This window comes from Chiloscyllium punctatum, chromosome 29, assembly GCF_047496795.1.
Source record: "Chiloscyllium punctatum isolate Juve2018m chromosome 29, sChiPun1.3, whole genome shotgun sequence".
Taxonomy (NCBI): domain Eukaryota; kingdom Metazoa; phylum Chordata; class Chondrichthyes; order Orectolobiformes; family Hemiscylliidae; genus Chiloscyllium; species Chiloscyllium punctatum.
The window spans coordinates 17431238-17503326 of NC_092767.1; the positions used below are offsets into that span (position 1 = coordinate 17431238).

Sequence of the window (72089 nt, forward strand, 5' to 3'; positions counted from 1 at the left end):
ATTGTCCTACCTTGCACCCTCATGCCCCTCAGTAAAGGAAATCTACCATCTTCAGCTGGTCGGGTTTACAGGTAACTCCACAGCAATATGGTTAACTCTCAGTTGCAGTTTGAAATAGCCAAGCCAGCCACTCACTTATATCAGTCACTTCAAATCCTCAAAGAAATGAATCCGCATGGATCTCAGAACTGACTACATACAGCCCACAGACTGCACTGGGTCAGGAAGGCAACTCACCAACACCTTCTCAAGGACAATGAGGAAAGGGAATTAAATACTGGCCCAGCATCCCATTACTGAATAAAAGACGATGATCACACTCAGGGAAGAGAGAACAACAGACATAAATAACTTTAAGGAGGGACTTTGACATTTCCCTTACACGCTCATGATTATCAATAATATGGGAACAAGAAAAACATAAGTAATGTTTAATTTCAGTTTCTATTTCCATCACAGCTGACCATCAACAATCCCTTTGTTTGTTTCTTTCTCTCTCTCTCTCTCTTTCCATCTATTCAACTCAATCCTTCTCCCCTGCATAACAGATGTCGGTGTCACCAACATCAATCACACTATTTCCCAACTGTGTTCAGTTTTGATGTATGAATCGAATTGCCAATTCTATTTTTCTCTCGACCCGAGGGGGCTGCCAACTCTGCTCAGTTTGTCTGGCACTTTCTCGTTCTTTATTTTTTCTGATCTGTTGCATCATTTTTGCTTTATTTAACCCTCAATTTTGATGTTATTTGGAATGTCTGCATCGCTGACAGGGGCAGCATTTGTTGACCTAACCAAATGTCATTCTTTCAGGCAGTACAGAACCAAGCACATTGCTGTGGGTCTCACATCAATCTTAAGCCGGACCAGATAATAACGCAAGATCTTTTTACCAGAGGACATCAGTGAAATAGATAAACGTATAGACAATATGCTGGAAATGTTATGGTTGTTATTTCCAATTCCTGTCTTTTGTCTTTACTTTCTGACATCGTCTGTGGTAGGATGTGGAACAGTCTCTTTCTGTGTAATAACCTGTGCGTCTGAATTACATTTCTTCCGACATTACTGCTCTGAGAGAATGTTCCTGTCATTAAGTTATTTTAGAGACAAGAACAAAGTTGTGATCGAAATATTTGCAACTGAAAGAGTGCTTAGAGGAGGGGTGGAGCCATAACGTCTGAATTTTACCAAAGCATAGATAATGGTCTATTAGGCATCTGCATTGAAGCCACGATGGTGACTGGGCACATAAGCGAGCTGGTAGTGGATAGGTTTTGTGATGGACAGAATACCGAGACATAAATCGATGTTATTTATTTAAATTCGATTTTGTGAACAGTCTTGTTCTCAGATGTTTGTGAGGGCGGGGGTGTGGGCGGTTCTGAAATATGTGGGTAATCAATGAAATTTGAATATGAAACTGAAGACAATAGTTTTCGTCTTTGGCAAATATAGATAATAGAAATAGCAAAGAAGTTCGCCATGGTCGAAGAGATTAATAAATGGATAGAGATGAAGAAACTTACCAGGAACACCAACAATAGCGAGGATAGGATAGTAACCCGCCTGGATAATCATCAGTGCACCCCATATCCGATCTGGTAATGTTGACCAAGACCAGGAGGAATAGAAAAGACCTAAGGATAAACTCCTGTCCATTGTTGCAGCATTCCCGTCTAATGTTCTCAGATTCTGATCCATTAATGGATCATTCCAGACTATTTTCAGATGTTTAAGTCTCCTTTTTCTGTCTCTGCAGCTGCTGATCCCTTTGAGCGCTGGAGTCGATGCATCTGTAGCTACAATGGCATAAACCATTGCAAGAGGCCCCTTACTAATAGGAGACGGAAAACATCCAGTGACACAACTAGGATCCATGGAGACTGGCATCAATCACAGTCACTGAACAAACAGCTCCATTTAACCCTTTTCAGTATGGTTCCTTCAGTTCACAAAAACTACTGGATTGGATTGAATGTTGGCACCGCCGGATATTGACCACATCTCCCATCAGCCATTGCTCTCGTGAAATGAGTAGTGAAGGAGAATGATGCATGTTTTCTTATGGCAGGCTAGATGATTCTGCTGCGTTGTCCGTTTGTAATACTGTTACCGGCTGAACCTCTCACCACCCTCAAAACCCACAATCTATATGCTGTTACCGTGCAGATCTCTCCTCGTCTAGAACAGGCACGAGCCAATACATTTGCAGTCGATATATTTGCACTTCAATACATAGGAAATATGAATTTGCCTGGGTATTCCTTTAACTGATCTAATAAGGCAATTTTGTATCTTCAACACTCAATGTGCTCAGCACTTTTTTTAAAATATAAATTCACAAAAACCTTAACACACTTTATTAAGCTTACGTTTCTTCACTTTCTCCTCATGGTAACATCATGCCAGGGTTTAGTCTAGTGAAACCCCATTGGACTGAATCGCTGACAAGGTCATTATTTATAAAGCTGATTCAACCTGTGCACAATACACCAAACAGTCTTTCAACAAAACTCTATCAATGTGAAAGATACATTTACTCTTGTACTTTAATCATTTCGCCTGATGAGCCACATATCTTTTACTTCCTGGTGTGTAAAACTTCTGTTTGTGACTTATGACCAAGCACATCCAGGTCTGTTTCAACAACAACACTTCCCAATCTCTTACTATTTAATGAACATAAATGTGAATGATGATATTTGTTGTTCATATCTGAAACATTTTATATCTTGTGAAGAGCTATTGCCCAAACTCTGATTCTTCTGATACCCCAAAGCCTTCACTCCAGATAATTATATTACTCTCTTCATTCTCTCGATTATCCAACTTTTAATACATTCGGTGTATTCCACCCCTACCTACCAATGGACTCTAACATTCCCCACTCACCTGTATTCAACCATGTCAAACGTCTACTGAAAATACAATTACTTCATTCCCACTGGTTCTCAATTGTTGATATCACAACGGACAACCTCCACCAAATCCAGCAGGTTTATCAAAGATCAAGTTCCTTTCCCCTTCCTGAATCTAGATTGACTCTATCGAATCATGTCATTATTTTCCAAGGGTCTAGTTGTCACATTCCTCACAAAAGGTTACAATGTTTTTCTCACAGCTTACATCAAGCTAACCCCTGCTTAGTTTACTGTTTGCTCTCTCCGTCCTGTTTTAAATATTTAGGTTTACACAAGCTGCTTTCCAGTCTGGAGGATCCTTTCCAGAAACTAACCAGCTTTGAAGAATAATCAGTAATTCTTTCACTAGCTCTACTGTCACCTCGTCAATACTCGGCTATGTAGCTCATCAGATGCAGCAATACACCAACCATAAATTCAATGAGATTTTGAAAGACGTACCTTTTATTAATTCTAATTTCCTGCTGTTCCCCATTTTCACCAGTCACTCTGTTTCCTTGTATTTCTGGAAGTTACTTTCAGTATCTTCTTCAGGGAGATGGGCACAATATATTGCTCTCAGCGGACAGATGGGTTCTGCCAGCCAGTGAATATATCGGAGGACTGCACTCCGGTGATGATTGATATGTTACTCACTCCTGCCTGGAAAGTTCCAGCGTTAATCCAGTTTAATTCATGGTGATCATCAGCACAGTCCCGTCACTGGTGTGAGGCTACACAGTACACTGAAGGAGGGGGCACAGCTCAGTAACAACCTCAATTTTGAAACAAACTGGTTTCATACCTGACACCTGGTCCAGCTTAGACAAATGTTCCTGGAAATCCCAGGATAATGCACTGTCCTACACCTCCTTATTTATAGAGCTTCCCTTCTGTGGAGCCTCATCTCCATTTGCTTACTATGGACCCAGACACTCTGTAAATGCAGTGTATAGAGTGGTGTCACTAGACCCCGCAGCTGATAATACAAACCCGAGATAAGCATCCACAGAAACTCCACTGATTTTCCAATGACAGGACCAAGTCCATTCCTCACATGGAACGTGAATGCGATCGTGTTGAAAACTATTTCCGCTCCTGAGTTTCTCTTCCTCGCTGAGAAAGCCGTTGCATCTCTGCACACTCCCACAGTAACTGTTTCTCTCTCCAAGGAAGCAGTTGACAATGTAACATTACCTTTCTCTATATCTCAGCAACTATAAGGCAGCACCAGCATTGCTCATGGATTTCATCATCACACTCACAGAAGAGGGATAAAGGGAACCTAACTCACTTTGATCAGGGACAAATCTACCTGGACGCGATATTCAGGAATATGGGAAAATGGGGAAATGTGAGAATAACTTGACATTTCGTTTTCTTTTCAGTTCATCATCAGCAGCCCCTTTGCTCACTTTTCATTTCTTTTCCTCTCTTTTTCGGCAATATCTCCATCCATTCAATTTAAACCTGGCCCCCACCTCCCTCTCCACCCCAACCATCCATGATACCAGGAGAAATAATATTATTTCCCAGATTGCTTTCAGTTGTAAAGCAAGGTCACTGGACTCAAACCGTTATTTGCATTTCTCCCAACAGAGGCTGCCATACCTGCAAGATTCTCCAACACTTATAGATGCTGGAGAATTTTATTTTTGATCTCTAGCACCCACCCTTCCTTAGTTTATTTCACCTTTAATACACGGGATGCCAGTATCACTGGCAAGGGCAGCATTTGTTGTCCATCACTAATTGTCCTTGACAACGTGGCCATTTGTCAAGACAAAATGGAGCCAACAATGTTGTTGTGGGTCTGAAGTCACACTGAGCTCAGACTGGGTAATAATGTTAAGTTTCTTTAGCAAGGACTATCAGTGAAATAAAAATAAATCTTAACGGTTTCTGGTTTCCATGAGTGAAATTAAGTTTCATTCCAATTTTTGTCATTCGAACTTAAGCCCTGTCATCGGCTGTGGTAGGGTTTTAAACACTGCCTTGGAGTCACTACCCGTGCCTCCGAATTACCGTCCAGTTCCATGATCACTCTGATACAGAGTCCTCATTGCCTAGTCCGTATTCCCTAGTTGCTGACAGAGAGAGATGACGGAGAAATCAGTTTAACTACCAACAATCAAAAGGATTTTGGGGAAAAAAGCGAAAGGGAGATTGAGAGACAATTTCATGTAAGATCACCGGTTTCAGAATGCTGAAATGAAGGCATTTCGACAGCATCCTACAACATGAGCCAGTATTCCCAGGATAATAGGTGAAGGGGATATTGGCGTCAATAAAGATGAGGGAGAGTTTTAGATGAACATTTGTTCTGCAACTTTGTAACTGGGTGTGGGGTCAGCAGAGTATTCGACTCATTGGGCTGAATCTAACAACAGTTTGTCTCAGTGACATATTTATTGAGTGTGACAAAGGGATTATCTGTACGATACTGAACTCGTTTCATGGTGCTATCTTATCGAACTCACCACATTAACTACCCACTCAATCTCATAGTGTTACTCGCATTCAAAGCCACCCCAATTCTCCAACCCGACATAGCTCGAGGGACTCACCATCGCACTGATGCCCCTGGCTATTCTATGATCACTGACACTCGTGCCATCTTTCAAAGGCCAATGGGCATACTGTTGCACTTCCTCAGTTTGTAGCCATTCTGCACAATTGACCCCGAGCATGGCAGGTAAAGGGAACTAACACCACGGTTTTCATCAGAGGAACAGAGGTCCTAGTGGATGGGCTAGTACAGGGGGGTCCATTCTCTTCCCAGAGGAGGCCTCACCACCAGCCCCACCGAGCATGGTCTGAGCTCACCAACCATATCAGTGCAGTATCTGCAGTCTCTGTCTCTCTCTCTCTCTCTCACACACACACACACACACACACACACACACACACACACACAGACACAGAAAGACAGACAGACACACACACACACACACACACACACACACACACACACACACACACACACACACACACACACACACTTTGAATATGGAAAATTCCAGAGAGTGTTCCAAAGAATTCCCATTTTCAGGTATAGGAACTTTCAGTCATTCAACGCCATGGGTTCCTGCAAAAATATGAACTTATTTTATATCCAATCACAGTTAGTCATTCTGGCTATTTCACTTTGTCTCACTTTACTGTATTCAGCCAAACACTGCTTGTCAACACTTGTCAAGTTATGAAATACAATTTTGAGCAGAGAACATTTTATGCTGAGCTGTTATCTTGACCGTTATCTGGATTGTACCATTTTCTTTGTTATGAAAGTTTCTCTTGCCCTTTGCCTGTGACTGTTTCTGTCTGTAACAGTTAAACTGTCTCGCACTCAGTTGGCTGGACGGCTGGTTTGTGATGCAGAGGGAGGCCAGCAGCACAGGTTAAGATCTCTCACACTGACAGAGGTTACCATGAAGGGGACGCTCTCTCAACAATGGGCAATCGAGCATGGCAAATCCACTCTAAGCTGCACATCTTTGTACTCTGGAGCATTGGGAGGGAACCCACACAGATACGTGGGGAATGTTCAAACTCACCTGACGTTGGAATTGAACTCAGCTCCTTGGTGATGTGTGGCCGCATTGCTAAGCACATATCCATCATACCCCTCAGTTGGTTCTGTTAATTACTTGTAGGTGACTGAAGAAATCCAACTGGCTTGCTCTGATAACAGACCCTGACCCAGTATTAGACCTTTATCATCGGCCATATCGCCAACCTGGTTACATTTAAAATTTGTTTTGACCAGTGGAGGAGTGGGACTTGAAATGGAAACAGTGACAACCTCCAACCTCATTCAGAACCGGGCTGATGAGAAATTCACAAAGTGGGAATTCATTCAAGTGGGAATTCTCTCGCCCTGAAGATTGGGAGGGCTGAATCTTCATATTATATCGAGGCTGACTTTGTCTGATTTTCCATAGACAGGTGAATCAGGAATCATTGTGAAATCAGAGAAAAGTGCAGCTGGGAACACAATGAAAAGAACCATGACCTTATTGACTGGTGAAATAGTGTCAAAGTTCCGAATGGCCCTGTCGTGTCCGTTCCATTCAGCCCTTCGGTCCTGCTGTGCAGGAGCAGATTGAGACCACTCTGATGGTTTGGTGTTGTTTGGCAAATGTAGAGGAAAATCCAGGCTGGGCCAGGCATTGACAGCCCTCTCCCAATCCCTCTTTTCAGGCTTGCCCTCTCTGTAACTTCTGCTCCTGATGTCGGTCATGTTACAGGCCCAGATTCGCATTGAATACAGCCTCCATGCCGCACACAAGGTCAACTCAGAAAAACCCTCTGCTGTTTCTGAATGCAACATTTTACATCATGAGTTCCAGGAAAATAATCAAGTATTTTCCAAAAACCTAAATAAGAATGGAAGAAATAGGAACCTGCACTGTCATTCAATAAGAACATGGCTGATCTAATCCACGGCTCAACTCCACTTTCCTGCTAACCCCTTGCATCCCTCAACTTTCTGAAAAGTCACAAACCAATCCACCCCTCTGTAAATACAATCAGTGACCCAACCTCCACAACTCACGGGGTTAGGAAATTCCAGCCATTCACTACCTTCTGAAAGAAGACATTTATTTACATCTCAGTTTGAAATCGATATTCCTTATTCTGTACTTCCATCCCTGACTTCGAGACTCTGCTCTGGTGTGGAACCGTATTCTCAACACCGACCTTGTCAAGCCCCCTCTGTATCTTATCCGTTTCAGTAATGACACTCTCATTCATTTAAACCACAATGAATAATCACCTCAGCATTTTTGATGTATTCAATAATTCAATCCTTTCATCCCAGGAAACAGTCTAATGAACCAACATTTCTGCGTCAACATTCTGACGTTATGTTTCATACAGAAACACGCCACTCCGTTGTACTGTTCCTTTTTTGGATGAACTCTCCATTTAATAACAGCCTGCCTTTTGGTTGTCAGTGTCATCCTCAAATTCGAATGTATATTGCACTCAGCTCCAGCCGTCAGGTGCTGAGTGCAGGTCTTGTAAGCAGCTCTTGAAATCGGACTGATATTTGTGGTACTCCAGGATATACATTTTTTTCATAAAGATCGATGAATCCTGACTCTCCGATTTGTCAGTGTTTACCAAGTGCCATCCCATGCTAATTCATTACCCGTCAGACTATGAGCTTCTGTCTTGTGTAAGAACCTTTACTTTGTGATACCTTGTGGAAAATCTCTGGAAAGCCTCATGTCTACCAGTCCCCCATTATCAAGGCCACTTGTTACATTCATATGGATTTCCAGAAAAACTTTGCATGATTTTACAGAGAAAATGTATTTCGCCGTTAACAAGACCATGCTGACTCTGTGTGAAGCTTTTATAAATGCTCTGCATTTCCTTCCTTAATAACAGACTCTCACAGATTCCCAGCAATAATGGTGAGCCTAAGTGTTTCATGCTTTCAGTCTCGTTCGTTTCTTGAAGACAGGCCCAACATTAGAGGGTCTCCAGTTTCACTGGATCACTCCTTTAATCCAGAGAGTTATGGAATATTTCACACAGAGCCACCAGCCACTCTGTGACCACTTCTTTTAAAACCAGCTATGAATTGTTGTTGACCTGTTTACCCTTGGTCTAATCTGTTTGAGAAATGCCTTATTCCTTTTTTTAGAGACAGCTCAAGATTTTCCCTGCTGTTACCATTTTGCTTATACCATTGAAATATTTACAGCACCTTCACCTGTGAGGAACGATGTAAAATACAGGTGTAAATTATCTGTCTGTTCCCTGTATCCAGTTCCCCAGTCACACCCTCCAAATATCCTCAATATACTTTCCTGACTTCCTTTTTATCAACGATCACACACACACACCTCTTTAACTCTTCTTACATACATGGAAAAGCTTAGCTTCTTGTTTTTATATTTCTTGCCAATTTACTTATATCACATCTTTTCTTCCCTTTTCTTCGCTTTCTATATTCATACAGTCATAGTGTATACAAGCACAATCTTTGGTCCAACTTGTCCATGCCGGCCAGGTTTTCCAAACAAAACTGCTCCCATCTTCTTGCATTTGGCCCATATGCCTCTAAACGGTCCCCATTCACATGTCGTCCAAATGTCTTTTAAATGTTGGAGCTGTACTTGCATCTGCCAGTCTTCCTCTGGCAGCTCATTCCATAAACACGTCACCCTCTGTGCAAAAAAAAATTCCTTCTTCCTCCATTTTAAATCTTCACTCTTCCACCATAAACCTATGGCTCATGATTTAATTTTCCTAACCTGTGGAAAAGACCTTGGCTTTTCACCATGCCCAAGCCTCCCCTGATTTTGTAAATTCCTATAATGTCACCCCAACCTCCTACAAAACATCTGATACTAACTTCAAGAACAAGCATTTAAAGATAAGGACTGCTAATTTGAAACAATGTTAAAAGTGACAGGTAAACAACGCTCAGCCCAAACTTCATCCTGTTATTTGTTTTCTTCTTTATGTTACAGTACTAAGTCAGCATGAAAATCTTAATAGTGCCAATAAGCCGGCAAGCACCTGAATTCCTTTGCCTGACGGCAGTGATCTCTACAGTGAAAATGTATCTCTGGCCAGATCTATATCATACCACATGTTCAACATTCTCCTTCCTGGCCTCCGTATGACCTCATGTGGTTGTGTCTTCTTAATGTAGCACTCATTAGAGAGAACCCCTTTCCTCCATTCACATCGTAATTTAAACTCATTTTATACCATCTTCTCTTTTCACCACTGCTAAAAGCCTGTTTATCTGTTGTCACACCCTCTTTTCCCTGTCACCTATCCCCCACAGCCCCCCCCCCCTCCCACCCCGACCTCTGTGGCAAGGAACTAAAATGCCCAGTTTCCAATCCTTTTCAGTTCTGAAGGGTCAAACTGGACTTGAAACGCTAACTCTCTTTCTCTGTCTCTGCAGATGCTGCCAGACCTGCTAAGTTTCTCCAGAAGTTTCGTTGGACACGAAAGATGAACTCAGCTTTCACTTCACAAGATGCAGCCAGACCTCCTTAGTTTCTTCAGCAATTTCGGTTTTTGAACATTTTCCAAAGACGTGTGTTGAATCTGCTCAAACGCGCTATCCAGCAGAGAGCGCTGTACATTGGGAAGTGAACAAAAACGCAAAGTTCACAAGTTCATTGGCTCTGAAATGACATAAGGCTGGCATCCCTGACACGACCGAGGTCTTAATCATGGTCAGGGAGAAAAACAGAGGAACAAACATTCACTTCAAACATAGAAGATGTTATGATGAGAAAGGAAATGATTCTATTAATATGTTAAAGGATCTGAGTAATGTAACATATTGGAAGCATGACATCAGGGAGAGACCCTCAGCAGAATGAGATTATGAAACTGGATGTGTTTGCACATCAGAAACCAGGTTAGGTTACTGAGTACAGGGCTGATGGATGAATGGGTATGGGTGTGAACTGGGGACAAGTCAGTAGAATTGATTTGCAGATATTGCAGCTCACCCAGGGTTTTCATGTGATCTCAGGAGCAGCCGCAGCAGAATTGCATTCAAACACAATCCATAACTTTCCCCCCAGGATAATCCACCACTCGACCATTATCATCAAGCTGAGTGATGGTTCAGTGCCGAGTTTGGGTGAACATGCCAGAGTCAGAACCATGTGTATCTAAACCTGATGACAACCCATTAAAGCTACCACACTTGACTGGTTACATTCCAAACAGCAGATCTACCATCTGATGGAGAGGGGGAAATGATCCCAAGACTAACAGATAAAATCCGAAACTCTGCAGTCAAGGCACATCCAGTCATCAATGTCGATGGACTAATAAACAACTTACAGGAGGAGAGGGCTCCACAAATATCCCCAGCCCTGTACATCAGTGTGAAAGATAATGATGTAGTATCTGCACCATCCTCAGCCAGAAGTGTTGAGTCGAAAATCCACCTCACCCTCGTCATCACAGATGCCAATCTTCAACCAATTCGATTCGCTGCACGTGACATGAAAAAAAAACAGCTGAACACAGTAGATATGACAAAGGCAATGGACCCTGACACCATTCCTGCAATAGGACTGAAGATTGTGCTGCACAACAAGCCGTGTCCCTGGGGAAGCTGTTTCATTCCAGCTCCAACTCTGACATCTGCCTGGCCACGTGGAACGTTCCTCAACTATATCCAGTTGCATAACAAGGGAATGACTACAGTGTGACCATTTACCACACCTCAGTCCCGTCGGGATAGTCGCATTGGTGGGAATTCTTTTTGACAGAGCTAACAAGCAGCACAGGAATAATGTACTCAGTGTGGTTTCTGATAGGTCCACATGTGGAGATGGCGTTGTTGTGAAAATATCACTGGATTACTGATCCAGACCAAGATAATGCTCTGGCAGCTGGTGGACGTTGAAAACAATAAATAACATATCGAGATATAAAATCTGGTCCAGTAATATTGACCTTGAATCTAATGTCCATTGTAAACATCTGTCCCTTCCCCAATGTACTTTCAGGAAGTGAATATCCCGTGCTTCCCGGTCTGGCCTACAAGTGTCTCCTGACAAACAGACATGTGATAAACTCTTCAATGGTATCTGGAACGGCCAAGCAAGACACTCAATTGTATCAAATTGCTCTGACTTCTTAAAGGATAAAACCAGACAGAACACCGGCAACGAGCTTTGGAAAAGGGTACAGGAAAAACTGTCCTTTCAACCAGAAAGATGCTGCCTTCCAAATGTTTAAGAGCTTGTGAAAACAATGACAGAGCTTTCCCACAGACTGCACCGAAACATCAGGAAGGGAGCAGGGCATTAGACACGTCTAGCTTCCCTGTTCTATCACATGGAGACAAGTTTACTTTTATAACCCTGGTTAATACATTATTCAGAAACTCATCAATTCCTGTCTTATGCTGCTCAATGATTGACCATCCAACCCATACAATCACACAAGCACTGACTCTGTACTGTCAGAAATACAGCAGGATCTACATTACTCCCACTTTCCTATACGAGGCCCATAGCCATGTATGTTACGGCCCTTCAAGGGCACGACCATGTATTTATTAACGGTTGTGAGGTTACCTGTGCCAACTGCCCTCTCAGGAAGTTCATTCCTGACCCCAACAGCCTCTGATTGAAAACCAAACCTCAAATCCTCACTAAACATCAACCCTTCACTCTAAAATGGTCCTCCCTTCTTCTTCGCTCTTTGACTGGAAGGAACAGCTGCTGTCTATCCATCCTGTCCAAGCCCCTGGTAAGCTTATCCTTCTGAAACACGTCCCTCTCAGCCTTCTCTGCTTCAAAGTAAACAACCCGACATGATCTACTCCATACAAGGGAACATCCTGGTGAATCTCCATGAATAGGATCTATGTTTATGGTCGCTATGATTTGTCAACTTGTGAATTAACCTGTTTAATCGCATTCAGGGATATTAGATTAGATTACTTACAGTGTGGAAACAGGCCCTTCTGCCCAACAAGTCCACACCGACCCGCCAAAGCGCAACCCACCCATTCCCCTACATTCACCCCTTTACCTAACACAACGGGCAATTTAGCATGGCCAATTCAACTGACCTGCACATCAGGACTGTGGGAGGAAACCGGAGCACGGGGAGAATGTGCAAACTCCACACAGTCAGTTGCCTGAGTCGGGAATTGAACCCGGGTCTCAGATGCTGTGAGGTAGCAGTGCTAACCGCTGTGCCACCGTGCCGCCCAATATGTGCAGGAGCATCCTCTGAGCTTCCTCGTGTGCTGCTATTCTTTGAGTCCTCCCCTGTCTGGTTGCTTCTTCCAAAGTACATCACATCATATTTATCAAGGTTACATTCCATTGGCCATTGATCCGCCCATTTCATTATTCCATCTGTATCTTCCTGTAATATAAGGCCTTCCTCCTCACTGCCAACCTTTGTGTCAAACGCAAACTGATTTATCACACTCACCCCAATCCCTTCCATATTCATAGCTGCGTCATTTATCAATACTACAAATAATAAGGTTAAAAATTATAAAATACCACTTTATAATCCAACAATTTTATTTGGACGCACTAACTTTCGCAGCCCTGCTTCTTCATCACGTAATCATGCTCTTCGAAAGATCGTGCCTTCAAATAAACTGTTGGAATATCATCTAGTGTTTGTAACTTTTTTAACTTTGCCCAAGCCAGTCCAGCACTGGCATCTCCGAATCACAAATAATTTGGGACACAGGACTGATCCCGATGTTACATGATTGGATACAGGTCGCCAGTCAAACGAACAGACTTCGACCAGCAGACCTTCTGTCTCCTGCCACTAAGTTGATTTGGATGCAACTTGGCAAGTCACGAATGAGTCCTACCTGTTCCTTGGTTATTCTGTTCCACATGACGTACCTGTAGAATATCTGGGGATTCTCCCTAATCTTGCTCTGCCAGCAGGTTTCCATGTCGCTGTGTTTGTCAGTCCTCTTCAAATGAAGAATTGCCTTCTTGTTGCAGTCTGAAATGGTCTATCATTTACCTGCCATTATTTGTCTTAAATGTAGAGTAGACAGCCAGAGAAAAATCCTGTTTATTTCCATCTTCTCATATGTTTAGTAACTTCTCTAAGTTTCACTCTGATCACCTCTCATTCTTTGAAACTCTAGCGAACACAGGCTGAGTTTCTATATCAGACAATCTCACCATCGGAGGGATTAATCTGGAGACTGTCCATCGCACATCCTCCATGGTCAGTATATCCTTTCTCAGATTGAGTCACCAACACTGGACTCAATACTCTATGTACAGTTTCATTAGTAAGCTGTGAAACTGCTTCAACTTTACCTTCCGACTATGTTCTGATTCACTTAAATGAAGGCGAATATGACTTTAACTTTCCACTTCTATATATTTCTCCAATTACCATTTACATTACTTTATTTATGAATTCACTGCATGAGTTCTGATTAAAAAAAGCCTTCTGAAAATCGAGCTATGCCATTTCTATGTTGCAATAAACAAGTTCTAATCGTTCTGAAGTTTGTCAAATATGAATATTCTGTCAGACACTGTCAGTGCATTCTGATTCTCTCCAATGTTGCTGTTAATTTAGGAATATCCAATATCTGACCCCATATAATAAATTCCATCAGTTTCCCTCCAGATGTCAAGTTAATTGGTCTGCAATTCTCCACACTATCTCTTCTTCCCTTTGCAGTTGCTTGAATCCCTCCCATACATCTACAATGCTTGGAACACATCTACTAACTTCCAGCCTCTGCAGAATATACAGGGGAAAAAAAACAGTCATCGACAGCACCATTAATGCGTCTATTGCTGATTTATTTCTAATATTTTGATCCTAAGTACAACTGCCTCATCAGACGTAGCAATGCTTCATCCAGCTACAATACTACTATGCTAGCCTTCAACTACTACCTTGTTACTGATATGAATTGACTTTATGTCTTTAGTTCCAAAAGTTCCATGGGATCAATTAGTATTTCTCAGCGATTTTCCTCCGTGATGACAGATGCAAAGTAACTGGCTGCTTTCTTCGCCATTTCCCTGTTCTTCACAATAACCTCTCCTCTCCTGATTACAAAATTCCCCATTTGACCTTGCTTTTATTTTGTTTCTTTGCAATACATATTGTAGATTTATGTAGTCTTTGTTTTCTTCTTTCACAGAATCGTTAAAAGCCCACAGCATGGAAAAGGCCCTTGGGCCCAATAAGTCCATCCTTCCCCTCCGAAGAGTAACCACCCAGACCCATTCCCATCCGATTCTACATTTTGCGACTGATGCAGCAAATCTACACATCGGTGAACACTTTGGGCAAATAAGCATGGCCAATTCACCTAACGTGTAAATCTTTGGACTGTGGGAGGAAACCGGAGCACCCGGAGGAAACCCACGCAGACACGGGGAGAATATGCAAACTCCACACAAACAAATTTCTGAGAATTTTCCGGTTTCCACCATGTCTAAAATTCTTCTGAAATCATTTCCTACGATTAATATAATCTTTAATTTATCATGTTAGCATTCATGAAGTCACTTGCCCTTTCCTTGGTGATTCCATATTAAAGAAATAGACATTTTATTTCACACATTGCAGTATTTCTGCAGAGCTTCTGGTCTTGACCAGGTGTATCCAAGAACAGAGCAAAAGACGAGAGAAGATATTGCAGGCGTCCGGGCTGATCTTTTTGCATCATCGCTGGCCACGGTGGAGGTCCTGGAAGACTAGAGGGTAGAGAACGCTGTGCCCTTGTTCAAGGAGGGCGGCGAAGAAGAACCTGTGAACTGTAGACCAGTTAGCTTACCAACTGTAACAACTTGAGAAGGTTCTGACAGATAACATACACATGCATTTGAAAAGAGACGGATTCATAAGGAGCAGTCAGCACTGCTTTGTGCATAGGATATCATGGCTTACAATTCTTTAGCGTTCTTTTGAGGAAGTGACCTGGAATGTTGATGAGGTTAGGGTGGTAGACATAGTCTATCTAGATTTCAGAAAGGCCTTTCATAAGGTTCCACATGATAGGCTGCTCTGAATGGTCCGATAGCATGGAATCCAGGGGATTCTGGCAAATTGGATACTCAGTTGGCTTGATGGTAGAAAGCAGAGGCTAATACTGGAAGGATGCTTGTTGGACTTGAGGCCTGTGACTAGTGGATTGTATCAGGGGTTGGTGATGGGCCTATTACTGTTTGTTATCTATATCAATGATTTGGATGAGAATGTGCAAAGCATGATTAGTAGTTAGGCTGATGACAATAAAATAGGCAGGACTGTGAACAGTGAGGTTATCAGAAATTGCAGCAGGATCTTTATCAGCTGAGGAAGTGGGCCGAGAAATGGCAAAAGGAGATTAACATATGGGATGTTGCTTTTTGAAAAGTCAAATCCAGGTTGGAATTTCGTGGAGAATGTTAGACCCTCAAGAATTGTAGTGGAACAGGGGGACCTTGGTGCTCAGATCCGTGGTTCTCTGAAAGTAGTTGCAGGTAGACAGGACAGGGAAAAAGGCTTTTCGCACACTGACCTTCATCAGTCAGGGCATTGAGTATAGACGTTCGAGAGTTATATTGCAGTTGGACAGGACGCTGGTGAGACATGCACTTGGAGTATTGTGTTCGGTTTTGTTCACTTGCCATAGGATGGATGTGATTAAGTTGGAAAGAGGACAGACGAAATTTACAAGGACGTTGCCAGTACTCAATGGTCTGAGTTGTAGGGAGAGTTTGGAGAGGAATTTTCCTTTAAGTGGAAGAAACTGAGGGGAAATCGTGTAGAAATGTATAAGATCATGAGATGCGTCAATAAGGTGAATGCACACATTCTTTTCCCCAGTTTTGAGAATCAAAGACTAGAGGACATCAGGTTAGAGTTGAAAGAATAAAAATGATCCTGAGCGCCAAGTTTTTTACGCAGAGGTTAGTAGACATTTGGAATTAGCAGACAGCAGTTTGATTGAGGCACGTACATTAACAACATTCAAAAGGCTTTTAGACAAATACGCAGATAAGAAATATTTAGAAAAATAAGGGACAAGGGCAGGGAAATGGAATTAGCATAGATGGACATTTTGGTCGGCAAGCACCACTTTGGTCCAAAGGGCCTGTATCCAAGCTGCAGGACTCCATGATTCTAATATTCTAACAACCATTTCGTGTCTACCAGTCCGTGTTCAAACATTCGAGATTGTATGCAGGCGCCGTGTAAAATGCATTATATTGACCGCTCTAGTCCTCAGAGCAAGGTTATTGAGTCCTTCTGACCACACAACACCAAATCCAAAATAACCTGCTCTCTTGTTTGAGTCACAACATACTCTTCAAACAACCTGTTATACGCTTATGGAATTTACTTTTCACAACATTGGCTGTCACTGAGTTAACGCAGTTTAGATGCAATTTGAGATCATTGAATAATACAATATTTGCATCTCTAATTTACAGAGCATATACTGCACAGAATTTGCCCGAGAGCAAATAATACACTAATGCTTGCTTCTCCTTCATATCTGTAAGATCTACCCAAACTGATTCTGTGGAAGCTGAGGGACAGGGTCTGTGGAGTTATTAGTGATAGACGTGAACAAGCCATTCTGGGAGGGTCACCTCGACGCTGACATGATCTGAAGAAATGACCAGCATCACATGACAAGCATCAATATCCTACCCACTCTGCCAGGTTAACTTTCACCGTACTCTCTCTGCGCCCTCACACTCACTACCTGTTATAGCACCTACCCCCTAACAAGGCTCATATTTTATCTCTAAATAAGGCTCAGGCACTAACACTCTCACTATTGAATTCAGCACCTACCATCCCCCTCCCCAGCCCCCCCCCCACCCCGCGCACTCTCTCCCTCCACTATACTCCCAACACTAATAACACTTTTCAAAGTCTGTGAGAAGATTTGTAGCTCGGGTGCTCGTTGTTGTGGTTCTGTTCGCCGAGCTGGGAATTTGTCTTGCAAACGTTTCGTCCCCTGTCTCGGTGACATCCTCAGTGCTTGGGAGCCTCCTGTGAAGCGCTTCTGTGCTGTTTTCTCCGGCATTTATAGTGGCCTGTCTCTGCCGCTTCCGGTTGTCAGTTCCAGTTGTCCACTGTAGTGGCTGGTATATTGGGTCCAGGTCGATGTGTTTGTTGATAGAGTCTGTGGATGAGTGCCATTCCTCTCGGAATTCCCTGGCTGTTCCCTGGCTGTGAACACCAACTAGCCACGAAACGACACGACCAGCTAACCTTAGTAGCTACACACACAGACGACAAGCAACATGAATTCGACTGGGACAACACTACTATTATAGGACAAGCCAAACAGAGAACAGCCAGGGAATTCCTAGTGGCATGGCACTCATCCACAGACTCTATCAACAAACACATCGACCTGGACCCAATATACCGGCCACTACAGCGGACAGCTGGAACTGACAACTGGAAGCGGCAGAGACAGGCCACTGTAAATGCTGGAGAAAACAGCACAGAAGCGCTTCACAGGAGGCTCCCAAGCACTGAGGATGTCACCTAGACAGGGGACGAAACGTTTGCAAGACAAATTCCCAGCTCGGCGAACAGAACCACAACAACTAATAACACTGCATGGATACAACACTGTGGGGTGACTCCCTCCGTACACCTCACTATTCCTTTTCCCCCTCCACCTACACCAGCATTACAAGCAGTGAGACACACTCCCACCACCACTCCCTCCCCCCCTTTCTCCCATTCCCGCAGAAACGGACTGTAATAGGAGAGAAAGGGCCAAGCCAGATGGTGGAGCACCCGATATCTGATCCGCCTCCACCCCCCCCCCCCTCCAACCATGTTGGGAGGACCCTGGTATGAGCCAGAGAGGACCAGGACGTGTCGTATGGCGATACCTCGATATCCATGTCCCTCCAACTGAGTTAAAAAACAATGTTCAGTGAAGGGCAATTCGCACTTTAGCCATTCTGTCTGTTCTCACAATTTTCTCCCTCCCAAAACAACAAACAACTCATTGCAGAGCGATACAGACACAAAAATATTCAGAGACATATGTAAACACTCTAATATACTTTCACTCACCGTGCATACACGGAGATAGAACCGCACACGTGTAGTGGCATACGGTGACATAGACAGTTGCACACAAATAGACACAAGCACAAGTAAAACGCACAGGCTCATACACAGATGAACCGATGTCTGCACATAAATACACAAACACACAGATACAAAAACAAACACACACAAGTGCACATACAGACTCACAGAGACACAGACATTAGTGCTTATAGGACAGAGTTGGATAGGTTTTTGATGAATAAGCATGTCAAGAGTTACGGAGAGTAGTCAGGAGAATGATGTTGAGAAATCTCTAATCTCTCTGGCATTCAGAGTCGATGTGCCGAATGTCCTAATTCTGCATTTTTAATGCTCGTGTCGTGTCATGCTATCAGTTATTCTCTTCCTGGGAGAGGAGCAGGGAATGAATTTAATACATATTTGATTGAAAAGGGTCAGTGGTCCTATTGGACAGGTTTAGTGGGCTGAATGGTTATATCTATGCCTAATTATTATTTCCTTGTATTTCAAAAAAGGTGGCGATTTCATGTTAGGTTAACACAGTTTAAAATAACAGGTCCCACATTGAAATAAGGTCGCCCCTTTCATTTTAGTGGTGTACTATCGGTAGGGTTCTCATCCTCAGGGAGCAGTGAAGACTCGGTTTTTGAAGATATTCAAGGCTGAGCTCGACTGATCTTTGCTGGACAGGAGAGTCAATATTTATTGGGAACAGACAGGAGATGGATGGTCAATCACAATCGGATCAGTCAGGAGCATTCTGACTGGTGGCGCCGAATGGACAACTGCGGCCCCTACCCCATGTGTTGTTCCTCAATCCACCCTCGAGGCTGTTACAGAGATATACTCCTGCCCCTACCCCATATGTTATTCCCTCCATCCACCCCTCGAAGCTGTGACATAGATAGGGGGCCATCTCATTTAGCCAGTCATTATCGTTACCATGAGACTGGAGGAGTATATTCTGCCTATTTAATAAGTTACAGAGGAAAATAGAACGAATCATTTTTGCTCATTGAGTACATTTTACTGCACAGGACGCCATGTAAACATCTGAGCTGTTACACAGGAAGCTATTGCTAACAGGAAATAGAGAGTAGCGATAAATGCTTATTTTCACATTACAAAGCTGGAACTGGTGGAGCGCCTCAGAGATCACTATGGGATCATCAACAATCAGTACCTGGACCAAAGATCTGGAGGAAGGGTCTGAACATATCAAAGCCCAATTAGCTTAAACACCAAGCTGGTCATCCAGTATGTCATCAAATGGAGGTCGTGTGTGATCAATGTGATATAGGCAAAGGGAGATTAGTGAGCAAACCTTCACCAGATATAGCATAATGTGAGTTGTCTATTTTGGATGGAAAGATAAAACAATGGTAAACAATTTAAGTGGAGAGAGATTGCAGAACTCTGAGATATAGACGATATTAATGATCCTGCTACACGAATCAGATGTAGTTAGTCTGCACTGGCTGTAAGGGATTTGGAAGCTAAGTGGAATGATTGTGCTTCTGGCAAAGGGTACCAGGTTTAATCAGGACTGTTTTACTGCATCTGTACCGGTAAAAGTGAGGAGTGCAGATGCTGGAGAACAGAGTCGAACAGTGTGTGGCTGGAAAAGCACAGCCAATCAGGCAGCGTCCGAGGAGCAGGAAAATTGGCGTCACGGGTATAAGTCTTTCATCAGGAATATGCCCGAAACATCGAGTCTCCTGTTCGTTGGGAGTGCCTGACCTGTTGTGGTTTTCCAGCATCACATTTTTCGCGTCTACATCTGTACAGGGCGTTGTTAAGACCACATCTGGCACATTATGTGCAGTTCTGATCCCTTAACCTAAAAAAAGTTCTTGAAGCTTATGAACAATGTTTTGTTCACACTTTTCTGGAATGAAGGCCCTTTGTTTTGAAACACTATCAATTTTGGTCTTAGATGTGACATCCTTTGGAAGCATGCACAATTTTGAGAAAAATCAGTGGGATGCACATTTTCTCTTCTCAGGGAGACAAAAACTATGGAATAAATTTTAAGAATAAAATGCATTGATGTTAGCACAGATATTATGAAAACATCAGCCGATTTTTAAAAATTAAGCATATGCATACCAACAAATCATCAAATTATAAAGCAGGACTTTTCTCTTTTGCGAATGAAAGGCACTGCTAACATTGCTAACAACAGCAATGATGCATTTGCATATCGTCCATTATGATCCATTCCCGAAATCGTTCACGACGAGCGCACACGGCCCAGTTTGGTGTTCAGTTGATATGATTGCATGTTTCAACACAGAGAGGGAGAACAATGTTCCCTGCCTGAGAAGCAGCAGCCAAGGGATCTCTCTATCTTTTTTTGTTCCAACTGGCAACAGTAAATCTCTGACTCACCTCTACCTGATGAGTCGTGGAATATTCCTGATGAGAGGTTCATTGGAATCTCTCTCCCATCTGAAGCAAAGGGAATTAGCTTAACCCAACTATTCTGGGGAGAAGTCACATCACAAGTAGCTTGCCTGAGCAGAATGGGCGGCATGGCGGCTCAGTGGTGAGCACCGCTACCTCCCAGCACCAGGGTCCTAGGTTTGATTGCAGCCTCGGGCGACTGACTGTGTGGAGTTTGCGTATTCTCCTCGTGTATGTGTGGATTTCCTTCAGGTGCTCCGGTTTATTCCCACTGGTCCAAAAATGTGCAGGTCAGGTGAATTAGCCATGCTAAATTGCCCATAGTGTCGGTGCATTAGCCAGAGGGAAATGGGACTGGATCAGTTAATCTTGGGAGGGTCGGTGTGGACTTGTTGAGCTAAAGGGCCTATTTCCACACTGTAAGGAATCTAAACTAATGACTTCAGAGGACCGAATAACATTTGGGACAGTCTGTCATCTATCCATTTTTTATGAGTTCAACTATTATGAAACTCTGGAAAGCTTTCATTTTTCTGTTTGTCTTAAGATCTGTGTGTGTGTGTTTCACATTATTCTAGAAGATGAGCCAGGCTGACATTTTTATCATGAGCCATATCACTAAACATTGAAATTTGTTGTAAACATTGGAGCAGTGTGATAGCAAAATGAAACACTGACCCTACAATATTGATTGGACCACGAATGACAAATTCTAAAAGGGCTGTTCAAGTGGGAGTTCCCTTCCCCAGAAGTTTGTGGTGCCTGGATGTATACATTTATTCAAAGTTGTGTCTGTTAAATATTTGATAGACAAGTGAATGTAGGAAAATGGTGCACGTGCAGAAGAAGTCCTGCTGAGACCACAATCAGATCAGCTACGATCTTAGTGCGTGGCAGACCAAAGACAAAGTGCCTAATGGCCCACTCCTGCTCCTCAGTCCAATGTTCCTATATTCCATTCAGTCCCTCACAGGAGTAGACAGAGGCCAATTGCTCGAAATACCTGGTCCACAGTAATACAGGATCTCCTTCTCTCCCTCACAATTCTCACACAAAGTTTGGCGTGGGTTGAAAAATGTTAATTCAAAACCCAGGCTGGGCTCAAAAGCCGCCTCTGATCTATTAATAGAGTGTCTCCTCTCTGCAACTTGTGCTTCATTTGTTGGTCATGGTGCAGATCCAGATTTACTGTGAATACAGTCCCCACACCTCACCCTGAGATGACTCATAAAATGCTTTGCTCTCTGTAACTGTAACATCCAATAACGGAATGTTCAGGAAAATTACAACCATTAACTTGCCAATTACAGAATATGAGAGCATAAGGAACAGGATCGGATGGTAATTCGGTTGGTCAGGCTTGCCGTGCCATTGTATAAGATTATGGATGATCCACTGGTGTTATCAACTCTGCTTTATTTCCCAATTTTTCACATCCCTCAATTCCATGGTAGGTCGAAAACCCACCTACCTCATCTGTAAATACTTTCAGTGTTATAGCTCCCCGAACTCTCTTGACCAGATAATTTCTGACATTCACTATCCTCTGTGAGAAAGTTACACGCCCCAAACAAATACAATAACCTATTTGTATATTCAAAAGAGTGAACACAGCAGCTCATGTAAGAGTGACAGACCCTGATATCAAGGCAGGAGTTGACTCAGAATGGGATCAAGAAAAGTTGACTAAATTAAATTTAATAGGAATCAGCCACAATCTCTCCACTGGGGGTCAGCCATCGCACAGAGGAAGATGCTCATGGTGGTGGACATCAATCCTTTCAGTCCCGGGACATCCCTACACGAGATCCTCAGGGTAGCTTCCTCGACACAATCATCTTCAGCTGCGTCATAAATGTCCTTCCCCATCATTACATCAGAAATGGGGATGCTCACTGAAGATCACACAATGTTCAGAATATTTTCCCACCTCATCTCCTGAAGCAGTCTGTGTCCATGTGCAGCAAGGCCCTGACAGCATTCCAGTTTGTGCTGTTAAAGTATTGGTAAAATTTATGTAATAGTAGGGTCAGACATTGCACATTTCCATAGTTAAAAAAGGAGCTCATTCAGCATCTCAAGCTGGTTACACATGAGTATGAGCTAGCATTCAGCCCATCAAATCGATTGAACAGGAAGTGTGGCAATATATTCAATATTCCTGCCTGTTACATAGGAAGAGGAGGGGTCTGTTCAGCACATCGAACTGTTAATTAGGAACAGGTGGAGCCACAACAGTCTCGAAACTGTTCCACGGGACCTGGAAGAGGCCATTCAGCCTCGCAAAGGCTTATAGAGGAACAGCAGGATGTCACTGATGCTCCAACATGACAAATCACAGGAGTAGATCTTAATGTTTATCGTGGCTCTATTGTCTGTGGAACAATTGCTACTTTAACGTGGTTTGCTGGCAGTGAGGAGGGAAGCGAGATGTTTTCTGTCAAGACTCAAGGAGACATCCTCCATCTCTGAAAAGGCAGACCAATGTTCTCCGTGGGGATCAGAAGCTGGTGGGAATAGTTAACTGTGTTAAATTGAAGGTATTGTGGCTGATGTTGGGATTATGAATAACATGACATTCAGTGCAGGATCACTCAACAAATGCACTGCATTAATATGTGGAGTTTTTATTCAAAGTCTGGATTTTCTACTCTCTCATTGATATGGGGAGTGGGGAGTGGGTGGTGGTTGGGGGGCATGTTTTCAGAGGTACTAAAAGTATCGAGAATTTCATAAAGTTAGCAAAAAAAAGAGGCCGTGGGATCTCTCACCGTATCAGTGTCTGTTTAGAACATCATGTGTGATTGTCCATCCCCCTGAAGTTCCAACGCAATCCCATTTTATTCTCCCACAGTGCGACAGATTAATCTTCACTCACTCCTCATGGTACCATCATCCCCGGGATTAGTTTGGTGGAACTCCTTTGAACTCTCTCTGTGGCAAGGAGATCATTCGTTATAAAGGAGAGAAAATCTGTGGACAATTCCCCAAATACTGCCTCAACGAAACTCTGAGGGATGATCACATTAATTACTTTCCCTCACTTCACCGTCTCCATTTCTTTCTCATGGCGTAAAAAGCATCATTCTCTATATATTGCCACTGATGCGAAATTTACATCTTCTTTACATCTGTATGTCAGTGTAAATAAAACCAGCACCAGAGGTGCCGATCGAGATGGACATCACTCTCGGGGACAGACTCAATGAGATGGATTACACCTAAAATAAGGAATAGTCGCCAACCTGATGGAAATGAGCAGTAGCAATATGAGGCCTTGGTCAGACCAGCATGTTGTCCCTATCTTGAAATGAGTTCAGCTGTTCCACTGGACAGTAAACAGTAAACCACATTGCTGTGGGTTTGCAGTTACACAGAGACCTTAACAAGGAGGGATAACTCATTGACTTCCCTAAAGGACATGACGCAAGCAGATAGGCTTCTGTTTATTACATATCATGATGGTTTCTTTTAAATTCTATCGATTTGCTTCATGAGACATCAACTGTACCTCGACATGAAGAGTCAATGAGTTGGCACCACGCACTATCTTCCTGTCTGACAGATTCTGTGGAGAGAACAGGTTAAACATCTCAAGTACAATTCTCTTGTCATGGACATTTGGTTAGAAGGGACTTGAAACAAATGAATCCAGATTCAATAGTGACACAAATAAACAAGTTTATTCAGCAGTTGCACTGAGGCTGACGATTCGAGCGGGACATCATAATAGTGGTACTGGGCAGGATTGGTGAGTGGGGAGGATATGGAAATGTAGATCTGTGCAGGGCTAGAAGGATTATGGAGTTTGAGAACAGTCTGGTTCCTTCTTGCATATCAGTGAGCAATTTATCAATAGTAATTTGCTTTGTAGAATTTATCAGGAAAGGAATTTTTGATTGGAAATGAAGACACTGATTTCCCCTTTCCCACAATTTACCTAACATGAGCAGAAACACAGTTCAGCCCGGTTTCATAGACAAAGAGAATGACTTACTAGGAAACCAACTATACCATTACCTGTGATTCTATCTTCTCCCTCTCAAATTGCAGAACAAATTCAATCATATTGTGATTACTGCTTCCTTCGTGTTCCTTCACTTTAAGTTCTCTTAAATAGTCTGCCTCATTGCACAACACTAAACCCAGTATTGCCTATTCCTGAGTGGGCTCCACTACAAGCTGCTCCAAAAAGCCCTATCGAAGATACTCCACAAATTATTTTTCTTGCAGACCACTATAAACCTGATTTTCCCAGTCCCCCCGTGTATTGAAATCTCCCAGGACTACTGTACTTTGCCTTTTCTATGCAACTTGTGGGCGGCACGGTGGCAAAGTGGTTAGCACTGCTGCCTCACAGTGTCTGAGACCCGGGTACAATTCCCGCCTCAGGCGACTGACTGTGTGGTGTTTGCACGTTCTCCCCATGTCTGCGTGGGTTACCTCCGGGTGCTCCGGTTTCCTCCCACAGTCCAAAGATATGCAGGCCAGGTGAATTGGCTATGCTAAATTGCCCATAGTGTTAGGTAAGGGGTAGATGTAGGGGTATGGGTGGGTTACGCTTCGGCGGGGCGGTGTGGACTTGTTGGGCCGAAGGGCCTGTTTCCACACTGTAAGTAATCTAATCTTTCCTATCTCCTGGTGTATATTGTGACGCAGCTCCTGAATAATTTTTGGAATCCTGAACATAACACCATTTATGTTTCTTTATTCAACCTTTGTGGATAATTAATTCTACCCACACTGATTCTGTGCCATCCGACCCTACTTTATATAATACAGTCAGAAAGTTGTACAGTCAGAGAGATGTACAGCATGGAAACAGATCCTTCGGTTCAACTCGTCCATGCCGACCAGATTACCCAACCTAATCTAGTCCCATTTGCCTATATCCTTCCTACCCCTCCTATTTACCAACCCATCCAGATGCCTTTTAAATATTGGAATGGGACCAGTGTCCACCACTTCCTCCCACAGTTGTTTCCTTACACACACCACCCTGTGCATGAAAAAAACTTGCTCTTTTGGTCCCTTTTAAATCTTTCCCTTCTCAACCTAAACCTATGCCCTCTCGTTCTCCCCCACCCCAGGGAAAATACTTTGTCTATTTATCTCATGCATGCCCCTTGTGATTTTCTAAACCGCTATAAGGTCAACCTCAGCCTCTGACGATCCAGGGCAAACAGCCCCAGCCTATTCAACATCTCCATGTAGCTCAAATAGTCCAATCCTTGTAAATATTTTCTGAATGCTTTGAAGTTTCATAACATTCTTCCGATAGCAAGGAGACCAGGATTGTAACGATTGATTTATTTTCATTCTTACTCCCCCCACCAACCTATCTTTTCGTAGGATGCATACCCTTGAATATTGTCAATCCTGATCCCCTTTCAGCACGTCTCTGACAATTTCGATCTGCACTACAAGCTCATTTACCTTATTTCGTATGCGGCATACATTCAGCTATAACACTCTCAGTCCTGGATTAACCGAGCCTCCTATCAATTTCATTTGTCTGTCCAGTGTGCTTGAAGTTTGATTGTTTACACTTTCAATAGACTCTGTCCTATTTGTGCCTGTGCTGGAGATTTTAATAAACTATCCTGCGTTCTGCACTCTTACCTCCTCTTTGAATTCGAATTTTCTAATTTCCCCTATAACTGAAACCCCACCCAAACCTCAAACATTTGTTGAAAGATCTGACCGAAGCCCTAGTCATGTGATTTGTTAGGACTCTGGTCCCAGAATTGTTCAGATGAAGACCAGACCATCAGACAGGTCCCTTCTTCCCCAGTAATGCAATATGCTTATGCAACACAAACTGCAGGGTCAAAATGACTTGTCATACATTCCAAAATATGGAAAGTACAAACAGATATGATTATTAAAATACACTCATGACCTTGAGCTATATAAATTGAAATGTGAATTCCAAAACCATGGAGGTGCTGTACAAACCTTATCAATCAGTATTCGGCACACAGCTGAGATATTGATTTCCCCTTTGTCAGTGTTCCCCTTCAATGAGATTCTCTGGTCCAGTCCCACACACTGTATTTCGGGGGATTGTCAGTTCCTGCTGCTGTTCACCCGGTCTATTTAAGTTAATCCACCTTCTCCCTGGAACCAATCAATTGGTCTATTGGATTCCGTTTAATTATCAGCAACCCAGCTCTGTGATGTTATTGGAGATAAATGATCTGGGATGACAGCCAATATCAGCACAGTGCTCACAGTGTATGGCACCAGACAAAGGCCTTCAGTCCAGGGGAATGTCTAAATAAAATTTCCATATTCTGTCTATTTTCCTCATGGTGTCTCCTGATCGACACAGCTTCGCTCTCTTCTAACACCCATTTCTCCCACGCAGTCCATGCTTCCTATCTACGGTGTTGACCTCCCTTCACATTCTTTCTTTCTGTTTCATCCTCTCTCTCTCTGTCTCTCTCTCTCTCTTTCTGTATCTCCATTAACTCTCTCTGCTTTCGGATAGTGCAGTTGGAGAGGTTGTGGATGTAGGATAGGATAAATTGCCTCCATCTTTGCCATATTAATTCTGAAGGTCTCTGACCCACAATAAATACTTTAAGTGCCTGTAGAAACAAGCTGGTCCTGCGAAGGACACAGTACACAATCATCCATTGTCTCTTCCTGTTATCTGACATGCGGTGTCCTGTAAATATCTGTTCAAACAAATGAGATTGACATTCGAGCAGTTGGGAGGACATTCACCAGACGATAGTGAAATCAGGATTTAATAAACAGTTCCACCATGCAAAATGTGGATTTGCCTGATAGCAGCTACTCCCAATTAGCAGACCCTCGCTTCTTCCTGATGCGGATTTGCCTTCCACCAAGGTATTAACTTCCACAAGGTCCTGACTTATTCCATGATCGTAGCTATGTCAAACCTGTGGGCATTGTGATCACTGTTTCCAAAATGATTTTCTACTGAATGGTCAGTCACCTGGACAGACTCATTTTATAATACAAGTTCCAGTATGGCCCCTCCTGTGGTTGGACAAGCCCCATACCGCTGTAAGTAACTTTCTTGGATGCACTTACGAAATTCTATCCCTTCTAATGGATTCTCAGTCAATATTAGGGACGTTAAAGTCACTCACTATGGTAACTCTCTTTTTAATATCCGTTTCAATAATTGGCCGACATATTTGTTCCTCAATCTCTCAGTGGCTGTTGGAGGGACTACAGTACAATCCTAACACATGCATCCATCATATCTTGAGCTCTTTTCATGTTGCCTCAGTAGAAGCGTCCTCTAATACGTCCTAAGTACAGATGTAACAACCTCCCTGATTCGTAATGCAACTCTTCCGCCTCTTTTAGATACCCTTCTATCTCATCTAAAACAACACAACCCTGGAAAGTTGAGCAGCCAGTCCTGTCTCTTTCTCAACCAAGTCCCTATAATGTTTGCAACATCGTAATCCCATCGTAGTCCCATTCAGCCTCTAAATTCATCTGTATACCCTATAATTATACTTGCATTGAAATAAATACACTTCAGCCAAACACATCACACACTGACTTGATATTTGGTTTGAGATTCCCTGAAATATTGTCTGCTGCTATTTTCCGGTGACAGGAGATTACAAACGACTATCAGTAAAGCAGAAAACATTGTAGACAGACAATTCCAGTTTCGTCCTTCGTCACTTCAATTAGTACATTGCTTTACACATGGTCCGATTTCGATAGAGTGCTGGATAATCATTTCACTTCAAACGACTGTCTCCAGCCACTCACTGCATATTCAGCAACTATTTCTGGACTCACTTCATTGATTGCTCTCTTGTCCCTCTCTCACTAAATCTCTGTAATATTTACATTGGAGTTATATGTACTCATTCAATCTCCAGATTCCTACAATACCAGTGTCCTCAGATTAAACTAAAATAACACTTGAGGTTGCCAGTCCCATTGTGTTCAGTGCCCTCTGCGTCTTTGTTGTTGGTCTTAGATGCACTGGTTTTAGTCTCCAATTCCTCCTCAGTCACTGTATTATGGACCGACTGCTCTGGTTCCCACTCCCCACCGCCAAACTAGTTTAAATCCTCCTGAGTGACAAGGACAAACCTGACTGCCAGGAGATTGTCGCCAGTACAGGTCCATTCCGTCCTTCTTGTGTAGGTCCTACCGACCCGCGAATCCCAATGATCCACATATCGGAGATTGCTGCAAGTTCAGATCCATCCCGTCCTCTTTGGGTAAATCCTACCGAGTCGGTAATCCCCATGATCAATGTATCAGAAGTGCTACCAGCTCTTTGGCCGTGTATTTAGCTGTTCTACCTTCGTACTCCGAATCTCACTCGCAAGTGACATATTCTAGTGTTTCCAAAATTCAAATATCCTTTCAGCACAACTCCAGCAAGGCCTTTTCTTTAAAGTGGATAGACGTGATTATAAAAACGGAAGTGTGACTTCATTAACCAGGAAGGTAGAGCCCACTGACTCAGTCCAAAGGCCAGAGGACCTGATATCTATCACCTCCACCAAATCTGATTGATAAGGTAGACATATGGACCATTTATTTGCAGATCGACGAGGATAAACAGAAGACTACAAAATGTCAGAGCAGATCGATGTCATTCAGCCTGTTTACTCTGCTTTGTTATTAAAGTGGATTTTAGTTATTCTGTTCCTTTCAAAGGCCCGGTCTTTACCCCGCATCCCCAGCGGGTGAGAAAGTGCCCAATGTCGTTGTGTGCACAGTCCTGCGAAGGGAGTATCCAGTGCCAGGCAATGGGGTGTGGGGAGTCCCGGGGTGGCAAAGGAAAGGCTGCATGCAGTGACGATGGACTGAGGGACTGAAAGAGATGGAATGAGTATCCAGGGACACTGCACTCAGACAAGTGGCCGGGCAAGATTCCTAAACACACAGGGGAATCCGCGAACCACGGCTGCTTTTACAAAAATCTGTCACATTTTCAGCATTTCTCCATCAAATAAAGGATAAAAATACTGTAGATTGTAGAAATCCGAAGCAAATACAGAGACATCCTGTGGAAAGAGAAAAGAGTAAATGCTCCCAATGCAGACGCGGTAAGAATGTACAAAGTCCACACAGACAGAGTCCAGAGGATGGAATTGAACCCAAATCCCTATCACTGGGAGGCAGCATTGCTGTGTCACTGTGCTGCCCAATTCTGGATAATTGCAGGTAATATATTTAGAGGCATATATAATATTCTCTGTGACCAGGATTGAACATCCTGAAGGTTTTGCTGCCTACCTGATGCTTGGGTTTGGAATATATCATCTGGGGTGCAGAAGAAGTTGGAGTGGTCAGGGTTCATGTAGGTACCAACGGCTGGACAAGCAAATGACAATGAGAAGAGGAACGGTAAATACAGAACTGAACTGTTATATTGGAATGCAAGCAGTAGAAGGAATAATGTAAATGAGCTGGTAACGCATATACAAATGGACAGGTATGACGTGGAGGGCATCACAGTGACATCACTGCAAGAGGATCAGGATTGTGAGCTGAATATTCAAGGATATTCATCCTGTCGAAATGATAGGCAGGTGGGCAGAGAGACAGATTTGTCTTATTAGGAAGAAATGGAATTGAATCAATTAGAAGAAATGAAGTAAATCAGATGTTGTAGAATCTGTGTCGGTAGAATTGGGGAATCAAAAAAGTGAAAAAATGCAGTTGGAGTTATGTACAGGCCGCCAAACAGTAGTCAGGTGCTGGGGTGCAAGATAGACCAGGGCATAGAAAGATCTGTAGGAAAGGCATCGTTACAGAGATCACGTGGGATTTCATTTTGCAGGTGGACTGGGAATTCAGTTTGATCATGGTTTTCAGATAAAGGAATTTGTGGAATGTCTATGAGATGGCTTTTTGTAGCAGCTTGTGCAGGCAGACCAGGCGAGGGGAGCTTTGGATGAAGGAAATAACAGGTGGCAGTGATTATAATATGATTGAACTTACTCTGCAATTTCAGGTGGAGAAGTTGGAATCAGAGGTAATGGTATTACAGCTGAATAAAGGCAATTACAGAGCCATGAGAGAGGAGCTGGGTAGAATTAACTGGGACACAGGCCCAGAAGGAAAGATAGGAGATTTTTGGAGTAATTCAGGATGCACCAGAAATTTATCCTGAGGAAAAAGAGACATGATAGAGGGAGGATGAGGCAACCATAGCTGACTAGGGAAAGCAGGGACAGCATAGAAATAAATGAGAACGCATATAATGTGGCGAGGGACAGTGGGAAACCAGAGGATTGGGAAGCTTACAAAGACAAAACAGACAGCAAAAGAATTATGATAAGGATGGAGATTATTAAATATGGAGGTAAGGTAGCCACTAATATAAAGGAAGTCTGTAAGAGCTTCTTTCAATATATAAAGTACAAAAGAGAGGCAAAAGTGGACATTGGACTGCTGGAAAATGATACTGGAGAGGTAGTAGTGGTGAACAAGAAAAGGACGAGGAACTGAACACATAGTTCACGGTGGAAGATACGAGTAATACCTTAACATTCAAGATAATGAGGGGCCAGAGCTGAGTATGCTGGCCACCACAATGGAGAGCGTGCTAGAAAAAACTGAATGGCCTGGAGGTGGTTAACTATCCTGGACCGGGTGGACTACATCCCAGAGATATAAGGAAGATAGCTGAAGAGGGTGTGTAGGGATAGTGGTGATCTTTCGGGAATCAATAGAGTAAGGAACGATCCCAGAACATCGGAAACCCACGAACGTGACACTCCATTGTAACAAGGGAACGAGGAAAAAGACAAAAATATCCACAGTTAATAGCTTAAATTCGGTCGTGGGTAAGATTCTGGAATACATTGTGAACAATAAGATTTCTGAATACTTGGAAGTGTTTGGTAAAATAGGTCAAAATCACTTCATCAAGGGAAGATCATGACTGACAAATCTGTTGGAATTATTTGAAGAGGAAATGAGCAGGCTTGACCAAGCACAGCCAATGGCTGTTATCCACCTGGATTTCAAGAAGGCCTTTGACAAGGTGTTACAAAGGAGATGACTGAGTGTGATAAGATTCCGTGGTGTTAGAGGTAAGGTAGCAGCATAAATGGAAGCTTGTCTGACTGGCAGAAACAGAGAGTGGGGATAAAATAGTCCTTCTCAGGGTGGCAGTCAGTGACAAGTGGTGTTCTACAAGTCTCAGTGTTGGAATCGTAACACTTTATTTGTTACGATAACAATCTAGATGATGGAACTGAGTGTATTATGGCTAAGTTTGCAGACGATACGTAGAGAGGCAGATGGACTGGTCGTATTGAGGAGGTGGAGAGGCTGAAGAAGGAGATTAGCAGATGCATTCCAATGTTGGAAAGTGTGTGTTCATGTACTTTGGCATGAAGAATAGAGGCATGGTCTTTTTTTTTAAATGAGGAGAAAATTCATAAATCTGAAGTGCAAAGGGACTTTGGCGTTCTAGTGCAGGGTTCTCTCAAGGTAAGCTTGCAGGTTGAGGATGTAGTCTGGAGGGCAATTGGCATTTATTATTGATGGCATTTATTATTACAGGAATTGAATATAAAACAGGTTGTACATGTCTCTGGTCAGACTACATTTGGAGTATTGTGCGAAACTTTGAGGCCCATATCTCAGGACAGACGTAGTGGTCCTGGAGCTGGAGCAGAATATTTTCACGAGAATGGTCATCGGAATGAAAAGATTATCGCATGAGGAATGTTTGTGGGCTCTGGGTCTATCCTCGGTAAAGTTTAGAAGGATGAGAGGGAATGAAATGGAAGCACAGTGTACTGTAATAACTGGACAGAGTTGATGTTGGTAAGATGTTTCCATTGGACGAGAGCTCGAGAGCAGAGACTCGGATGAAAGGGAACACCTTTTAGAAGAGTGATAAGGAGAAATATCTTTACCCAGAGAATGTCGAATCTTTAAAATGTATTGCCACAGAAGGCAGTGGGGGCCAGGTCATTAAGTACATTTGAGACAGATTTAGATAGGTTCTTGATTATACAGGGATGAAGAATTACGAGGACAAGGCTGGAGAATGGATTTGGGAAACCAATCAGCGATGATTGAATGATGGGCAAACTCGACAGGCTAACTAGCCTAGTGTCTGCTCCTGTGTCTTATAGACTAATATTCTAAACCTTAAGGAGACACTTGCATCGCTGAGAAGATGGATTCATGTTCTTCATGAATGTCAGAAGCTGGTGGTAATACATAACGGTTTTATAATGAAGGTATTGTGGCTGCTGTCGGCGTGGTGGATAATATGACATTCAGTGCAGGATCACACACCAACTGCACTGTATTAATGTGGGGAGAGTTTATTCAAAACCTGGACCTCTCTGTCTCTCTCAATCACCGTGGGGAGTGGATGTTGAGGTGGGTGGGCGTAACGTCCTCAGACGCACTTAAACGATCCAGAATCATGCATTCTGAGTGAAAGAGCAGACATGGAATTTAACACCTTCTCATTGTCTGTTTAGAATATAATTAGTGATTGCCATCCCGCTCAGTGTTCAATGCAATCACCTCTTATTTTCTGAGGGCACTCCAGATCAAACTTTACTCACTCCTCATGAAGCCATTGTCCCAGGGATTAATCTGGTGGAACTCCTCTTCACTCTCTCTGTGGTTAGGAGATCACTCCTAAAAAGGAGAGAAAATCTGTCTACAATGCCCCAAATACTGCCTCAACTACACTCTCAGGTTTGATCGCAATAATTCATTTACCTCACCTCGCTGGCTCCATTTCCTTCATGTGACAAAGGAAACCATTCATTTACAATCCATTGCCACTGATGTAGAATGTAAAACATCCTTACATCTGTAGGTCAGCATCAATAAAGCCAGCACCAGAGGTGCCTCTCGAGATAGACATCACTCTCGGGGCGAGACCCAATCACAAAGAATTCACCTAAAACAGTGAATGGTCACCTACTTGAATGGAAATCAGGTGTCGGATTATGGGAAATAGCCAAAGGAAGGGAGCTGCCTTCACTTTTATTCTTCCCTCACGGGATGTATGCAGCCCTGGTCAGGCCAGCATGTTATACCGATCTTGAACTGAGTGGCTGGCTCAGCTGTTCCACAGGACAGTAAATAGTAAAACAAACTGCTGTAAATTTGCAGTTAAACAGAGACCTGACCAGGGAAGTATGCCCACTGCCTTCTCTAATGGGCATCAGGCAAGCCGATATCAACAGATGATTATTCCGTGGATCTAGATTACGAGCCAATAACGTGACCACCATACACCATCTTCCCATCTTTCAGATTCTGTACAGAGAACAAGTTAAACATCTCAAGTTCAATTATTTAGCAATGGACAAGTGGTAAGAAGGGACTTGAAACATGTATCCAGAATTAACAAAGGCGCAAACAATGGTTTATTCCGGAGTTGCACTGAGGCTGAGGAGAAGACTGGGGCGTCTTAATGTTTGTTCTGTACAGGATTGGCATGTGGGGAGGATATGGAGATGTAAACTTTGCAGGAGAAAATGAATCAAGATGGTTGAGAACAGTGTGATTCATCGCCGCATATTGGGGAGTAATTTGTAAATAATAATTTGCTAGTTATTATTTCTAAGCAATGAAATCTTTGGGTTGGAACTGAAAAAGTTGACTTGCACCTTTCCAAAATTTACATGTCATCAGCATCAATTCAGTTCAATCGACAGACTGAGTGACTTACCAGGAACACCAACTATAGCAAGAATAGGATAGTAACCAGCTTGAATAACCAGCAGTACATCATGAATCCGATATGCTAATGATATCCAAGGTTGGGAAAGCTAGTAAAGACCATTGAATAAACTCCTGCCCATTGTTAGAACATTCAAATCTAATGTTCTAACAGACTGATCTCTCCTCCACCTCTCTCTGGAGCTGCTGATCCCTGTTACTGGTGTGGATGATGCTCCCGCTCATACAATGGGGTAACACACTGTACACAATCCCTTATTGATATAAGAGAGAAACTCTCCAGGGATGCTTAGGATCCATGGAGACTGACATCATCACAATCGCTGAACAAATAGCTCCAGTTAACCGATTAGACTTCAATACTGTTTTATTAAAGTTTAAAATAACTTTGAACCTTTCTGCATTCTGGGTGTGATATGTGAGTGTGACTGAAGGGAGCAATGTTGAAGATGGCAGATTGATTGTGTGTAATCATTCAGTTTGCCTTGGATATGGAAGTAATGCCAGAGATATAACGGAACATAAACATGCTTCTCTGCTCATAAATAGAGAAATAAATCCTGTAACTGCAGACCAGTCATTGCAATATCTGTAAAACATTGAGAGAACATCTTTTGTCCATGATCTGGTGGCAAAATGCGCCTAAGAAAACATCGGTTATAACAAAGAAATGGCATGGATATGTTAACAGAGAATTGTACGTGACAAACACAATTCCGATTGTTATTCCAGAATGAGACAGGGCAGGTTTGGGTCATGTTGTTGATGGTTTCCATGTTAACGAACTGTGATGAAGTGTCATTTCATGGACTTCAATTACGTTGTGATTATGACATTGGGGAAAGACAGAAGATGGAGAGGACTGGGTGACATGGAGGCTTAGACCAGGTGGAGGAGCAGTGATGTTTTCCAGTCACCAGTATTGGAACGTTTCACTTTAGAATTCACACGAGGAACAGATTCCAGGATACATTTACAATGAGGAATTAGCAGAGACAATATTAATGAAATGCACTCATACGATATAAAATCCAGAAACAAAATGATTTTCTGCACATACCAATAAATGCAAAGTACAGAGATAAGGTTGATAAAATGCACTCCTGATACTGTGTTATACAAACTGAAATGTAGATTACAAAACCAGGTAAGTGGTGTGCAAACTTTATCAATCATTATTTCACCCACAGCTGAGATGCTGATTGCCCTCTGTCAGTGATCCCCCTCACTGTGATTCTCTGGCCCAGTCTATCACACAGTCGAGCAGGAGCGGGGTGGGGGGGGGGGGGCATCTTTTCCTGCTGCTCTTAGCACAGTCTATTTAAAAAACTCTGCTTTCTGCATGGAAACAATTTATTGGCCTAATGGGTTCTGTTTAGCTGTCAGTAAATTCTGTGATATTATTGGAAATAAATACTCTGGGCTAACCGCCAGTATCAGTATAGTGTTCATACGGTATGGCGCCCCAGTCAAAAGGGCTCACAGTCCAGAGGAATTTCTAAATAAAGCTTCTAACGTCTGTCAGTCCATATTGGTCACAAGGAGGTTTAGGTATTTTTATTATCCAAGCCTTCGATCAATTATATAAAGCTAACTTCGCGCAGTTGCTAGAGAATATAAGACAGAATCTTCCAATGTCCTGTTTGAGTTAGTTCTGGTTAAAATGAATGTCCTTCCTTGTTTATGATACCCCATGCCAATGCTCCCTTTGACGCTGCCCAGGCAGGCGCTACGGGAGGCTTAACAGTTGGCTTTGATCTTTCATCTTGCGTCACAGATGGCCTCCTCTTAAGCTGGACAAATTTCAGCTTCCACAGTGAATGGGGGCGTGTCGATTTTCCATAGTTTAAGAAATACCAACCAAGTTCCTTGCTTTCCGATGTGGCTGATTGGACTTGTCAGGACCCATGGTCAATTTGGCAGGATGTCGAGGCCTTCTAGGCTAATTGTCCCCTCATTAATCTGTTGGTCATGGACAAGATGAGGACTGTTATGGAGAATTTCAGAAACCGATTGTACTTAACACAGTGAAAGCATAGAGAAAGATGGGACAAGTTGAGGGCACTTTACAAAACAAAAACTTCGGCTTTCACTCCCATTGTAGGATTGGTAGGATTCCAGCCGGGATTTATGGATTCTGGCTTGAGGCTCTAGGAGTACAGATGAGTTTCCTGTTTGGGAGAATTATTTGACGGGGAGGTCATGATGAATTTTGAGCAGCTGAGGCAGGAATATGAGGTATCTGGGAGGGACCTCTTTTGCTACTTTCAGCTTCAGGACTTTATACAGAAAAAAGACTATATTAATGGTCCGTCTCTGTAAGTCAGACATGGAGACGAGAGTGCTTCAGAGTACGGACATTCAGAGTTCAGCACCTTCTGTCATCTGTTAGGAGGTAGTGTCTCGAAAGACATTAACCCTTTTACACCAGAACAGGAAGAGGTTATTCAGCACCTGGAGCTTGATATACAGTTACGGGAGGAGGCCAGTCAGCTCCTCGAGTCGATAACACTGGGCCCAGAGTAGGCATGCAGCACCAGTACCCTGTTATGCAGCAATAGGATCAATCTATTCAGCCTCCTCACGTCTGTAACATAGGAACTGGAAAACGTACTGGAGATTGGTGCACTGGGATACCAGGAGGACATTCAGTCCCATCGAGCCTGTTGCACGGGAATTGGAGAAAGATGCAAACTATAAGATTTCTTATGGGAAAGGAGGAAGAAGTTTACCTCACGTGTCTGGTGTATGGGAACAGAAGAAGGCCAATGATTCCCTCAGTCCTATATCAGGGATGCAGGAGAGACCGTTCAGGATCTTCAGCCTGTGATGGAGGAATATGAGAAGTTTTTTCAGCCCCTCAAACTGTGACACATCAACAGGAAGATTGCATAAGCCTTTACGGCTCTTACGCGTCAACAGGAGGAGGAAAGGCAGACCATCGAGTTGGTGATGTAGAACAACAGAAAGACATCAGCCCATCGATTTTGTGCACAAGGAAGAGAATGAGTCCATTCAGCGACTCCGACCTCTTACAGAGCAATCAGAGCAGGTCATTTCATGCCATGTGTCAATTATACAGGATTGCATCGAACAAAAAGATTATAGAGAGGTAACAATTTAGAATTATCACCTTCACGATGGAATATAGAGAAGTCAGAAAATGTTGAAATTTAAGAAATATTGTTAAAGTTGATTATTCAGGAATTAATGACAAGAAATTTGAAAAGTCAAACCACAAACCATCAGAATCAAACTGATTTGGATCATTGTGCTCCTAAAGATGATATATTTGGACTTCCAGAAGGCATTGAATAGCTCTGCAAAAATGATTAATCTGCAGAATAAGATCGCTTACGATTAAAAGTAATTTTTCAGCTTGGATACAGGCTGAGTGAAGCAACAAAATGCAGTGAGATGGACAAAATATGTGTCATTTTCTGTTTGGCAAAATTCAACTTTTAGGAAATCATATTTCTTGGTCCCCAGGCCCCAACTATTTACAATCTATAGTCTTAAGTAGTTGAGAGGATAGAACATGTTATAACCAAATTAATAGATGACACTAACTCAGGTGAGAAATTGCAATGAAGATGCAAGAAATTAGAAAATGTATATGGATAGGTTGGGGCAACATTTGACAGAAGAAACTGAACAACGAAAAGTATGAGTGTATCCATTTAGATCAATGCAGCAGAAAGGCAAATTATTAACCAAATGGAGAGATACTTCAGAATGATTAGGTACAGAGGGATCTGGCTGCCTGAGTCCATACTACAGAATACTCCGATGTAGGTACAGCAGATAATGAGAAAGGCAAGTGCAACTTTGGCACTTATTTCTAAAACACTGGATTATAAAGGGAGGGAGATGTGAGATCGCAACTGAGTACTGTGTGCAGTCTTGGTGTCCTGACTGTAGGAGGGATGTATTTGCCATGGAGGCAGTTCAGAAGTGGTTTACTTGATTTATTCGAGAGATGAGGAGATTGTCCTCTGAAGAGAGATTGAGCAGTTCAGGCCAACACTGCCTGCAGTATAGAAAAATGAGAAGAGATGGCGGAGGTCTGGACGATGTTAAAGGTGATTGACAATGTAGATGTGAAGTGGATATTTCCTCATTTGGGACAATCTCGAACGATCCTAAAACCATAGTTTTAGGATGAGGTGGGGGAGAAATGAAACAGAGATGAGGAGAACATACTTCTGTCTCAGGGTTGGGAAAATGTGTAGTTCACTGCCCCAGAGTGCAGTAGGTGCTGAGATATTGAGTAAGTGAAGCAATATGGAGAGCAGACAGGAACGTGGAACTGAGGCCGCAATGACATCGGCCATGATTGCATTCAATGTCGGAAGAGGCCTGAGCGGCTGGATTGCCGAACTGATGCTCCTCGTTCTTATTCAGCGCTTTGAATGTGTTACACATAAATGGGGAGGACTGGTTATCAGACGGGAGGCAGGCACTTCGGATAAATCAGCCTTAGTCAGTTTCACAGAAGAAGTCACACAGTGACCAGTGCTAGGTCCACAGATCTTAACAATCTGTATGAATGATCAGGAGGAGTGGAACAAACGTGCTGTAACTAAGTATGCTGGAAGTGTCAGGATGTGCAGCTCCAATCCATTTGCAGCTCCATATCTCTATTGTATCAATGGATGTAGAATATCTCAAGAGGAAGGAGGAAAATGACTCAGGGTTAAGTAGGCAAGGATCAGACAAGGCTCCAGAGGGTTACAAGGTCGTCAGGAACGAAGTGAAGAATAATCTCAGGAGAGCGAGAAGTGGGCATTAAAAAGACTTGGTGAGTAGGATTAAGGTAAAACTTAAGATGTTCTATACTTTTGTGAGGAACAAGATGATGGCTTTAGTGAGGGTAGGGCTCATCAGGATAGTGGAGGGAACTTGCGCCAAGAGTCGGAGGAGGTAGGGGAACATAGAACGTAGAACACTACAGCACAGTACAGGCACTTCGGCCCTCAATGTTGCGCCGACCTGTCATACCAATCTGAAGCCTATCTAACATACACTATTCCATGGACGTCCATATGCTTGTCCAATGACGACTTAAATGTACTTTTTTTGGCGAATCTACGACTGTTGCAGGCGAAGCATTCCAAAGCTCTCTCTTTCGGTCTTTCCTGGCTACCTTGTAACCCTCAAGCACCCTAACTGAGCCTTCATATCCCTTCCTAACATAGGTCGCTGTCTTCCTCTTGACCAGAGATTCCGCTTCATTCGTAAACCACCGCTCCCGCACTCTACAGCTTCCTCCTGCTTGACAGGTACATACATATCTAGGACACACAGTAGCTTTTCCTTGAATAAGCTGCACATTTCTAATGTGCCCATCCCCTGCAGTTTCCTTCCCCATCATATGCTTCCTAAATCTTGCCTAATGGCATTGCAATTGCATTTCCCCCAGCTGTAACTCTTGCCCTTCAGTATACACCTATCCCTTGATATCACGAAAGTAAATATAACAGAATTGTAATTAGATTAGATTACTTAGATTAGATTAGATTACTTACAGTGTGGAAACAGGCCCTTCGGCCCAACAAGTCCACACCGCCCCGCCGAAGCGTAACCCACCCATACCCCTACATCTACCCCTTACCTAACACTATGGGCAATTTAGCATGGCCAATTCACCTGACCTGCACATCTTTGGACTGTGGGACTTTGCTATCACCAAAGTGCTCACCTACTTCCAAGTCTGACACCTGACCAGGCTCATTACCCAGTATCAAAACTAATGTGGCTTCGCCCCTTGTTGGCCTGTCGAGATACTGTGTCAGGAAGACCTCCTGCACACACTGGACAAAGTCTGACCACTCTATAGTACTCGTACGATAGTGTTCTCCTTCAATATTTCAAAAGTTGAAGTTCCCCATTACATCTACCCTGTCTCTGTCACTCCTATCGAGAATCATCTTTGCTATCCTTTCCTTTACATCTCTGGAACTATTCGGAGGCCTATAGAAACCCCCCAACGGTGACCTCTCCTGTTTCTAACTTCAGCCATTACCACCTCAGTTGATGAGTCCTCAAAAATCCTTTCTGCAACTGCAATACTGTCCTTGACCAACAATGTAACATCTTCCCCTCTTTTACGATCTTATCTGTTCTTACTGAAACATCTAAATCCTGGAACCTGCAACAACTATTCCTGTTCCTGCTGGAACCATGTCTCCAAAATGGCCACAATATTGAAGTCCCAGGTAGCAACCCATGCTGCAAGTTCACCCACTTTATTCTGGGTGCTGCTGGCGTTGAAGCGGACGCACTTCAAACCAACCTCTTGCTTGCCGGTGCCATCTTGTATCCCTAAAACTTGATTTTGGACCTCACTACACTCAACCCTTTCTGTACTCTAACTACAATTTTAGTTCCCATCCCACTGCTGGATTAGTTTAAACCCACCCCAATAGCCTTAGTGAATTCCAGCACCCCCCACCCCCCAGGATATTGGTACCCCTCTGGTTCAGATGAAGCCCATCCTGCTTGTAGAGGTCCCACATACCCCAGAAAGAGCCACAGTTATCCAAGAATCAAAACCCCTCACTCCTGCACCATCGCTGTAGCCACGTGTTCACCTGCTCTCTCTCCCTATTCCTTGCCTCACTAGCACGTGACACAGGCAAGAAACCAGAGCCAACAACTCTGTTCATCCTCGCTCTAAGCTTCCATCCGAGGTCTCCGAATTTCTGCCTTAAATCCCCATCTCTCTTCCTACCTATGTCGTTGGTGCCTATGTTGACCACGACTTGGGGCTGCTCCCTCTCCCCCTTAAGTATGCAAAAAACACGATCAGAGACAACACGAGCTCTGGCATCTGGGAGGCAACACAACAACCGTGAGTGTCCCTCCTCCCCACAGAACCTTCTATCTGTCCCCCGAACTATGGAGTCCCCAGTGACAACTGCTCTGCTCCTCTTCCCCTTTCCCTTCTGAGCAGCAGGGACAGACTCTATGCCAGAGCCCTCTACCCCACTGCTTTCCCCTGGTACGTCCCCCCATAGTATCCAAAACGGTATATTAATTGTTGAGGTGAATGGCCACAGGGGATCCCTACACTGCCTGCCGGTTCCCTTTCCGTCCCCTGACTGTAACCCATTTGCCTTTTTCTTGTACCTTAGGAGTGACTACCTGCCTGTAACTCCTCTCAATAACCCACTCTTCCACCCGAATGATCCGAAGTTCATCCAGCTCCAGCTCCAGTTCCCTAACGCGGTTTTCAAGGAGCTGGAGTCAGGTGCACTTCCAGCAGATGTAGTCAGCAGGGACACTGGTGGTGACCCTTACCTCCCACATTCTTCAGGAGGAACATTCAACTGTCCTAACCTCAATTCCCACTAGTCTAAATTCCCAAACAGGCTGTTGAAATAAAAGGAATAAAAAACTCGCTAACGTTCCAAGCTGTGGCACAGTTACTTTGTTTTTGGTTAGAGGAGGAGGATTAGTGCTTTAACAGATTATAAGGCAAGGTGAGCTTCTCTGGGTGTTTGGTTTAATTCACAAACGGGTTCATTGCTGTGTCGTAACAGCACACTTGGAACATTGTGTTCAGTTCTGGTCGCCTTGTTATAGGAAAGATGTAGAAGCTATAGTGAGGGTGCAGAGGAATCCCTAGGGATCAACAGAAATATTGGCACACACCACACGATCGAGTGAAATATTGAGGAAGTCACCACGCGAAAAATAAATACTGGCAGATTCTGCATGTCTGTATAAACGTCAGTGTGTCAGTGTTTGTGGTGTGTCTGGACTGATGTCTGTATATCTGTGTGTGAACGTCCATCAGTGTATTGGCATTTCTCTCTGTGTGCTTTCGTATCTGTGGGACTGCACCAATATCTATGTGTGCCTGTGTATCTATATGCATATCTTTGTGTATCTGCATGTCTCTGTGTGTATCCGTGTGCACAGAGGATTTGCCAGCCTCTGTGGTGTTTAAAGTGATGCAATGTCCGCCTCTGCTGGTCTTCACACTCCACTGCATTGATGGCAGTGGAGGGAGAAAACCATAAGGGATTTAGTCTAGGAGGTGGGGTCAGGGAGGTAGATCATAGCACCATCCAAACTGACAGTACCATCTGCACATGCACACACACACACACACACAGTTGGGTATAGGAAAGATCATAATTGGACTGAGGACACTCAGAGTGGCAAATGCTCCTGAGTAATAGTTGTGCTTGCTCTGCAACGTGAAAGTGATTTGTCTTTGAAGATTATTCGTTACACAGAGTGTACAGCTTAAAGAGTGTTTCCACTGCAACTGAATCCAAGCAATTCTGACCAAATCATCTGTAAGGTGATGCGATGAATTTATTACATGTTCTTTAAATTGAAATATTCTATAATTCACCCCTGCGAGGTGTAAGTGAGAATGGATTGAAAAGTCCTGAAACTGGCCCAGTGGTGGTGGTAATACATCTAGGTATCAGATAAAACTGCTCTGCGCATCCAGAGATAGTTGCAAAACCAAACAGCCGTGCAATGTGAGAGATTCACAGTATTTGATGTCCTCTGATAGAAAAAAAACTGACACCTGTGCAGCGGCATGGGGAGACCAGCAGAGGGTAACATTGCATGACTATAACCTTAACAGGGACAGACGTAGAGGTGGAGGAGGGGAGTAAAGGTTTTTCTCAATTTCAATGGATTTACCCCCAAAATCACAGAGCCATCATTTCACAGAGATGCACACAAACATACATAGACACATTAAACACACAACACGCATATATACAGATATGGACACTTACACACAAACACATGCACACACCTGCACACAGACACAATGGTTTCTTTAAGATGGAGATAAGTATGTTTTTCATGAATAAGGGAATCAATGGTCAGTTGGTGAAGGCAGGAGAATGTGGCTGAGAAACGTTTTAGCTGCGATCAAACAGCACAGCAGATCCAAGGGGCTAAATGGACGAATTCTGTTCCAATTTCCTATTTTGTGAAGGGATTCATTTTGGAAGTCGAAGTTGAATGCAGATTATTGGGACAAATGCAGGATTCATAGCAGTGTGGAGGAACAAACAAATCTTGGGGTCCATGTCTGCAGGTCTCTCATTTGCCTCCTAAGTTGATAGGGTTGTTAAGAAGGCGTATGGTGTGTTGGTTTTCATTAGCAGGGGGACTGAGTTGAAGAGCAGCAAGATTATGCTGCAGGTCTATAAAGCTCTGGTGAGACCATATTTGAAATGTACTGGTCGCCTCATTGCAGAAAGGATAGGGAAGCTTTAAAGTAGGTGCAGAGGAGATTTCCCAGAATGTTGCCTGGAATAGAGGGCTTGTCTTATGAAGAAAGGTTGAGGGAGCGATGGCTTTTCTCATTGAAGCAAAGAAGGATGAGAGGGAACATGATAGAGCTGAATATGATGGTGAGAGGGACAGACAGAGGAAATAGCCAGAGACTTCTTCCCAGGGTGGAAATGGTTGTCACGAAGTGAGGTATAATTTTAAGGTGTTTGGAGAAAGGTTTTGGAAAATGTCAAAGGCAGTGAGACACCAGCCCCCCTCCCCCTCCCCTCAAACCGGGCCCCTGGTCCTGTGAGACAGCCGTGCTAACCACTGAGATACCATGGCCCCCTCCCCCTCCCCACAATCCGGGTCCCTGGTACAGTGAGACAGCCGTGCTAACCACTGAGACATCATGCCCCTCTCCCCCTCCCCCAAAACCTGGCCCCTGGTACTGTGAGACAGCCGTGCTAACCACTGAGACACCATGCCCCCACTCCCCCTCCCCACAAACCGGGTCCCTGTTATAGTGAGACAGCCGTGCTCTCCACTGACACACCATGCACCCCCTCCCACTACCCACCAAACCGAGTTCCTGGTACTGTGAGACAGCCGTGATAACCACTGAAACATCATGCCCCTCTCCCCCTCCCACCAAAGGCGGGTCTCTGGTCCTGTGCGACAGCCGTGCTCACCACTGAGACACCATGCCCCCTCCCCCTCCCCCAAAGCCGGGTCTCTGGTACTGTGAGACAGCCGTACTAACGACTGAAACATCATGCCCCTCTCCCCCTCCCACCAAAGCCGGGTCTCTGGTCCTGTGAGACAGTCGTGCTTACCACTGAGACACCGTGCCCCTTCCCCCTTCCCCAAAACCAGGTTCCTGGTACTGTGAGACAGCCGTGCTAACAACTGAGACACCATGCCCACTCCCCCTCCCCCCAAAACCAGGTCCCTGATACTGTGAGACTGCCGTGCTCACCACTGAGACACCATGCCCCCTCTCCCTCTCCCCCAAACTGGGTCCCTGATACTGTGAGACAATCGTGCTAACAACTGAGACACTGTGCGCCCCTCCCCATCCCCCCGAAACCGGGTCCCTGGTACTGTGAGACAGCCGTGCTAACCACTGAGACACCATGCCCCCCTCCCCGCTAAACCGGGTCTCTGGTACTGTGGAACAGCTGTGTTAACCACTGAGACACCATGCCCCCCTCCCCTCCCACCAAACTGGTTCCTTGGTACTTTGAGACAGCCGTGTTACCCACTGAGACACCATGTCCCAATTCCCCACCACCACCCCTCAAACCAAATTCCTAGTACTGTGCAACAGCCATACTAAACACTGAGACACCATGCCCCCCCTCCCCCTCCCCACAAACCGGGTCCCTAATACTGTGAGACAGCCGTGCTGACCACTGAGACTCCATGCCTTCCTCCCCCTCCCCCCAAACCGGGTCACTGGTAATGTGAGACAGGCGTGCTATCCACTGAGACACCATGCCCCCCCCCTCCCCCACCCCCAAACCAGATCCCCGGTACTGTGCGACAGCTGTGCTAACCAATGAGACACCATGCCACCCTCCCCCTCTCCCCCAGCCGGGTCCCTGATACTGTGAGACAGTCGGGCTCACAACTGAGACACCGGGCCACCCTTCCCATACCCCCGAAACCGGGTCCCAGGTAGTGTGAGACAGCCGTGCTGACCACTGAGACACCATGCCTCCTTTTCCCTGCCCACAAACCGGGTCCCTAGTACTGTGAGACTGCGTGCTAACATCTAAGATATTATGACCCCCTCCCCCTCCCCTCCCAAACCGGGTCCCTGATACTGTGAGAAAGCCGTGCTAACCACTGAGACACCATGCACCCTCCCCACTAAACCGGGTCTCTGGTACTGTGGAACAGCCGTGTTAACCACTGAGACACCATGCCCCCCTCCCCTCCCACCAAACCGGTTCCTTGGTACTTTGAGACAGCTGTGTTACCCACTGAGACACCATGTCCCAATTCCCCACCCCCACCCCTCAAACCAGGTCCCTAGTACTGTGAGACAGCCGTGCTAACCACTGAGACACCATGCATTCCTCCGACTTCCCCCCCCCAAAACGGGGTACTAGTACAGTGAGACAGCCGTGCTAACCACTGACACACCATGCCTTCCTCCGCCTCCCCCCCAAACCGGGTTTTTTTACAGGCCCTCCAATAGAAGCAGGGAGATTGAAGAAAGCATAGGTTGGCAGATTTTGGAAAAGTGTGAATGGAATAGGGTAGTTGTAATAGGTGACTAACTTTCCCAATATTGATCGGAACCTCCTTCCAGCAGATGGTTTGGAAGGAGCTGTTTTTGTAAGGTGTGTTCAGCAGGGTTTCCTAACACAGTACGTTGACAGGCCAACGAAGGGAAAGGACATTTTGGATTTAGTGCTCGGCAATGAGCCGGGGCAGGTGTCAGATCTTTAGGTGGGAGAGCATTTTGGTGATAATGACCACAACTGCCTCACATTCTACATAGCTATGGAGAAGGAGAGATGCAGGCACAATGGGAGGATACTTAATTGGGGAATAGGAAACTGTGATACCATCAGACTGCGTTGCGAAGCATGGACTGGGAGCAATTGTTCCATGGAAAGAGCAGTATAGACATGTGGAGACGGTTTAAGGAACATCTGTTGCGAGTGATGCACAAATGTGTTCCTCTGAGACAGGCAAGAAGGGGTAAGATAAAGGAACCTTGGATGACGAGAGCGGAGGAGCTTCACGTCAAAAGAAAGAAGGCAGCTTACGTAAAGTGGAGGAAGCTAGGGTCTTGCTCTGCTCGAGAGGATTACAGGCAGGCGAGGAAGGAGCTCAAAAATGGTCTGAGGAGAGCCAAGAGGGGGCAGGAAAACGGCTTGGCAAGAAGGATTAGGGAGAATCCAAAGGCATTTTGCACATATGTGAGGAATAACAGAGAAAGAATAGGGCCGATCAGGGATAGCAATGGGAAATTGTATATCGAGCCGAAGGAGGTAGGGGAAGCCCGAAATGAGTTTTTTTGCTTCTGTCTTTACGAAAGAAAAGGACCTTGTAGTGAATTAAACCATTGAGGAGCAGGTAATCCTGCTGCAACAGATAGATTGACGAAGCTGATGTTTTGAAAATTTTTACAAACATTATTATTAACAAGTCGCCAGGGCCAGACCAGATTTGATCTCGGCTGCTATGGAGAGCGAGTAATGTGATTGCTTCGCCACTTGCGAAGATCTTTGCATCCTTGGTCTCCACCGGATTCGTACCTGAGGACTGGAGGGAGGCAAATGTAATTCCTCTCTTCCAGAAAGGAAATAGGGAAATCCCCGGAAATTACAGACCTGTTAGTCTCACGTCTTTCATCTGCAAGGTGTTCGAAAGGATTTTGCGGGATAGGATTTATGAACATTTTTGAGTGCGAGCAGCAGCTAAGGTAAGACTGTTTGTTTTAAAAGTACTTACCGGTAGCGGGCAGCGGTGGTTTTTTTCACTCTCTCTTCACAGAAAGAGCGGGAGCAGTAGGGGGAAGTGACGACGACCAGAGAGGCAGCCGGGAAGGAAAGCAGTGAGTATAAATACTCACCCTTCGACGCTAACGGTCATTTTGAGTGCGAGCAGCAGCTAAGGTAAGACTGTTTGTTTTAAAAGTACTTACCGGTAGCGGGCAGCGGTGGTTTTTTTCACTCTCTCTTCACAGAAAGAGCGGGAGCAGTAGGGGGAAGTGACGACGACCAGAGAGGCAGCCGGGAAGGAAAGCAGTGAGTATAAATACTCACCCTTCGACGCTAACGGTCATTTTGAGTGCGAGCAGCAGCTAAGGTAAGACTGTTTGTTTTAAAAGTACTTACCGGTAGCGGGCAGCGGTGGTTTTTTTCACTCTCTCTTCACAGAAAGAGCGGGAGCAGTAGGGGGAAGTGACGACGACCAGAGAGGCAGCCGGGAAGGAAAGCAGTGAGTATAAATACTCACCCTTCGACGCTAACGGTCATTTTGAGTGCGAGCAGCAGCTAAGGTAAGACTGTTTGTTTTAAAAGTACTTACCGGTAGCGGGCAGCGGTGGTTTTTTTCACTCTCTCTTCACAGAAAGAGCGGGAGCAGTAGGGGGAAGTGACGACGACCAGAGAGGCAGCCGGGAAGGAAAGCAGTGAGTATAAATACTCACCCTTCGACGCTAACGGTCATTTTGAGTGCGAGCAGCAGCTAAGGTAAGACTGTTTGTTTTAAAAGTACTTACCGGTAGCGGGCAGCGGTGGTTTTTTTCACTCTCTCTTCACAGAAAGAGCGGGAGCAGTAGGGGGAAGTGACGACGACCAGAGAGGCAGCCGAGACCCGGAAGCAGGTAGAGCGTAAGCTTACCTGGGTAGGTTTGTTTCCCCTTTAAAAGCGTGCAGCTGAAGAACCCGAGGCACTACGGAGGTAGTGCCTCCCTCCCGCCCTCCTCCTCTAACCTAATAATAAGATCCGTTGTGGTAAGGAGGTAAGTGCCGAATTTTGCTTGTTGTATTCTTTAGACCCAGTTTTTTTTAAATAAAGGTTAGCTTTAGAGGGATGGCAGTGAAGGCAGTGCAATGTTCCTCCTGCAACATGTATGAGGTGAGGGATGCCATGGACATCCCTGCTGATTACACTTGCAGGAAGTGCACCCATCTCCAGCTCCTCCAAGACCGTGTTAGGGAACTGGAGCTGGAGTTGGATGAACTTCGGATCATTCGGGAGGCAGAGGGGGTCATAGATCGGAGCTATAGGGAAGTAGTAACTCCAAAGATGACAGATAGATGGGTGACAGTGAGGGGGACTGGGAGGAAGCAGCCAGTGCAGGGACCCCCTGTGGTCGTTCCCCTCAAGAACAAGTATACCGTTTTGGATACTTGTGGGGGGGACGACTTACCAGGGGTAAGTAACGGGGCTCAGGCCTCTGGCACGGAGCCTGTCCCCGCTACTCAGAAGGGAAGGGTGGAGAAGAGCAGAGCAATAATAATTGGGGACTCGATAGTTCGGGGCACAGATAGGCGGTTTTGTGGGAACGAGAGAGACTCACGTTTGGTATGTTGCCTCCCAGGTGCAAGGGTACGTGATGTCTCTGATCGTGTTTTCCGGGTCCTTAAGGGGGAGGGTGAGCAGCCTGAAGTCGTGGTCCATATTGGCACCAATGACATAGGTAGGAGAGCTGAGGATGTTAGACAGGCTTTTAGGGAGCTAGGTTGGAAGCTCAGAGTTAGAACGAACAGAGTTGTTGTCTCTGGTTTGTTACCCGTGCCACGTGATAGAGAGTCGAGGAATAGGGAGAGAGAAGAGTTAAATGCGTGGCTACAGGGATGGTGCAGGAGGGAGGGATTTCGGTATTTGGATAACTGGGGTTCTTTCTGGGGAAGGTGGGACCTCTATAGACAGGATGGTCTGCACCTGAACCTGAGGGGCACCAGTATCCTTGCTAGTGCTCTTGGGGGGGGGTTAAACTAACTCTGCAGGGGCATGGGAACCCAGACTGTAACTTTAGGGTGCAGGACCTGGAGTGTAGGGAGGGTAGGAATATGGTATCAATCTTAAAGGATCGTGCCTGTAAACAGAAGAGTGGCTTGAAGTGTGTATACTTTAATGCCAGAAGTATACGAAATAAGGTAGGTGAACTCGCAGCGTGGGTTGGTACCTGGGACTTCGATGTTGTGGCTATTACGGAGACATGGCTAGATCAGGGACAGGATTGGCTGTTGCAGGTTCCAGGGTTTAAATGTTTTAGTAGGGTCAGAGGTGGGGGTAAAAGAGGGGTGTGTGTGGCTTTGCTTGTCAAAGATAGTATTACAGCGGTGGAAAGGAAGATGGATGAAGATTTGCCATCTGAGGTAGTTTGGGTTGAGGTTAGGAATAGGAGAGGTGAGGTCACCCTGTTAGGAGTCTTTTACAGGCCTCCTAATAGTCCTAGAATCGTTGAAGAAAGGATTGCGAAGATGATTCAGGAGAAGAGTGACAGTAATAGGGTGATTGTTATGGGAGACTTTAACTTTCCTGATATTGATTGGGAAAGCTATAGCTCAAGTTCGTTCGATGGGTCAGTGTTTGTGCAATGTGTGCAGGAGAGTTTCCTGACACAATATGTAGATAAGCCAACTAGAGGTGAGGCCATACTGGATTTGGTTCTGGGTAACGAACCAGGCCAGGTATTAGAACTAGAGGTAGGTGAGCACTTTGGGGACAGTGACCACAATTCGGTGATTTTTAGTCTCGTGATGGGGAGGGTTAAGTGTGTACTACAGGGCAAGAGTTATAGCTGGGGGCAGGGAAATTATGATGCGTTGAGGCATGACTTAGGATGTGTGGATTGGAAAAGTAGATTCCAAGGCAAGAGCGTAATTGATATGTGGAACTTGTTCAAGGAGCAACTATTGAGTGTCCTTGATAAGTACGTACCTATCAGGCAGGGAGTTGGAATCCCTTGTTAAATGGAAGAGGGCGGCCTTTGTAAAGATGAGGCGTGAAGGTTCAATAGGGGCGATTGAGAGTTATAAGGTAGCCCGGAAGGACCTGAAGAGAGAGCTAAGAGCAGCAAGGAGGGGACATGAAAGGTCCTTAGTTGGTAGGATTAGGGAAAACCCTAAGGCTTTCTATAGGTATGTTAGGAATAAAAGAATGACTAGGGAAGGAATAGGTCCAATCAAGGATAGTAATGGGAAGTTGCGTGTGGAGGCTGAAGAGATTGGGGAGGCGCTGAATGAATACTTTTCGTCAGTATTCACTCAGGAACAGGACATTGTTGTCGATATGAATACTGAGGCACGAATAAGTAGAATGGATGGCTTTGAGATATGTAGAGAAGAGGTGTTGGAAATTCTGGCAAGGGTGAAAATAGATAAGTCCCCTGGGCCTGATTGCATTTATCCTAGGATTCTCTGGGAAGCAAGGGAGGAGATTGCAGAGCCATTGGCCTTGATTTTTGTGTCCTCTTTGTCTACAGGAGTAGTGCCAGAGGACTGGAGGCTAGCAAACGTGGTTCCCTTGTTCAAGAAGGGGAGTAGGGATAATCCTAGTAACTATAGGCCAGTGAGTCTCACTTCTGTTGTGGGCAAAGTCTTAGAGAGAATTATAAGGGATAGGATTTATGCACATCTGGATAAGAATGATGTGATCAAGGATAGTCAGCATGGTTTTGTGAAGGGCAGGTCGTGCCTCACAAACCTTATTGAATTCTTTGAGAAGGTGACGAAGGAGGTAGATGAGGGGAAAGCGGTAGATGTAGTATATATGGATTTTAGTAAGGCGTTTGATAAGGTCCCCCATGGTAGGCTACTGCAGAAAATACAGAGATATGGCATTGAGGGTGAGTTGGAGGTTTGGATTAGGAATTGGCTCTCTGGAAGAAGACAGAGGGTAGTAGTTGATGGCAAAGATTCATCTTGGAGTGCCGTCACTAGTGGTGTTCCGCAAGGATCTGTTTTGGGACCATTGCTGTTTGTCATTTTTATAAATGACCTGGAGGAAGGGTTAGAAGGTTGGGTGAGCAAGTTTGCGGATGATACGAAAGTCGGAGGAGTTGTAGACAGTGAGGAAGGATATGGCAGGTTACAGCGGGATATAGAGAAGCTGCAGAGCTGGGCAGAAAGGTGGCAAATGGAGTTCAATGTAGCTAAGTGTGAAGTGATTCACTTTGGTAAGAGTAATAAAAAGATGGATTACTGGGCTAAATGTAGACTACTTGGTAGTGTGGAAGAGCAGAGGGATCTTGGTGTCCATGTACACAGATCTCTGAAAGTTGCCACCCAGGTAAATAGTGCAGTGAAGAAGGCATATGGCGTACTGGCTTTTATTGGTAGAGGAATTGAGTTCCGGAGTCCTGAGGTCATGCTGCAGTTGTATAAGACTCTGGTGCGGCCGCTTCTGGAATATTGTGTGCAGTTTTGGTCGCCATACTATAGGAAGGATGTGGAGGCACTGGAACGGGTGCAGAGGAAGTTTACCAGGATGTTGCCTGGTATGGTAGGAAGATCCTATGAGGAAAGGCTGAGGCACTTGGGGTTGTTTTCTTTGGAGAAAAGAAGGTTTAGGGGTGATTTGATAGAGGTGTACAAGATGATTAGGGGGTTAGATAGGGTTGACAGTGAGAACCTTTTTCCGCGTATGGAGTCAGCTATTACAAGGGGGCATAGCTTTAAATTAAGGGGGGGTAGATATAGGACTGATGTTAGGGGTAGGTTCTTCACTCAGCGAGTCGTAAGATCATGGAATGCCCTGCCAGTAGCAGTAGTGGACTCTCCCTCTTTATGGGTATTTAAGCGGGCATTGGATAGGTATATGGAGGATAGTGGGTTAGTGTAGGTTAGGTGGGCTTTGATCGGCGCAACATCGAGGGCCGAAGGGCCTGTACTGCGCTGTATTGTTCGATGTTCTATGTTCTAACATCTGGAAGAGCGTGGCTTGATTAAATGCAGTCAGCACGGCTTTGTGAAGGGCAGGTCATGCCTCACGAATCTTATTGAGTTCTTTGAAGATGTTACTAGAAAAGTTGATGAGGGTCGAGCGGTGGATGTTTTGTATCTGGACTTCAGCAAGGCATTTGATAAGATTCCCCATTGTAGGCTCGTTCAGAATGTCAAGAGGAATGGGATACAGGGAAATTTAGTTGTCTGGATATAGAATTGGCTGGTCGACAGAAGACAGCGAGTGGTTGTCGAAGGAAAATATTCTGCCTGGAAGTCAGTGGTGAATGGTTTTCCACGGGCTCTGTTCTTGGGACTCTGCTCGTTGTAATTTTTATTAATGACATGGATGAGGAGATTGAAGGATGGGTTAGCAGGTTTGCAGAGGACACAAAGGTTGGAGGTATCATTGACAGTATACAGGACTGTTGCAGGCTGCAGCACGACATTGCCAGGATGTAGAGATGGGCTGAGAGGTGGTAGATGGAATTCAAACTGGATAAATGTGAGGTGATGCATTTTGGAAGATCGAACACAAAAGTTGTGTACAGGACCAAAGGCAGCATTCTTGGCCATGTGGAGGAACAGCGGGATCTTGGTGTGCAGGTACATAGATCCCTTAGAATTTCCACCCAGGTTGTCAGGGTTGTGAAGAAAGCATATGGTGTTTTTGGCTTTCATTAACAGGGGGAATGAGTTTAAGAGCCGTGAGATCTTGTTGCAGCTCCATTTACTCATACCCCTATACTTATTCTCCCAATTCCTCATACTCCGACACTGAAATCTCCTGCTTTTTCATATAACGATACTAATTCTGCCATTTCCTCATATCTCAGTATGATTCTCTCATTTTCTGATGCTCGAGTTCAAATCTCGCATTTAGGAGTGCCCTACTCTAATTCTACATTTTAATGGTGACTTTCACCAAATATCTAATTTTGGTCCACTCCGCACCACTTCTTCCATTAACTATGTCACTGCAATGATTCTCCAATGTCGTGGTCCACTGCTGTAATTCTCCAATTTTGGCGTTTACTGCATCAAATTCTCAAATTGCCAATTCTGCACTAATCCACCCTTTCGTCATGAACTGAAGAAACTCTCCCACTGAGTATTGCCTTGCCCCAACTCTCCTGTTTTGCTGTTTCCTGACAAACATCTTCCACATAATGGTTTACTGCTCAAAGTTTTTTCATTAATTTGGCCCTGCATCGAATGGCCACTTTCCTGCACTTTACAACATTTCTCCGACTTACTGATTCCTGCCCGTGTTCTCCCATTTAACTATGCTCTGTTCCAACTCTGCATGTTTTAAGCACCCCACACCAATTCTCGAATTCAATATTGCCCTGAAACAATTCTCATGTTCATTGATATCCAAACCAACTTCTCCCAGTCTGGGGAATGTGACTCTGACTCTCTGAGATAGTGGTGTCATACCCCAATTCGCTGTTAAAGTTTCACTGTACAATGTTTTCCATTTTATGGTTCGTGCAACAATTGTCCCAAACACAGCTTCACTTCCGCGCACCATTCTCCCATTTTCGAATCCTGCACGAATCTTCTTTTCATCAGCAACTGCACCTCCACCACATTTAATATTATTCAGCACCAGTTCTCCCACGTCTTCCACCTATTCTCTACTTTCGTGACATCGGCACCAACTCTCCCATTATTGATGCCCTGCGTCAATTGTTCCATTGCGTTGTTTCCTGATACACTTCCTCCACGTATTGGCTTCCCTGCTCCAAAGTTTTTTTTTCATTTCTTGGTCGGCGGACTCGAATCTCGACTTGACTGCTGCTTGCAAAATTGTTCCTTCTCAATGATGCCCTGCCCCTATTCTCCCATTGAGAGGTGTTCTGCTAAAATTCTTTAATGAATAGGCAATTTGTACTAATTTTCCAATGTAATGGCACTATGCAACAATTCTCCCATTTACCGATACCCAACAATTCTCCCACTGCCTGACACCCTGACACCTGTCATGGAAATTTAATCGACTCGAATCAACTGCTCGCAAGAGCAAAGGAAAGGCTTTTTTTTCAACCTCTGCATGCAGAGCGGCCAATATACTTGGCAAAAGTGACCTATGTAAGGGCTGTAAACAAACTTCACATATTCGTGTTCTACTATTCTTATCACATGCTCAAGGACAAGTGTTGGGAAACATTCGAGCTCATATCTTCTAATTCCCATGCCTTGGACATAATTGTCTTTATGTTTTCCGAAGCTTTTTTCTGAACTCGGCTGCTCGCAAGGCCAGGTGAAATGTTTGCAAAGTTCCACAAACACAAGCTGACTCCTCGACGCAGAATTCAGCAAAGTGTTTGCATATTTCAGCGAAGTATTAAAGTTTGCAAAACATTCTCTGACGGATTTCACAGTAAATGTTAATTTTGTTAATTTTCCATTGCATTTTTAAAATTTTTGTCATTTTACAACAAGGTCAACAACCAAATAAAAAGCCAGATTGTTATATATCAAAAATAGTTTATGAACACCAGGCATTTCCTCAGACACCACCGAACTCTAACAAAGCTTTGTGGTGGTTTATCCATTTCCCTGGTTTGCCCGATACACAGCCCATCTTCACACGTCACATTCGTCAACGTCGCTTTCGGTTGCGGACAAGCAATCGGATTCCTTTGGGGCCACTGATAGTTTAACATTTCGTATCCTACTGCATTCATAAGCAAGTGGTGTCGGCAGGTATACAACTAGGGTGTTATTCAAAGCAGTATGAGTAAGACCAGTCCTACAACTCGTAGAACGATAAGGGTCCATTACCCCCATCCTCCATAAGGGGCGTGCGCCATCGGGAGGAGGAGTCATCTGCACGTGGAGGCGGTCATTTAGCTGCCTTCACACCATTTATTAAACCAGTAATATCTTGGGACTCATCAGGAACATTAATAAAGCACGAGGTACCTAACGTTTTGCAGACACCCCCTCTCTCAGCCATCAGGATGTCTAGTACGAATCGATTTTGTGTCACTGCTTCCTAACCGCCATTAACTCAGTGTTAATGAGTGCTAGGCCTTCCTCTGTCTCATTTGCGAATACACCATAGGGGTGGATGTTCTGCAAGTGTGTACCCATTCCAATGCAGAGGGATGCCCCTTCGAGTTCTGCAATTGCTGCCTTTTAGGGCGAACACTGCTGTGTTGGTGGACAGTATCGCGGTGTAGCAGCACCCCTTTCTCCCCGGGGGAGTGGTGGTACCCTTTCTCGCCACCTGCCCATATTATACCTGCCATCCTGATTAGATTAGATTACTTACAGTGTGGAAACAGGCTTTTCCGCCCAACAAGTCCACACGCACCAGCCGAAGCGCAACCCACCCATACATTTACCTAACACCTAACACTACAGGCAATTTAGCATGGCCCATTCACCCTACCTGCACATCTGGTGACTGTGGGAGGAAACTCACGCAGACACAGGGAGAATGTGCAAACTGCACACTGTCAGTCGCCTGAGGCGGGAATTAAACCGGGGTCTCTGGCACTGTGAGGCAGCAATGCTAACCACTGTGCAACCATGCCGCTCATGGTGTGAACATTGATAAAGGAACAAGCAATGTTTATGGTCGTATCATTCGTGTATGTTGCTGTACAAGAGTCATTGTTCAAGTACAGCATCAAGGTACACTGTGAGATACCCAAAAGGAGTCTCCCCCGATTGGTGCAAATACACGTTTCTCCCCTGTAATCCACTATCTGGAATGCTGTGGACGGTAGCGTGTCAGGCTTGGGGCTGTAATTAGCCTGGAGTTCGGGAGGTGACACGAGATTTGCCCAAATTGCCCCCCACTATCACGGTCAGGCTAGTCGCCTCCCGTGGAAGCAGACAGCTGGCATTTCTCGCCAGGCTCTCAGTAATTTGCTGGGCAGTCTACCTTTGGGCTGTGTGCAAACATATCCAAAAGTGTAGCCAACGTCTAATCTCTCGTTTTGTCTTATGACCACAGCACATGCTCTGTTCCCTTCACATCTAACAATGACCCTTCGCAGCTCCCAACCTACTGGCGTCACATTTATATCCAGCAGGCAAATTCCCTTCCTGCTTTAAATTCGCTTTCTCACAACGGCCGTCTCCCTTCGGGTTCGGGTGTGTCATTAATGCCCTTTGCCCGGCTTGGGGTTAGGTCCATGATCTGGTTGCCATGCCCCACTGCTCCTATCGTCTGTAGTACATTCTGCACTGCATCTCGGAGGGCGGGAGCGGGGCGACTGCACCACTATATTCACCTGTCTATCCATGTCGGAGAAGGATCTATCTATTCCACACCACGGGACTCCCTCATTGCTCTTCTGAGTCTTACTTTGATCATAGAATATCTATTTCCCATGCCAGGTGCCCCTTTTGCCGTGGTGGCTATTACTAAATGCCAGTCACCGGCGTGGCATGGATCCCTGCATAAAGCTTAATTATCCAATTTATAGTCGTCCTTGTTACTGAACGGCTATGGGTCGCATGTAAAGATCCACTTCGTCCGATCAGTTAAGATTACCGTCAGCTGCTTCATCCCAGACGCCCCTGCCCTTATGAATAGTCCTACCAGGACGCTTGCTAACAGTGTGAACTGGGGCAGCCCCATACTTGCTTAAGTCTTCTAATAAATACTTGCTCTAAATTGGTTTTGGTGTTGTGCGATGTCTCCTCAGTCCCACCTGCAAGTTTGTAAGGGCTGGCGTGCATCCACGTGGCTGTTCCGGCGACCGTAACAGCTATCTGTGCTGTAAGGCGTATTTGAAACTGTCCCAGCCAACTCATCGCCTTCCTGTTTTCCCTCCTGAAGTCTTTCACCACCATTCAGGCTCCAGGTTATAGATCGTACATCTTCCCTTCTGCTGAATGGGGTAGTGCTGTCTTCAGTTGATTCTGTATTTGGGACAGAAGTGTAGAGAGTTTCATGCAGTAACACAACACCTCATCCTCACAGTGGCCTGTTATCTGGCTTTCCTTACGTCTCGGGGCAATCCTGTGTTTGACGGCCTACCAAACAAAATTTCAAATGGGCTAAGGTTAGCTCTCCCTCTCCTCCTAGATCTCATACACATTAGCACAATTGGAAGTGCCTTTGTCCATGTCATCCCTAGTTTCTCACAGCGTTTCCTCAATATATTTTTTAATGTAGAATATTCTCTTTCCGCTGCCCTACCGCTCGTTTGGTGGTAGGCACAGTGTTATCCCATGTTTATTCCCAAATACTCACTAATCTGCTGTAGGGCATTATGTACAAATGGTGTCCCAGTGTCACTACTAAGCCTAGAGTGTAGGTTTGCTCGCTGAGTTGTAGGTTTGATATCTAGACGTTTCATTACCTTGCATATGGAGGTTAGTGGGCTAGTGTAGGTTATGTTGGCTTGGATCGGCGCAACATCGAGGGCCAAAGGGACTGTACTGTGCTGTATTTTTCTATGTTGTATGTTCTCGGTAACATCATCAGTGATGAACGCCAAGTGAAGAGAAGCTGTTGTCTCCTGCTTTCTAGTTATATGTTTGTCCAGGATGGGGTTCCTGCGGTTTGTGGTGATGCCATTTCCTGTTCGTTTCTTGAGGGGTTGATAGATGCTATCTAGATATATGTCTTTTTTTATGGCGTTGTGGTTGGAGTGCTAGGCCTCAAGGAATTCTCTGGCATATCTTTGCTTAGCCTGTCCCAGGATAGATGTGTTGTCCCAGTCGAAATGGTGTTTAAATTTCATCCGTGTGAAGGGCTATGAGGGAGAGAGGGTCATGTCTTTTTGTGGCTAGCTGGTGTTCTGTATCCTGGTGGGTAACTTTCTTCCTGTTTGTCCGACGTAGTGTTTGTGCCAGTCCTTGCATGGAAATTTGTATATGACGTTGGTTTTGTCCATAGGTTGTACTGGGTCTTTGAAATTAGTTAGTTTTGTTTAGACTGTTGGTGGGATTCCGAGGGGACTTAATAGTCTGGCTGCCACTTCTGAGACTTCATTGATGTATGGAAAGGTCGATAGGGTTTCTGGCTGTGTTAGGTCTACTTGTCGTGGTTTGTTCCTGAGGAATCTGTGGACTGTATCTTTTAAGTATCCGTTCTTCTTGAATAGGTTTTATAGGTGGTTCTCCTCTGTTTTCCGAAGTTCGTCTGTGCTGAAATGTGTGGTGGTTCATTGGAATAGTATTCTCATACAGCTTCTTTTTTGCGTGTTGCGATGGTTGCTGGTGTAGTTTAGTATTTGGTCAGTGCTTGTCTGTTTGCTGTATATGCAGAAAGACCAGAGAATTCCGAGAGGCATCGCACTCCATTCACATCGCCATAATCAAACACATAGATCGATTTACCATCTGTCAACCCCTCAGAAAACGAATCGGAAATGATATTACCACACACCCCAGGAACCCCATCCATAACAAACATATAAATAGAAAGCAGGAGACAACATGTTCACTTCACTTGCAGGTCGCCACTGATGATGTTATCTAGCCAGGTAATGAAACGTCTGGATAACAAACGTACAGCTCAGCGAGCAAACCTACACCCTAAACCTCAACCAGAACTATAAACCTTCACAAACCTTGAGACTACTAAGCCTCTCATCGATGCTCCATCTCGGAATTATTTCATTGAGGAAAGCTTTGGTTATGGCACTGGCATTCTGTTTTGCCGTGGGGAACGCTTGCCCCCATTTGGAAAACATATCAACTATTACCAGACAATACCTTTTTCCTTCGCAGGGTGTTAGATCGGTAAAGTCCAGTTGTAAATGTTCAAATTGTTTTTGTGGTTTTGGAAGTGCTACATTACTCATCTGTACTCCCCTCCCCACATTATTTTTGGCACAGATACCACATCGTTCACAATATTTCTGGAAGTAATAAGTAAATCCCTCAGTGTACCACTGTGCTGAAATGCTGTCATATCTCCCCTCTTTTGACAAATGTTCCTTACCGTGTGCCAGTTTGGCATAGAATGCAAATAATGATCGTGGTAGAAAAGGTTTAACATTGGGGCCACACCATACGCCTTAACTCAAACTGCACACTGCTTTTTACCACTCAAACGTGTCTTCAAGCCTGGACTTCGACTGTGACTCCCGTACGTCTGCTGTTAGGGTAAGGATTTTTGTCATTCCCATTTCAAACTGATCATTTACCGGCTGCTGGGCTGCCGTCCTTCCCGCCGAGTCTGCCCTTGCATTTCCTTGAGAAACGGAATCGTTATTTTTCGTGTGGGCATCATATTTACACACATCGATTGATTTAGGCAATAGGACCGCTTCCAAGAGGTCAGAAATCTGATCACGGTGTGTGATGGGCTTTCCGGTGAAGGTCAAGAAGTCCCTGTATTTCCACAGGGTTCTGACATCATGTGCAACTCCGAATGCGTATCTGCTACCTGTTAAATATTCGCTGTCTTTCCCTTAGCCAATTTAAATGCCTCAGTCAATGCAACCAGCTCTGCTGCTTTCGCTGACAGTTGAGAAGGGAGTGATCCCGCTTTGAATACCTCATGGGTAGTTACTACAGCATCCCCAATACAATTCTGGCCTATCTCGGTGCTACTGAATGCTGACCCTTCCACAAAAATAAACGCCATATTTAGATTCTGAAGTGGTGAATTCTGCAAGTCTTGTCGAGGCAGCACATTTCATTAATTACAGCGATACAATCATGTGGGTCTCCGTCTCCTTTTCTAGTGAGAGGACTAGCAGCATTAAGGACGTTACATCGTTTTATTGCAATGGTAGGCTTCTCCAAGAACACAGTATTGTATCTGAGTCAACGTACTGCCAACGTATGTGCTGTCTTTTGGTCGGAAAGCAGTAAGGATACTGCATGTGCGATCAGTTTGGTTAAGTCGCCATAGCCGATTATATCGCAACCACAGCTTGCAGGCATTTCCGCAATCCTGCCGCTACGAGGTTTAGCTTAGCCGAAAAATAAGCTGCCAGCCTGAATTTTCCCCCATGATCCTGCAACAACACAGATGTCATGCAGCGATGTTTTTAATCTACCATTTGACAGAAGGCTTGTTTGGATTCGGAATCCCCAGTGTAGGTGTACTTTGAAACGTCTTTTTCAGTTCAACTCGGCCGTTGGGATCCATTGCAACGGACCTTGGTTCTGCTACCCTTTTCCATGGGCCATATCACCTCAGGGCGCCTCATGATTTGTGTAATGTCGGATAAACGTTCTTCAGTAGGAGCGTATGCCCAAAAAGGATAGCAATTGTTTCCTCATGTGAGGCCTTGGAATTTGCTGAATTACTTGTAATCTATCTTGACCAATGGTCTTCCCTTGTTCAGATATTACGTGATTGAAGAACTTCACCTGTTGTTGCATAAATTGAAGCTTTGCGAGACTGGCTTTGTGCCCTTCCCTCGTGCAACGCATAGGAATCCTTCTCAAATTGTTCCTCTGTCGGTGCTACTATTAAGCAATCGTCTACAGATTGCAGAAGTGCAGACACAGGGGTTAAAACAAGAGTATCCAAACTCCTGCATAGAGCCTCATTATATATGGTGGGTGACTCACAGTAACATTGACAAAGTCGTGTGAACTCATAAGATTTCCATTTGAATGAAAAAGTGAACCAGAATTGACTATCTGGATGCACCATTCCACTAAAGAATGTATTTTCTAAATCCACAGCAGGGAACCATTTACTGTCCGGTGGAAATTGAGCTAATACAGTATAGGGTTTGGGAACATTTGATGCGCGCGGGACAACACTGTTATTGACTGCCTGCAGGTCTTGAACAAACCTCCATTCCTCCGGTTCACTTGGAATTTTTGGCTTTTTGATCAGAAAAATGGGAGTTCCCACCGGTGAGTTTACACAGGGGATTATCTCTCTAGCCTTTGGGAAGGACTGAAAGACTGGAGTAACTACGTCCTTGGCCTCGGGTTTTAACGGGTATTGTGCTCTGCAAGGACGATACTCCGACTTCGTGGTTACTCGTATTGTTTCACAACCTCGTATATGCCCCACATCATGTTTGCCTTTTACCCATAATTCAGTAGGGACCGTTTTTAATCTTGGGTCTGAGAAGTTTATCTTAGGGAAACGGCAGGCCAACCTTCTCTGCTCTTCAGGGCTAGAGGGGGTTACCTCGACTGTTCTATTGCCTGAATTAGACAAATTAATTTCTTCCTATATGTCCGCACATCTGCATTGAACCACATACCCACATTGTCCCAGAACAGCCAACATTTCGTTCTTTATGCCTTTATTCCCCATGGCCCCAAATCCTGCCACCAGTCATTGGACACCTTCGCCAGTGTCACCCGAGGAGCATAGCCTTCCACATCAAAAATATAGAGTTTACTTGCCATCGCAGGTACTTTACAAAAGTTCACACTGACTGCACATCTGTCATCCCTTCAATAAAATTCGCACAATAACAACTGACCTGGTTTAACCAATCTCCTGAACCAATACTTCTCTTATGGTTCCTCAGGGATATCGTGGTTTATGTGTGCTGTGCAGTGCAGCATATTCCCGCAAAAAAAAATGGGTGTTAATAGGATTAACATGGTTACCTGCTTCCAGGGCGAGTGAATTGCTCACTGAACTCATTGCTCTCTGGCTTAATCGCCACTCATAGACATACACCAGGGGTCTTGGGTTGTATTTTACAGTTTACACTTGTGAATTCTCCCTTTGAATTACCTGCAAGCCCGTCGGAGTACTGAGCAAATACAACCCCAGTCTCACTATGAGATCCCGAGCCATCAAATGTAAAGGACAGAATTCCGCTCACAAAATTGAGAATTAGAATGGATACACATTACTGATTTCACACAATATGGGTGAGGTAAAACTCTCATATCACGACGCCTGATGCCTCCTTTGAGTTCAGGAACATTCTACTCATCTTTATTAGTGTCAACTCTCTGAACTGTCTTGATTTGAGGAGTCAATATGCTGGCCATGTATCTACCAAAAAGGTAACTGGTGTACCTTCCACATATAACATAGAGGTAGGCATCGACATATACGCATCATTGTTATATTGAACATATTGTCCACACTTCGCAATCTCAATGTTCAATATAGAGTTGGGATACATCTCAGTGGCCGTTAGGTTAGTAGAAGTGATTAGCATTAGGGATTCTTCGTTGCCAAGTATAAAGGAAACCTGTAACTTGTAGCCTGCCCACCTCAACCTCAGTCGTCCCCTGTCAGTCATCATGCTGTCTAGCCTCCAGGACCGATTGAGGCTGTCTGTGCGGGCACTGTCTTGACCAGTGGTCCATTGCTCCACAAAAAAAGCACCAGCAAGATCTATCTCTGCAAGTGCACTTTCGCAATCCCTTCCTCTTTTGCGAACTCAACCTGTGCCTCTCTCTTTTCCCACAGTCCCTCATTCCAATTTTTGAACGACCATTTGCATCACAATAAGCTGAGGTTCATGTGATTGCTGTTCCATCTTTAATTTCCGGTTGTGATTCTCTTGAGCCAGTAGTTTTTCAGCATGTATCACGTATTGTTCTATCTAGTTCAACTTTCCCACGTCCCAGGTAATACACGTATATTATTACCTATTTTGTTGTTTCGTACTTCATTCCATTGATGAAGCTGCTCCTCAGGTATGCCTCATACGGTGTGATATCTGCCGGCGTTATGTCTTTGGGTGGTATCAGGCCACAATAGATGGTATCGACTTTCGTGAGGCGCTAAAGGTACTGGGACATTGTCTCGACTTCTTTAGGGATTCTTGCTTCAATTGATTGTGGGTACGACATGCTATTGATGATTCAGCAGACCCTGAGGCGGCAAACGTTGACTTGGAATCTTCGTGAAGTGGATCTCGTAAGGGGGGCTGTAGCTCTTCGAGGGCACCAATTAAGGTCAGGATCTGATCCAGTCTTAAGACACTGTCCAGCTTCATTAGGTTGTTTTCCGTGTGTGTGTGCATGTGCGCTGGTGTTTGTACGTGTACTTGATCTATCTTTATTTCGAGATTTTCTTTCCCTGAAATCAGGCTCAGCCTTCAACATGTGAAAAGCACTCCAATTCACAGGTTCTATTTTACCCTTCCGTTTCTCCTTCTCTCTCTCCTCCAACGGTGACCGCCGCATTTGCAACTAAATGTTACTAAAACTTCCTTCCTCCTGAAAAACATATTCCTTGATTTACATTTTTAACTGCTTTACAGAAACTGGGCCATAATTATTTAGCATATATTGTATTTTTTCTTGACCATTCCGAGTTGTCTGTCGACCCTCTTTTTGTTCGCTCTTGCTGGAGCCGATTTTCATGGATGTTGGAAAAGTGTTCATCTCTCTGTCTGTCTCTCTGTCTGTTTATCTGTCTATCTCTCTCTCTCTCTCACGATACCATAGGCTTTTACCTCTGGAGGTCCCCTCTCATTGGGCGTGACCACCTCATTGCCTTGGTTTTCACAAACCAAGAACCCACGTAACCGGTACAGCTTTGGTGTCTCCAACGCTGCCCATGGTGGCTCCAAGTCTCAAACCACCGTTAATCTTGCTGTCTCTTAAACTCTCTAGAGAGTTTTACTCGAATACGGCACGAGAGTTCACTGGTCCCTCTTCCTGGTTCATCTGTTCTCTTCGAACGAGTCTCTATGTCGGATTATTTTAGCCACAACTCTTACCCTGACCCTATTCGATTCGGAACGCGACTCTGGGGCGATCCACTTATCCCCAGTCCTCTCACTTTAAGGGGCCAATTCAGCGCTCGAGATGAAGTGAAAGACATTCAAGGAAGTGGCGCGTACACCTCCTGGGAATCTTCAAGATCTTACCCAGTCGCAGGGTCCCAGGCGAGCCCCCGAGTTTACTGACGTGGAATTTCAATCAACTCGACGCAAATGCTACGAAGAGCAATGAAAAAGTTTATTTTTGAAATTTGCAGAATGGACCGACACATTTGCAAGACGCCTCATAAAATGGACGCCTGACGGTTTTCACATATTCCCTTTATACTATATATCACCTTGCCTTATCACACCTCAAGCCAGGAACCTGGATCAGTCGAGTTCCTTTCCACACATGGAGTTGTTTTTTTCTAATTCATTGACTGCTGATATTATAGATTATTGGCATTGACAGTCAGCTGTAAATTAGGTTGAACTTTACATTTTTTCTGTCTTTTTGCAAAGTTAGGTCCATACTTCTTTGTTTCAACCATGCTTTCACAGATTTCACAAAAAATGATACTTTTCTATTACAGGGGATCAGGCTGACAGTGACTGATGGAGTGACCATGATAGTGACACAATGAGGGTGAGGTGTCAGTGTGGTAGTGATGCAGACTGTGTGAGTGGATCAGGCCGATAGTTACGCAGTGAAGGGGGTCAGAGTGATAGTGATGCAGTAAGTCTGAGGGATCAGACCAACAGTGACGCAGTAAGTGTGAAGTGGTCAGGGTGATAGTGAAGCACTTCGTGTGAGGTGTCAGTGTGACAGTGACGGAGTAAGAGTGAGTGGTCAGGCTGATAGTGTACGCAGTAATTGGAAGGAGATCAGGCTGATAGTGATGCAGTAAGTGTTACTGTGTCAGGCTGATCCTGACACATAAAGTGGGAGGGTGAAAGTGACGTAGTAAGTGTGATGGGTTCAGCCAGAGTCTGACGCAGTGAGTGTGAGACAGTCAGGGTGATAGTGAGGGAGTAAGTGTGTGCGTTCAGGCTGGTAGTGACACAGTAAGTTGTGAGCGTCAGGCAGATAGTGGCCAATAAAAGTGAGGTGTTAGGGGAATAGTGATGCAGTGAGTGTGAGGTGTCAGGCTGTTAGTGATGCAGTAAGTGTGAGGGTCAGTCTGATAGTGAAGCAGTAAGTGTGAGGGGGTCAGGCTGATACAGATGCAGCAAGTGTGGTGGGGTCAGGCTGATAGTGTCACAGTATGTGTGAGGGGTCAGGCTGAGTGATGCAGTAAGTGTCAGTGAGTCTGAGTGATCCTAATGCAGGAAGTGAGAGGGGACAGGGTGATAGTGATGCAGTGAGTGTGAGGGGGTCAGCGTGATTCTGACAGAGTAAGTGTGAGTGTTCAGGCTGATATTGATGCAGTATATTGAGGACGTCAGGCTAATACTGGCCAGTAAGTGTTAAGTGACAAGGTGATAGAGATCCAGGAAATGTGAGGAGTCAGACTGATAGACACGGTGAAATTGTGAGAGGTCAGGCTGATAGTGATGCGGGAAGTGTGCGAGTGTCAGGCTGATAGTGACGCAGAAAGTGTGCTGGGAGCAGAGTGATAGGAACGCAATAAGTGTGAGCGGCTCTGGATGATAGTGACAGGTCACTATGAGGGGGAGGATGGTAGTGGTCCAGTGAGTGTGAGGTGTCAGGATGACAGTGAAGCAGACTGTTATTGTAATGGTGACATAGCAATGTGATGGGGTCAGGGTGACAGTGACGCAGATGCTTTCAGGAGGTCAGGTTGTAGTGATGCAGTAATTGTGAGGGGTCAGGGTGATACTGACGCAGTGTTTGTGAGATGTCAATGTGATAGTGACGCAGAACATTTGAGGGCCCAGGCTTATAGTGACGCAGTATGGACAAGGGGTCAGGGTGACAGTGATGAAGATGCACTCAGAGGGCCAGGTTGTAGTAAAGCACTAAGTGTGAGTGTCTCAGGCTGATAGTGATGAAGTAAATGCGAGGGGGTAAGGCAGTTAGGGATGTACTAAGTGTGCAGGGGTAGTGCTAGAAGTGACGCCGTAAATGTGAGTGTTGAAGCTGATAGTGACGCATTAAGTTTGAGGGCATCAGGCTGATCTTGACGCAGTAAGTGTGACGTTCTCAGGATGATAGTTACGCTGTAAGTTAATGGGGGCACAATGCTGTTGACGCAGTAAGAGTGGGGAGTCAGGGTGATAGTGACGCAGTGAGCATGAGTGGGTCAGCCTGATAGTGACGCAGTATATGTGAGGGAGTTAGCCTGGTACTGGCACAGTATGTGTGAAATGGTCAGGCTGATATTGATGCAGTTAGTGTGTTGGGGTCAAAGTGATAGTGACGCAATAGGTGTAAGTGGCTCAGGATGATAGTGACACGGTGGGTGTGAGATACCAGTGTGATAGTGACGCAGTAAGTGTAAGGGGTCAGGCTGACAGTGACACTAAGTGTACAGCCCTCAGTGTGATAGTGCCACAGCAAGTGTGGGTTTGTCAGGGTGTAAATGAAGTCGTAAGTGAGAGAGGGGCATGGCGATAGTGTTGCAGTAAGTGTGAGGTGGTCAGGCTGATAGTGACACAGTCAATGTGACCGGGCAGTGTTTTAGTGACAAGATAAGTGTGAGGCGTCAGTCTGATACTGACACAATAAATGTGATGGAGTCAGGCTGATAGTGACACAGTAAGTGTAAGGGGTCAGCCTGATAATGACACAATAAGTGTAAGGATTCAGGGTTATAGTAACATGTGAAGCGTGAGGGCGTGATTGAAAGTGACGCAATAAGTGTGTGGTGGTTAGGCTGATGGGGACGCAATAAAATGGCAAAGACTGTGTGAGTGGGTCAGGGTGATAGTGACACAATAAATGTGAGGAGGTCAGGGTGAGAGTGACAAAGTAAATGAGAGAGGATCAGAGTGAGAGTGACACAGTAAGTCTGAGGGATCAGACTGATATTGACACAGTAAGTATGAAGGGGTCAGGCTGAGAATGACACAGTCATTGTGAGGGGGGAGAGTTTTAGTTATACAGTAAGTGCGAGGCGTCAGACTGAAACTGATACAAAAAGTGTGAGTGGGTCAGGGTGATATTGACGCAATACGTCTGAGGGGTCAGGCTGATAGTGACGCAGTCAGTGTGATGGGGCAGAGTTTTAGTAACATGGTAAGCGTGAGGCGTCAGTCTGGTACTGACACAAAAAGTGTGATGGAGTCAGGCTGATAGTGACGCAGTAGGTTTTAGAAGTGAGGGTGATATTAACATAGGAAGTGCGAGGGCGTCACTGATAGTGACGCAATATGTGTGTGGTTGTCAGGCTGATAGTGACGCAGTAAAAATGAGGATGCCAAGGTGAAACTGGTTCAGTAAGTGTGAGGATGGCAGATGGACAGTGATGCAGTAAGTGTGAGGGGTTCACGCTGATATTGAGGCATGCAAGTGTGAGGGGTTAGGTTGATAGTGACGCTGTGTGCCGGCGGGTCCGGCTGATAATGACGCAGAAAGTGTGAGTGTCTTAGTGTGACAGTGACGCATTACATGTGAGAGGGTCAGGGTGATAATGACAGAAAAAGTGTTAGGGGTTCAGGTTGATAGTGATGCTGTAATTATGAGCTTGATCAGCATGATAGTGAGGGGCTTAGGCTAATAGCGACACAGCAATTGTGAGGGTGGTCAGGGTAGTCGTGACGTAAAACGTGTGAGCGGGTAAGGCTAATAGTGATGCAGTACGTGTGAGGTGTCAGGCCAATAGTGACGCAATAAAGGTGAGAGTGTTGGTGTGCTAGTGACGCAGTAAGTGTGAGCCGCTCAGGATGATAGTGATGCAATAAGCGTGAGGTTTCAGGAAGACACCCATGCAGTAAGTGTGACGTGTTCAGGGTGACAGTGATGAGACACTTTGAGGGTGTCAGATTGAGAGTGACACAGGAAATGTGAGGGGACAGGTTGAGAGTGACACAGTAAGTTTAAGAGGTGAGGCTGATAATGATATACTAATTGTGATGGAGTCAGGATAATAGTGGTGCAGTGAGCATGAGTTGTCAGGGTGATAGTGACACACACAGCGTGAGTGGGATAGAGTTATAGTGATGCAGCAAGAATGAGGAGGTCAGAGTGATAGTGTGCAAGGTCTGGCTGAATGTGACGCAAGGAGAGTGAAAGGTTTCGTGTGATCTGGACGCACTAAGTTTGAGGGGTCAAGGTGATAGTGATGCTGTAAGTATGAGTGGGTCAGTCTGATAGTGACACAGTACGTTTGAAGGGATCAGGCTGGTAGTGATGCAGTAAGCGTGAGGGGGTCAGGCTGATATTGATGCACTAAGTGAGAGAATGTCAAGGTGATGGTGATGCATTAAGTGTGAGCAAGTTAGAGAGAGAGTGACGCTGTTAGTGAGTGGGGTTTGGCTGATAGGGATGCAGTAGGTGCGCATGTGTCAGGGTGTGAGTGATGCACGAAGTATGAGGGTGCCAGAGGGATAGTGACTCATTAAGTATGAGGGGGTCAGAATGATTGTGATGCAGTAATTCTGAGGGGATCAGAGAGATAACAACACAGTAAGCATGAGGGGGTCAGGCTGTTCGTGACGCTGTCAGTGTGAGTGTTGAAGCTCAGAGTGAAGTAGTAGGTGTGAGGTGGTCAGTGTGATTGTGGCGCAGTAAATGTGAGAGGGTCATGGTGATAGTGACATAGTAAGTTTGAGGAAGCAGTGTTGTAGTGACACGGTAAGTGTGAGACGTCAGTCTGGTACTTACATAATAAGTGTGATGGAGTCAGGCTGATAGTGACACAGTAAGTGTCAGGAGTCAGGGTAATAGTAACATAGGAAGTTTAAGGGCGTGACTGATAGTGACAAAGTAAGTGTTTGGCAGTCAGGCTGATAGTGACGCAGTCAAAATGAGGGTCTCGAAGTGAAAGTGGCGCAGTAAATGTGAGGACGCCAGATGGATAGTGATGCAGTAAGTTTGAGGGGTTCACACTGATATTAAGGCGGTAAGTGTGAGGGGTCAGGTCTATAGTGATGCAGGAAGTGTCGGCGGGTCAGGCTGATAGTGATGCATTCAAAGACCAAATATCCAAGGCTCACTGTAGTGCTGAATAGCGAGACTTCTCAAGGCTAAGACAAAAATCAATAGTTCTCATCCTGGTCATAATTCACAATGCTTCATTTTAAAATTGTCCTCTCCTGCTTCTCGATTCACCAATGAGGGAACAAAATTTAATTGCACCACCCGGTTTATCTCTTCAAATATTTTGCAACTCTAAATGAGATTACCTCTCTTGTTTTGAAACTGTTAAAAAAAGACCGGATTTGCCCAATTTCAATCACAGGACTAATGTTCATCCATGAGATCAAGGCTAATCGCCATTCGTGGTATTCCTCATATGGCATTAGTATCTTTCCTAAATTGAGGATTATAATTCCTCACACTGTAGTCCAAGTACGGTCGAACTGAGCCACAATACATTGGAAATAATGCTTTGTTCTCGTGTACTGAAATCCTACTGCAGCTTTCACAACAGACTTCTACAACTGCTACTAGACTTCATTGACTTATTAAACACTTCTCCAAGATGCAATTCCAAAAATCTGTATATCAGACTTTCTACTTCAAACCTTCGATAATAATCTCCACACATTTCCCTCCTGACAAGTGTGATAAAGTCAAATCGTTGCTATTTATTAAATCATGAGGGACATGGATAGGTTGACTCATCAAGGTGTTTTCCTGCTGGTGAGGAAGTCAAAATTTAGAAAACATTGTTTGAAAATTAGTTGGTAAGGATTTAAAAGGGACGTCAGGGGCAACTTTTTCAGTCGTGTCCAGAATGAGCTGCCAGAGAAATTGTTGGAGACTGGTACAACTGTAACATTTAATGGCATCTGGATGGATATATGAGTAACAAGGTTTAGAGGGTTGTGGGCCAAATGTTGGCAAATGGGACCTATTAATTTCGGGTAACTGTCCACCATGGTCGAGTTGGAAAGAAGGGCCACTTTCCATGTTGTATTGTTCAAGGACTTGATGACTCAAGAACAATCGCAAAAACTTTGCAAATAATTCCGTCAAGACGATTTCAAGTTCCAAATCTTCAGTCAATCTTCCTCTCTTGTGCTCACAAGTTCATTACCTGATGTCAGAACTTACGGATTAGTTGCTGGATCCATTTCTGTAAATTGGTTCTGCATTCTTTCTAATTCCGATTTTTTTTTTACGAATGCAGCTAGTGTTTATGGACTTAGCATCAATATTTCTAATACCATATTTCGATGAATATGAAAACACAACAGCATATCTGCTTTGGCACCAGACGACGAGCAATTGAGTCAAAATCGATCGGACGCAGTGAGACAATGATCCTCACTTCGTGTGGTGTACATCCGTGACTCTATAATTCAATGAAGAATTATTCCCGCAACTTCAGCTGTGTCAGGATCTAGTTTGCGCTGAAAGCCTGTCAATCTGCTAAGGTAACGTTCGTCTGGGTCTCTGCAAAGGATTCGGCGACATCTTTGGGTCTTGACAATTTGTTCTTCAGACAAATTATGTATTTCATGAATTCAGTTCTTTTAGTATGAAAATTGGCGATTTTGATTCAGCTGTGATGGCCGAGAGGTGAAGGCGTTGGATTTGAAATCCAGTGGGGTCTCCCTGCGCAGGTTCGAATCCTGCTCACAGCGTTGACTCTTTTAAAAGTCATTAATTCCTTTGCAGAATTTGGCTGTCGTGGAGCTTGAGCTTTGCATTCACTCGAAAGTAAATTTTCAACTGTGAAGAATCCGAAGTAATTTCAAGATGTCTAATTGGATAAATTATATGTCGAGACACAAAAAGCCATCAACTTCCAACACGAATCAGTTTCCAAACATTTGTCGAACTATCGTGAAATTTGGATGTTCGGGAGGCGGGGCGTGGCGGGGGGGGGGGCGGTGAAATTAAGCAAAACAAGAAGCAATGCAATACATTTACCTGCAGGTGATGAGTTTGTTTTAGGATCAGTTGAAAGTCAAGCTGAGAAAGTTCAACCTAATTTACAACTGACTCTCAAGGCCAATAATCTATTATATCAGCAGTCAATGAATTAGAAAAAACAACTCCATGTGTGGAAAGGAACTCGACTGGTCCAGGTTCCTGGCTTGAGGTGTGATAAGGCAAGGCGATGTCAGCGGTGTAGAATTTTCTGGAAATATGAGAAATGGAATGTTAACAGTCTTCTGCTGTCCACATTCGTAAGAAACTGTGCATTAAGAACTGAAATTGAAAATTAACGATGAAAATCAGACTTAGCCCTCTGTTTGTGGTGTAGCATTGTTCAGAACAATAGGTTGTTGCTGAGACTAAAATTGATCAAAATAATCGATGTGGATCTTATCCACGACCTCCGTTGGAGCAGTTGGTGTGGAGAGCTCAGCTTGAAGAACCAAGGGCCAATTATTCATCTTGGCTGTCTGAATTGCTCAGTTAAACAGACTCCAAATTTAATGAAAAAACCTTTGCTATCAGTGCTAGATGTTTTCATGTCAGCATGTTCCGATATGAGAGGACACTCCATGGAGTAGATGTGACTTAAATTTTGACTCTAACGTCAGAGATGTTGACACATTTCTGCCCCAACACAGCACTACCATTGGTATCAAATCAAACTGAACAAAGGACTAGTTCCCTTAGACATTTCCTTTCTGCACACTCTGCCAATGGACCGTTTAGGCCCGATGTAGGAATAGGGCGTGGTGACATCTGTTCGCAAGTGGATCACTTCAGTCTTGCTCACGATCCATAAACCGTAATTCATTTTGAACTTCTTAGCCATCAGCATGATAAATGTTACAGAATGCATAGGATTGCTTCTCGAAAGAAAGAGCGAAATCTTATTCAATGCAGACACAAATTGAAGTTGTCTCTGGTCGACCAGAAGACAGATATCGCGAAACAAAGTGAATACAGAAAACAATCAATGTTTTCTGGCAGTCAAAAAGATGTACTGGAAGAACGGAAACATATATTTGGAACTAAAGTCACATACCACTTCCAGATTAAATGTTCTTGAACCGTTATCTTAATTTGACCTTCATGTCCACCATTGCTGCAAAACTTATCTGAACAAATCAGAACTTTGTGTTCTTTGATATTGTCTCCTTCATGTTTCTCTTGATTTTGAAACTAAAACCGAGCCATAGTAATGCACCCTATTTCACTAGCAAAGATCAGAAGAAGATCAATTTATCAGAGAACAGAAATA

The 72089-nt window shown here is 44.4% G+C and overlaps 1 non-coding gene across 1 annotated transcript; it reads left to right on the forward strand.

The window, feature by feature from the left end:
- The first annotated feature begins 70448 nt into the window (after nt 1-70448).
- Nucleotides 70449-70530, forward strand: trnas-uga (transfer RNA serine (anticodon UGA)). Its single transcript has one exon. It is a non-coding gene; the product is annotated as a tRNA-Ser (tRNA).
- The last annotated feature ends 1559 nt before the right edge of the window (nt 70531-72089 follow it).